Source organism: Epinephelus moara, chromosome 4 (genome assembly GCF_006386435.1).
Source record: "Epinephelus moara isolate mb chromosome 4, YSFRI_EMoa_1.0, whole genome shotgun sequence".
NCBI lineage: Eukaryota > Metazoa > Chordata > Actinopteri > Perciformes > Serranidae > Epinephelus > Epinephelus moara.
The window spans coordinates 25,219,448-25,291,536 of NC_065509.1; the positions used below are offsets into that span (position 1 = coordinate 25,219,448).

Here is a 72,089-nt window from a genome sequence, read left to right on the forward strand (position 1 = left end):
TTTGGCCCACTAACCAAACAATCCTCTCTGATCCACAATAGCTCCCCACAGCTGGGGACAGGTTAAACGGCCTTAAAGCCGCCCTCGTAAAGTTCACAACCCCGGAAAACTGCAGGAAGGCAATAAAGCATCAGAGAACAGGCTGTTCTACCATCCAAAAGGAGCTGAAAGAGAGGCAACCTCCCAGTGTAGCAGACAGGACAGGACAGGTGTGAACTCTGAGGCTGCCCTCAGACTGTCTCGCTCTGTCTTGTCAGTTAAACAGAGTGCGATTATATCACTTAATTATAGGTGTCCAATTATGTATACAATTATGTGTCCCCACTTTTATGATTCAGAGCTCACTGTGTAGCAGGGTGTAAACAAATGGTGATTTATTGTTCTTGTTCTGGAAGATGATTTCTGTCCTTGAGCTAAGTTTAGGAACACAAATTAAATATGAATAGATGAATATTTTGGTTTTATCATTGCACATGTGGATATATTGAACCACATCGTATTTGCACGCAACTCTTAATTTTCTTTATATATAATTTGCATCTTGCATCTGTACTGTATATTTTTTATTTTTTTCCACCTTACTGTTAGATTTTTTTTTTTTTTAATATTTAATATTTTGCGCCTCATTAGCTGTTTTTAAAAATGTTTTTCACCTTACTGTTGACTATTTTAAATATTTTGCACCTTACTGATAACTAGTTTATATATTTTTGCACCTTACTGTAAGCTATTTTTTTTTTTTTTAAATATTTAGCATTTTACAGTTAGCTATTTGTTTTATATTTTGCGCTTTACTGAAAACTAGTTTTTATATTTTGCACCTTACTGTTAGCTTTTTAAAATATTTCCCAACTCACTGTTAGTTTTATTTAAAATTATTTTGCATCTTACTGTACGCTAGTTTTTTTTTTAATATTTTACATTTTACTGTTAGCTATTTTTTATGTATTTTGCACATTACCGATACCTTTTTAAAATATTTTGCACCTTGTTGATAGCTATTTTTTATATTTTGCATTTTACTGTTAGCTTTTTTTTAATGTTTTGCAAATGTTTTACTTTTATTTAGTGATTATATTTGCTATACATTAGCTTTATAGTCTTTGGACATTGCACTCCTAACTTCGTATTGCAACGTAATGTAACGCAACGTAACGTAACGCAACGCAACGCAACGCAACGCAACGCAACGCAACGCAACGTAATGCAACGCAACGTAACGTAACGTAACGTAACGTAACGTAAAGTAATGTATCGTAACACAAAAAAATAGTAAAAATATGAAACAAACAAAAAAATGTATATATAGTATAGCCTTGTGATTTTCTTGTTTTTTATTGTTTAATCTTAAATGCATTGTATTATATAATAATAGTAATGACAAAAGCAATAATAATAATAATAGAAATAATAACTATTGTCATTAGCATAATAATAATAATAATAACACATTAAATGAAATTCTGTTCAGCAGATGTGTGTGCTGTGCTGAGCTTGTGTCTGGTTCACACATGGGGCGCCTGGGACCAGATTAAGTTAGATTATCATGTCTTTCTTTCCAATATTGTTTGTGAGAGGGTGTCAAACTCAATGTTATGCAAGTGTTTTGGCATCACTGGTTTGACATGCAAGTTGCCTCTGGTTCACTTTTGGGACGTCAACCTGTCAGACACGCCTGAGAGAGAACTGGAAGGTGTGAAGAGAAATGTTTTTGTTTCGTGCTGTCTGTTTTCAGCCTGTTGTGCTCCTGTGACGGATGACAGGTCACAAATTTTCATTATGTCGTTCTGAGACTTACTTGCGCAAGATGAGTTGAGAAATTGGAAAGCACTGGGAAAAAGGAACTTCTGCTGAGTCAGTGCGTTCGTCTTTCCACAACACAGCCCTTGTGAATTTCCAAGAAATCAGTGTGAAAACTTTATGTGCTCACAAGACCCACACCATCTGAGAGGACACTGTCAAACTGAAACCATGAGAACGAGGGCACCAACAGATCATGTGACACACTGAGCACATATCCAAAAGATGTTTTCTTGTTAAACATGAGAGAAATTGTTTTCTTCTCTCCACGTTTAACTGAATTCCACACATGTTTTTATAACCAGCCGGGACAATGTGTGACTGTTACAAAGAGTAATGACAACGATACTCTCATTCTCCAGCTTGTCTCAAATTACACAATGGTGCATTTTGTTGTTTTGAAAAGCAGAGCCAGACACTCAGTAAACATTCACAAGACAGACTGGAAATCTTATCAATAAATGTAAACTCTGTGTAACTACACCACATACAGCTGGACTGCAGGAGTCCTGTAGAGAACAAGACGTTTGCACATGTCTTGGTGCTGCATTTAATTACTGGCTGCCTATATATTTTTTAAATGAGACGTTTGACATGTCATAGCAGGAAAAGCACAGGTGTAACTGATGACACCTCTTACAACTTAATTAGATTTTGGTGAACCAGTTGCAAGGCTCTGGTATTGTGTATTGTGCACAGCTCGTTGACACTCAATGGACCACAGCTATCTTTTGTGGTATTTGTTACACCTGTGTTTTTCCTGCTGTGACATGTCAAAATGTCAGAAGGTTAGTGTTGACTGCTCTGTGTCTTTGCCATTTTAGTCATTTCATTTGCAGCATTTCAACCGTTTCAAAGCTGTCACGGCATGGTTTGTGATCATTGTTGGTTTAAAATGCAATCGGCCTTTTTCATTGACGACATTTTGACTTGTCAGAGGGGGAAAAACACGGGTGTAAATATTTAAATCTATGAATTCCATTTAGCTGCTTTGGTTCAGGGTCCTGGTGTTACGCACGCTGGCTCATAGTCATGCTGTCATGATTTACTGGGTCACTTGAACAAAACAGAGCCATTGTTAATGCTATCAGTAACACCTGTGCTTTTCCCACTATGACAAGGCAAATAGTCTTCTATGAAATAGGCCTATTGCATTTTAAACAGAGATGAACACACTTGAAAAAAAGGCCTCTGCAATACCTTGGTTCTGTTTGTTTTTTTCTGTTTTTTAAACTTCATGCAAACCAAAATGTCAAAATGTGACTGAAAAATACTGTGGATATAAAACTCCTGTAACAGAGAAGCATGTTCCAGAGTTGGCTGGGCGGTGCACAACAAACTTCATGTTTCAACAATGCTGTGGTTAATGTGTGGTTATGTTCTGGCACAAAAACCACTTAGTTATGGTTGGGAAAAGATCATGTTTTGGCTAAAATTGCCTGGTTATAGAAACACAATCCTCACTGGAGAAGCAGCTAAGTCTTGGTAAATAAACAACTGCTTGCGTGGCACTATCCCAGTTATAAATACTGCAACAGATCACTAAAACTCAACCAGTTTTGTTGTTTGTTTGTCTCAACAGTGGTCTGCAGCTTGGCAGGTGTTTGGCCTTCGTGACACACCATCCACCATCCCCTCCCACTCCTGATAATAAAGTCAGCTCATACTACATCACCTCAGACATGTTGACATGTCGGTTGGTTTGCAGGAATGTACAGTGCCAACATTTTCTTCTGGCAGAAGTATATATATATTGCTGAGTCACTTTTGCCTCTCAGTCTCTCAATGTGTGGCCTCTGCTTTGTTCATGTATGATAAAATAGTAGCTGTACAACTGGGCTCGATGAGATTCATGTGTTTGTTAGTAATAACAACAATTTTTTACTACCAACTGGTCACATATCGCTGCTTGATCTGTGGACTTTCACGTCTACATATGACGTTTTAGGTATCCTGGGTGCGTCTGTTGTTGACGTTGTGGAACACCATGTCAATTTCTGCTTGTTACGTGCAGTGTCTTTTTAAAATACACTTAATTTCACAGGAATTGCACAGTGCCTTTTAATACAGTCTCTTTCAAAATAAACTTACACTGTCAGTAAAACACTGCTTATCTGCGTTTATTTCATTGTGCAACAAATGTACATGGTTAGGTTTAAGCAACAAAAGCACATCATGGTTTAGCTTTACAATCTTACAGGAAGTGAACACCAGCCTCCTGGGTAAAAGTCCTGTGTCGTTGGACCCGTCCACTACCTCTTCTGCCCGCCCTATAGGGGCTTTCCAAGTCCTTAAATTACATTGTCCTCCAGTGGCGATTTAAAGTGATGCCGTTCAGTGGCATTATTAACTGACGCTACCTGACGGCTTAACATACCGCCGTGAAAGGATGCCTGTTTTTCGTTGGTACAAGATACATCAAACAAGAAACCCGTACCCAAACTGTTTGATTCGACCACATACATTTGTGACTTAAAGTTCCCATTGATTCAATTTATTTCCCTGAAGTATGTTCAGGCAAATGAGGTACAACAGTATAAAGAGAGCACTAACTGCTTCACATGACATTTCTTTCACATTTGTTTTTCCCTGCTGTTTTTATTTCACATTAAAGGAAGGCGTTTCCGCCTCCTTAATAATTATAAATAGGATAGTCACGATATGATGTTATTATCATCGTCTGTTTTCCTATTCTTATATGTGTGCTTCGATCCTGCCGTGACTTGCCGCTGGGCCACCCAGCCAACTCCACCCAACATCACATAACGAAGAGAGACTAAACCTGGATTTGAGAACATTGTGTTGATGTCAAGACGGTATAATGTCTCGTACTGAACATGAGAGAGACGATCCCTTTAAGCCTGCACTTTGAAATGTATCAAATGTCTCAATAGATGTTGTCATATTGAATAATCTGGAAGTCTGTCTACCCCAAGGATCATGATGTTTTCACATGCAACAGATCATATTCAACATTTTATCACATTATTAATCAACGAAACAGTTTTTATTCATCATGTGTGTATGAATGTCCCAGTGGGAAACCCTCTACCAGCTCTCTATGACACATCTATTCCCCAGGTTGTCTGGAGTTCACATCCTGCGCTGTTTACATCTTCAACATCCTGACAGCTCTCGCTTCACATGGGCCAGAACTGGTCCGGAGGATGAGGGATGTTTACCACACAAAGGGCACTGTCACACAAATAGACCACAATGAAGGAGGAGGGAAAGTTGCACAATCTCTCCAAGACTCTACCCAATAACAGTTGGGGAAGAAAGTAGCAGCGCCATAAACATGCGGCAGTAAACTGTTCCATAAACTCAACACTGTCTTTGTACATTTGAGGTTTACTGAAGTCTTGGCAACCGCGCCCATCTTTAAGTTGTGCCACAAAAAAACTTAAACATCTTTCACTTGTTACTATGTTTACTTGCATTCTTCCCGTTTCACGTATAAAAGATGTTAAATATAGATCAGGAAACAGCCTCTCTAGAGTTACAGCTGTACAGCACTGTAGTGTGTAAAACAACAACGTGGCCCTTGTGTGTGTTTTGAATGTCCAAAAAAATTTTGTCCAGTACCCATTCAATCCCTTTCATTTCAGCCACCCCAACAACCACAAAGTCATGCAGTAATCTTGTGATTGGTGACCCCTGTTATGAAGCAGCACTTTACATTTCCAGTATTACCCAGGTTATGCAACCATCTCCTCTTTGACCCTGCATGTGTCACATGTTAGTGTGGAGGTCAGCGGGGCTTTAAATTATGTGCAGGCTCCCGCTGTGCGGCGGTACCATGAACCGGGGTATCACCGTAAATCTGAAACCAGTGGCTCCTGACCTTTCGTCTTTGTGAATAAGATGTTCTGAGCTGGCCGCATTCCTTTCATCAGCTAGAATACAAACACACATGACACCATCAAGAAGCAAAACAAGATGTTCTCTGGGAATTTACACTTTATTGTTTTAATTGTCAGATTTCTGGAAAACAAGCATATTAGATTGAATAGCTGTTTCACATGCTCATGGTAAAATGACACCACATAATACATTTTCAGTTAAGATATTTAAGTCCAAGATTCTAAAATACAATATTCTATCATCGAAGGACTGTTCAGAACAAAAGAATTATTTTAGGAAATTTCGTTGTCACGTTTTAGTTTATCAGTAGAAAGACTAGATTTATGCTGCATTTATGCACTCCTCGGATGGTCCCATTTCCCAAAATGGGGATTTGTGGGACACAACACTAGTCTCCTGGGTGAAAACTGGAGTTTGTTTGACCCATCTTACTCAATGGTCTTGAAAAGTTGGTTGGTCTCTCTGACTGTGTGTTAAACTGGCTCAAAACATACATTAAAGGGAGGAAGTTTTACATCAGTCATGGTGATCAAGTGTCTGAGAAACATGACCTCTGTTTTGGGGTTCCACAAGGGAGCTGCTTTGGCCCATTATTATTCTCACTTTACATGCTGCCACTTGGTGACATCATTCGAGAACACAAAGGACACTGCGATCATCTGCTGCTGGTTTATTGGAGGTTCCCAACCAGGAGAAGATCAGGGATGCAGCCTTTGGCAATTACGCCCCAAAGCTATGGAACACACAACATATAAATATCAGAGAAGCCAGCTCTCTAAATATTTTTAAAAGAAAGCTAAAAAGGTATCTGTTCACTTTAGCCATTAACTAGCTCTGACTTTCCTGACACTATTTCTCTGACTTTCCTGACACTATTTCTTTTTAACAGTTTTACTTTCTATTTACCCTTCACGGCGCTGCAACTTTAAAAACATACTTGATTTTATGATTTATAGTTTAACAACGCTATGATTTTACGAATCATCAACGGAACAATTACTTATATCCACCGTGTTTCTGACGATAGAACTCAACTTGGCAACTTGTGTACCAAAATTTTCTTTCATAGTCGTTGTTCCGACTTGAGGGGCCATTCACGTGAACTTTTCCTGTCAGGACTTCATTTTTCCCATTATTTCGACACCACATGAATGCAGGGTAAGTCAATATATCAACTCAAACCAGCAGCTTGGGTTTAGGTCAGGCTCTCCAACATCCTCATGAGTTATAAACATTTTTAATTTCACGTCTTATTTTCTAAAAAGCATGACAAACACCAGACACTTGACCCACAGACTACCCTGTGCATTAGCAATGCAAAATTGATTTCACACCCAGGCAGGATGTCTCAAAGTATTTTTCAGCTGTGACCTTTTAAACCCAAACTAATGTATTTTAACACTTAATTTCGCAACAATTCAACACACAAATTCAAATATTTTGTCAACAAAGCAGGGAGGCTGTTGTTGTCAAGATAAGCCCTGCAAAGGTTTGTGCGGCATTTTTTGCATTTCACCACAGAGACATGACTTTTGGTTGAAAAACTAGGCAGAGCAAGCACTTCTCTTTTTCTATCTTGCAGCCAAAACCACACACACGTCAACATCTGACCTCATTCTGATGTTGACTCGGAGGATTATTGTTTGACCCTCGATGTCGTATGTGGATAAAAATAGAAGGAAATGTGTAAGAGGACACAGCTACATCAGATATACAAAGGCTTAGCTGAGGATTCATTTGATGATGTGTGATTAAAGGCAGAATCAGCGTCTGTTTGTGGTGCAAGAACTTTGTGTGTGTGTGAGGTTGAACTTTGTACATTTGAGGAGGTTACAGCCAAGAGAGCTGTGTCCACAGAACATCATATGGGTGAAGCCTTTACTCACACACAGTCATGACCAGACAGCAATAAATAAATAAATCCAGCTTGGGCGGGTTGTAACCAACCCTTGGATGTACTTGTGCATTGTTATTTGTTCGCTGACCCTCTCTGAGGTCAGTGTTAACACCCGCTGTTAAAGAGGTCACATTGCCCTGTCAGCAGATAAAATAAGTGGTGTGAAGGAAGATATCAATGAGGTCCTGTTTTTAAGTGTCCCCGAGGATAGCAATCAGTTTTCTGAAGTAAGTGAGAGAACACCAATGGCACATCTTTCATATTATATAACCATCTCTCAACAACAGTACGAAACTCTACTTAACTGCTCTGCTTCTTTTGAGGAGCGTCTCTTTGTTTACACTACAGGAAATGCTCAGTGCACGACACTTACAGACAAAATCTGACATTTGTTCCATTCACTTCTGACTTTAATGTTTACACACGATGAATATGCCGACATTCAGAGGACTCACAAGTTGTGTATGTCTCCATGAAAAGCAGTCGGACCAAATTATATCCCTGCATGCGATTCCAACCGCACTGAGGCAGAGCTGGCTTATCCCAGCACAACCCCTGAATTTCCATCTGCAACAGATGTTCTCGTCTTTTTTTCTTTTTTTTTTTTTTCATCCGTTGCATAACACTTGTAATCCAACACAAACTCTTCTCTTGGCTGCCCGGTTTTAAGCGAGCTCCAATCTGAAGTTTAATTCCACACCCAAGGCTCTTCCCACACTTAATATTTAACTGTACTTTATGGGGAGTGATGTGGAATCACTGATGCTTCAAAAGGGATCTTCTGTACTTTTGGCTCTTTTTAGAAAATCCGGCGGAAGCCAGAAATGAGTGCTCAGTCATTAACGAATGAATGAATGTGAGCACGTCTTACACATCGGCTGGTGAGCTTTTAACCAAAGGTGAGATCAATGATTGAGTGATGATTCTTGAAGAGTACAACATGTTGAAATGTGGTTTATGTAATTTGGAACATCCTGGTTTGAAGTGCTTAATTAGTGCCTATTTTTTTTACATGCACACACGGATGTGATATGATAAGGCAAGAATCCATTCATCCATTTTCATCCACTTATCCTGGGCCGGGTCTCGGGGGCAGCAGGCCAAGCAAAGCACCCCAGACGTTCCTCTCCCCAGCAGCACTTTCCAGCTCTTCCTGGCGGACCCTGAGGCGTTCCCAGACCAGATGAGATATGGAACCCCTCCAGCGTGTTCTGGGTCTGCCCCGGGGGCTTCTACCAGTGGGACATGCCCGAAACACCTCCAGCGAGAGGTGCCCAGGAAGCATCCTGATCCGATGCCTGAACCACCTCAACTGACCCCTTTTGACATGAAGGAGCAGCGGCTCTACTCCGAGCTCTCTCCGGATGTCCGAGCTCCTGACCCTATCTCTAAGCCTGAGCCCAGCCACCCCATGGAGGAAACCCATTTTGGCCGCTTGTATCCGCAATCTCACTTTTTCGGTCACTACCCAGAGCTCATGACCATAGGTGAGGGTTGGGACGTAGATGGACCAATAAAGAATAAAGAATATTGCAACCAAATTATGTCCACCTATAAGACTTTAAGACTACATGACCCAATACCAACCCGAGTCTCAGTGGTAACTGGAGGGAGCAAACAAACAAAAAGGCGTTGCCGGCATGGTGTCGTGCAAATATGTCCTATATTTTCCTGACGGGGCTCCAGTTCTGGTCGATGACTAAAAAATTGGTTAATCGGTTTCTTATAAAAAGCCACATGCACCAAAGTCATTCTTGAACACACTGTTCCTAAACCGCTCCCAAAATAGAAGGACAGAACAAGAATGGAAGCAAAATAGTAAATCAAGTTGAAGTCATAATTGTCTTCAGACTTTATTTGAGCCTCCAGAGGCTGTGGCATGCACCATGCAGCCAGATGAATTTTTCCACAGCGTTCGAGGCTGCATTAGCCATTAGCACGAGTATGATTACACTGCAGCCAACTTCCTTTTGTAGCCGACCCTGCAGCCTCCTTTTATTGACATGGACAAGGTGTCTAGGTATCAGGATAAGAAGTGAAGAGACCGACTCCAATTATCTCGTGCAAAAGAGCCAATAAATGCCTGTCCCTCTCGTCTCTGCTACATTAAACAAATGTCCTCTCCAGTCAATACACTGCACATCCCGCCTGCCACTAATTCAATGCAGAAAGCATTTCAGAGCTCCCATATTGATCACCTTGAATCAGTTGTTTTGACACAAAACACCGGGAGGGACCACAGTTCCGTGGGTAAATGTAAGCAGTGGGGAAGACGCTGTGTTTATTCTGGTGCGATCTGATCTGTGATGGGGATTCTGGGCCCGAGCTGGGGCTCTGCTCTCAGCGATAGATGGATGAGAGCCTGGTCTGAACACCAGGAAAGCCACAACATATCTGGTTACACACAGGCTGAGCTGACTGGCTGCCAATCCGTCTGAAGGGAAACGCTACGAGGACAAACTGTTTTTTCACTCTGGCAGATTCCAATCATCTGGCAACCAGCGAGTATTACTTCACTGTCATTAGTGGTCGAACTGTTTTTGACTTTGAGGAAAGAGAAGTTTGTGTTTTTCTTCTTGTGTGTGTTTTTCTCCAGAGTCTCACTGAGCAAAACAACAGAATAACACTAATCTAAGAGGAAGGATTCATATCTGTTAAGTAAATGTAGAAGTACCACAGTATAAAAATACTCTGTTACAAGTTCCTGCATTCAAATTTTTATTAGGTAAAAGTACAAAAGTACGGGTCCATGTCATTGGTCTGACATCCCATTAGTCCAATGGTCCGCGGTGCTGAACGGCTCCCGGCGGGTGTATTTCTGCCTTGATGGTGCGCCGCGACCGGCTCTGGGTCAGCTGGGAAAGGCTTAAGGTGAAGCAGGCTCACAGCTTATGTGTTTGTCACTTTCTTTTTCATCTTAACCCACACCATGATCTTTTCCTAACCCTAACCAAGTGGTTTTTGTGCCTAAACCTAACCAGACCTTAACCACAGGGCATCATGATGATTTCGGAATGGACTTCGGAACAATGGGTTTAATATGGTCGGAACAATGGGATGTCAGACCAATGGGCAGTTCCCAAAAGTACTAGCATCAACATGTACTTGGCTCTATGCAAAGTTCAGAAGATATGAGTTGTCCAGGCATGGTTCTTCACATGGAGGTGGCTGAGCTAGCGGCTAGCAGCTAACAGTGCTAACTCCATAAACAACACTATACAACGACAACAGTGCTAATAGTTAACGATGATAACTGGGAGGGTTAGCGCTATACTTCCATGCCGCCGCTGTGCTCATATCAGTGGTAACTGTTGTATCAGCGCAGTGAAAAGCAGCAGCAATGAGAAGCACGGATTACAACACACACTCACAGAGGTAGTGTGACATCATTCAGGGCGCCATTACTCCACTATATCTTCAGATAGCAGATAGTTTGCTGCTATATTAAAGCTCTGAATGTCACATACAAAACTTTTAATATATACTTATTAAAAAAACAGAACATTATATTATTGGATTGTAATTACTGATGCATTAATGTGTGCACCCCTTGCATGTTAAAGCTGGTAAATGAGAGGCTTATTTTTACCATATACACTGCCGGTTCGTAGTGAGGTCTTATCGTTATCCATAGTAATACATCATAATATATTTGTTGCATATATTTTGTATTATGAATCTGTATCTGCACAGTTTCTAGTAATGAGTCGGTCTCCCATCTGAGATATGAAACTGTAACTGGTTTTTGGATAATCAGATGTGAACATTACTAGTCAACACTACATTGCTCACCATAACACTGTTATTGTTTCTGGCTAGCATGCTGCTAACTTGCTTTATTTCCTTGCCCGTTGCCAGGCAGCCAACTCTGCATGGGTATGTATGCAATATCTATTTCACTAACAGCATAGCTAGCTTTCTGTAGCAGGGCTTGTGTGTTAGTGCATTTGACCCTACATAATGACTATTGTGTTTTTATCTATGTTTGCTTTCTATTGGTGCTCTGCATGTGTGAATGTAATGCTAATCTGTGTGTTGGTGCTTCGTGTTGCCTGTTTGTGCTAACATGCTGTTTGTTGTTGTTGCTTTATTGTCTTGTACTGATGCTCTGTTCTTGCGTGTTGCTTTGCATAGCTTCTGTTCCATCTTGACAATTTTTAACAGCTGTAGTTTATGCTGTCTTTGTGCTGAGAATTGTTCTGTTAATTTTTTATGCTTTTAATGGTTTCAAGACATCTCGCCAAAGGACTGCAGGTGAAAATTAGCCAGGTGGCTAACACTGGCACATTTACAGAAATGCTGATTAATGCGAATGGCCTTTTTAATAACATAAATCTAAATAAATAAAAAATTACAGGAAGTATGTTTGTCTCTGGAATGCAGTGGAGCAGAAGCATAAAGCAACATAAAATGAAAATACTCATGTAAAGTACAAGTACCTTGAATCCGTAGAGTACTTGAGTAAATGTACTCCCTTAGTTTCCACCACTGAACCTACTTTTGTGTGAGTGTCTCGTGGCCACATTGTGTTGAATTCTACAAATCACATGCTGCTCCTAAGACTGACCTTGTAAACAAACACAAGCGAGGCTCACAAAGCCGAACACAAATCAACACCACAGATAAGATGTTGAGATGGAGAGACTGCGCCTTCCAAGAAATTACTTTTTTTTGTAAACAGTGTGTTGTTGACTCTGAAATTCAGATTTGAGAGGGATTTCACAGCAGTGTTTTTATTTCAGCACCAGAAAATGAAATCATCCTGGGTGTTGCTGCCTCATCTGTCCTTCCTGACTGGATTCCCAGTGAATAAATCTCTCCATTGCATAGATGGAATATGTAACCTCCTAACACTATGACAGGTCTGGCCTGGTGTCAGTGGTGTTTCCCCTATTACTCCTCCTGCGAAAAATTACACCTACATTACACTGCTTTTTCATGGGGTTGAGTTTGCATGTTCCCCGTGTCAGTGTGGGTTTTCTTGAGGTACTCCGGCTTCCTCCCACAGTCCAAAGACATGCAGGTTAACTGGTGACTCTAAATTGTCCGTAGGTGTGAATGTGAGTGTGAATGGTTGTCGGTCTCTATGTGTCAGCCCTGTGATAGTCTGGCGACCTGTCCAACGTCAGCTGGGATAGGCTCCAGCACCCCTGTGACCCCTAACAGGATAAGAGGTAACAGAAAATGAATGAATGAGTTCCTGCCAGGAGTCTGTGATGGTGTCACATATCATATCATAAGCTCAAGCTCTGTGGATGCATTCAATGAACAAAAGACAGAGTGTCAACATAGCGTATTATGTAAACATAAGGTTTATTGCAAATGTGCAGTTGTATCCAAACACCATACTGGACAACGTTTTCGAGGATACTTTACAGCAACAATACCGTTATCTTTACAAAAACACAAAGAAACTTTAGCACTAGCTACAAACACGACTTCTCCCTGTGAAGCTTTACACATGGTCCTGGTTTCTCTTGGCTTCTGTTGTTGTGAGAGAGAAAAAAGAAAAAAAAAAAAAGGCAAAAAAAAAGAAAAAAGTCTTTGGTAGGTAGATAACAACAGAGCTCAGTGTGGAAATGTGTTCCTCTCTTACTACAGGACAGGCACTGTTGTCATGCCATCGTTTTCAAGTTGGCATCTGAGCAAGAAAACAGACCAGATACTGGACGACGCTGCTTTTAAAGTCAGGAGTGCATCTGCAGCGACAAAATGCCGGCTTCTGCTCGCTCAACAGCTCCACTACGTTTACCTCAGGACGTTTCGACTTGATGTACATTGTAGTTATCCTTTGCTGTGAAGGGCTAGGCAGACAAGGTGGGCAGATATACCCGCCCCCCCCCGAGATTACAAAACTTTTAAGACAACTGTACAATGCTCCTATTTTACAGACAACTGATTTTTGTTCAGAATCATAAACAAAAACAGAAGATATAGCAGGATTAATTTCCCCCATAAGCAGCAAGCCCCAGCTGCAGGCGATGCAGGATTACATTTTATGAATCATTACAGTTTGCTGATCAGTCTACTGCAGCGCTCCACCAGCTCTAATCGGCTGTACTGCATTAACCTCCACCTCTGTTGCCTTAGCTTATCCTGTTGATTATTCTTGTTATGCTTTACATGTACACAAACATGAGTAATACACTGTAGGTACAGGAAAAGTCCACGATATGTGGCTGAAATGTGCGGCTGGGAGTCCTTGAAACTTTTTGGTTCGGACAAATCCACATGATGGGGCTCTTCTCGTTGAGACATGGAGGACCGTCTCAGGCGGGTCGCCTCTGGGTGAGCAGGGAGCGACCTCCCAAACACTTTCCAAGTTAGCACCTGCAGGGCCAGCCCGATCAGCACCTCCTCACCCCCTCCTCTGCGGAGCAAAGGGTGTTTGTTGGAAGGGTTTCAGCCAGGCAGGGAAAGCCCCCCGCCGTCTGGAAGCGAGCGCTCGTCAGCGCCTAGTCAGCCCTCTCTCTATTCTTAGCGTCTACACAGAGAGACTACGACAAAGAGTTGGACGGTATCAGAGGAAGGGGCCTGACACCGCACCGGTCAGAGCGTCTTAAGTTCTGTTTTGTGCTTATCAGTGTCAACAGTTCTTTTGTGTCCCATCGATCATTTACAGCCCCGATGCGTCACCTTCGTGAGGTTCTCGGCGACGGCGATTTTTGTCACGCTTACGTTCACAAATGGAGGTCCATTACTGTTATGAGACAGTGGCTCTGCCCGCCCCAAGGCAGAGCCACTTATACAGCAGAGCCAGTGCTGTGGTTGCAGGGCTGCTGGTGCTGGTCCGCGGTCACCTGATTGTCCAGGGGTAGCAGCACGTCTGTCGGGATGCGCGACTGGAACTTCTCCAGCTGCTCCGGACTGGCCAGGTTCTTGAGCAGGTAGTTCTCCCGCTCGAGCTGGTTGTTCTTCTCCGCCAGCTCTTTGATCTGCTCTTTGAGGATCTCCACCTCCTCGCGCACCGCGTACATCAGGTGGTTCTTGACAAGATCCTGTCGGGATAAACAAGAGGAGATGGATCAGTGAACGGTTGCGCAGCTGGTGCATGTGCTAAAACAATGATGGTTGGAGGATGTCTTCTATAGTTTTGTCTATTTACTAGCTTGGATCTCTTGAGAGATACATGATGCAAGTCTGACCTAAGGGTGTTTTCAATAATTCTGTGCTGCAGTCTCTGTTTTTTGGGGCTTCCTGCCATCATCTCCTGCACTTGTTTTCTACTTTGTCACATGTATAAAGCATGCATCAGCACTCACAGAGGGCTGCTTTTGTGCAGAATGAACTGAACTCTAGACATTCTGATCTATCAACAGGGATTTGAACATATATTGCGTCACAAATGATATGCATGTACTGTATTGTGCAACCTATTCTTATGTCTCCCTGTGGTGTTTGTGTTTGTTATCTCGGCTTACCATCGCCTGCTCGATCTTGTTGTCGATGGCCACAACGCTAGCACCAGAGGCACTGCAGAGGAGAAGAGAAAAAGGAGGCCATAAGTGAACAGTTCAAAGCCACAACCTCAATCACGTCAACCCCCAAACTATTAGGAAAACAAACATGTTGCTGCTTCCTGAAGCTGCTGCTGCTGGGTTTTGACAGTGGGGCAGAAAGCTTGCAGAACAGAAAGGAAAACTGTTTACCCTGCTGTTATCTGGTTTGAGAGTAAGATCAGGCTTTAATTGAGGTTATAGTGTAACGAGTGGAGAGTACAAGGAAGTGGCTGAGTGAGACAATAAATAGCTGCATGTAGATATCTGGGCAAAGTCCAAGTACACAGCAGCAGAGAGACAGAGAGCTGGGCAGACTGCATTCACAGGCATTTTGTACTTATAAGTATAATATAACATTGCATATGAACCGCTTTGACAACACAATAGAGGCCCGCAGCAGTGTGAGAACACGCTCCGATTTACACACAATTATTATCGCCGACATAATGTTGAGTTCACAGACATGGCAGCAGTGTCGGATATTTACCTGTTGTCAAGTTTGACCGATACAACGTCTCCTCCGAGAAGCGAGGAGAAGAAGGAGATGGAGAAGTTATGCAACTGGTAGACGGCCACCTCCATGGGTGTTTTACCGAACATCTCCGTGCTCATGTTGAGTACCAGAGTCGTTTGGATTACACTTCTCGCCACGTTTGCGACTTGGTTGGTCACCTCAAATGTATATCCGGATTTGTTTAGGTCTGTCGTAGCGATGCACTAACTCGCTGCTGCTGCTGCTGTAGCTGAGCGCAGTGCTGTGTCGGTGTGTGTGAGCTTCGCCGGTTTGTACGAGCGACTGTCTGATGCTATTTCTGCCACCGGCCGCCTTTTCAATGACTGGCCTGCTGACGTCAACTGACGCGCGCATAAATTAGGCAAATGAGGCGAAGGGGCAGATTTCATGGCGCGTTCCCGTGCGGTAGGAAAAGCTGGACTTAGGCCATGATAAGTACAATAGTATGTCTCCAATACGTCAACTTTTTTACGCCACAAACATGGAGGGGGAGATAACACAAGAACAATTAATCATGTACAAATATTCACGTGTGGTGCTGCTGTTTGACCTTTATTCTGTATTTTTCCCTTTGAGTTTATGCTGTTGTGCAGAACTAAGACTGAAATTCACATAAAGCCACAAACATGATACAACATATATAAATATTTAGTCCTGTAAACACTTAATGCTAATTTGATGCATTAATTTCAGGGGAGCCACCATATTTCAAAGGATTAATGATACCATTACTTGATATTTACATTTCTATGGTACTTTCATTCAAAGTGAAATTTTAATTCTAAACAGTTTTACATTTATGATATTAAAATGTGTATTCATATGAGAATTAATCATGTATAAATACTCAAATATTCACTGTTGTTTAACCTTTATTCTGTAGTTTTCACTTTGTGTTTAGTGTGCTGAATAAAGACTAAAATTCACACAAAGCCATAAATATGATTCAGCCTATAACTATAAAATATATAAATATATAGCCCTAAAAATATCTAATATTAGGTTAATCCACTAATTTCAGGGGAAACACCATATTTTAAAGAATTAATGATACTATTACTTGATATTTACATTTTTTTTCATACTTTATTTTAGTCTTATATTTTAATTGAAATTCTATTGATCATTGTCTCATTTCTTATATTAAAATATGTATTCATATGACAAAATCCACCTCTTTAGAAACACACATTACAGATTATAAATGCAACATGATATAGTCTAGCTCTAAGATGACTTTTTTCTTAAAGTATCCCATGCTTTTTTGATACTATGATAGATATTTAATCTCTTTTCTGTTTGTTAGAGTATGATTACAACAGCCAAAAGATGCATCTCATCAACAAAAACAGAAGTTTATGTACATGTACATTTTTACAAGTATTTTTATATGTATTATAATTTCTATATTTATTATTTGCACTAGAACTTTTGCTGCTGATGTAAAGTTTTATCCATAATTTAATCAGAAATTTTGTTCTTATGTGCACTGTTGACAGTGTGGATTCAAAAGACAATAAAGTCTAACTATCTAGAAGGCAACGCAACTCTGTGATCAGTCAACTATCTAACTGTTGTCATCTTTATTCTGCCATGCAAAGTGCAAACTAGGCAACGGCTCTCAACCAGCTGATCTATAAAGCAAAACAAACACCACACAAAAAGGATTTTTAAGCTGCATCACACCTTACTTCAAGTAAACAATATCGATGCTAGAAAAAACGGGCTTGAGAGGAGCACTTGAACGCCACATTACATATGCCCTGTTTCTGAACCTTTCCTCTGCCACTGGCTCCTTCAGTTAACCCACAGACCGAAATCCGCACTAACTGCTACAAACACCATCACAACAACCACTAAAACAACAGTAATCACAGCAGATCTGCATAAATAAGTCACAAGTGGTGCTAATTAAAAAAAAAGCTCATATATCGAGAGGACTTGTAACATTCACGTGAATCTTTTAAGTTATGTAAACAAGCAGTTTTCGGGTATGTTTCTTCTTTCTAGAATGATTTAATGAATTAAAGATTAAACTGGATTTAATTCGCCAAATTTATATATATATATATATATTTATATATATTTATAACTCAACATGTGACTACAAACTGTCCCTGGTTACTTACACTGTAAAGACAATAACATTTTGTACCCATCAGCTTGTTGTTGTTTGTTTCAGGAGCATACATGTAACGGTATGTCCTGTACCATGTGCACATGTGTACAGGTATACTGTATAGGTACTTTTCCATGCTGTGTCCCGGTAAATTTCCCCTCAGTCTATGTCTGAACTCTATCGGCCTCTAGTGGTGAACATGTAGAATACACCGGCCCGTGGGGGACTGAATTAGTAACAAAGGCTCCCGTTCCTGGACCCTGTGTTCACCACGGAAATTTCCACATACCTCTTCCTGCCTTCATAAATCAACAACTCCAGGTTGTTTTCCCTGCTTGGAAAACAGACGGAAAATTCTCAAAGGACGGTCTGCATTCATTCATAAATTCACTTATTTATATTTCTAACATGATATCACACGCTGTAGCATACTACTTGTTTTTTGTTTAGTTTGTATCACGCTGTGGTTCACCCTGATGTGAGGACTAAACAACAAAGCAGCCGAGGATGTTTTATGGTGACACAGATTGTACTGCATGTGTGGCGTGTACAACTCGATATCCACTGTTCTCTGGTGTATGACCCCTCGCACTTCACAACGTCTTTTGAACTTGCACGTTACAACACAACTCTACAGGGCATCCTGCAAAGTGTAATAAACAATTTGTGGTAGCAGCCGACCACAGAAGACACAGAGAAAAACACGTCTGCTGTTATCTGTTTCACAGAGCAGGTCTATTGAGCAATAGACCTTGTTTTCACGGAGGCGTCCATGAAGGTTTTAATAGCTTTAATGTAATTGCTTGGCGCCTCTCAGCTGTCACATTACGTTCCCTTTTCCTGTTACAATAATCAGATCCAATACTGATAATAAGCCAATTAAATTTGTATTAGAGAGGCTCTGTTGCATAATATTTCTTCTTCCACAGCACCAACAACACGTCGAACACCACCAGGTAGTCAAAATAAGGTTTATGGGAGCTGTCTGCTTAGTGGGTCCTACATCCAGCACTAGTAGCCGTTAAATTTGGTTCATGCATCTCCTAAAAAATCCTTGTTTATGTGCAGTTTATATAATAGTACTTGTGTGACTCACATTTGGATGAAATAACACGATTGGCAAATATTGGCAAATTGGGTTTCCATGCAAATGTCCTTAAAGATCGCACTGAACAGGAAAAGAAATCATGCATCTAAAATGATAACGAATGACCCTTAGCAGTCAATCCTCTGATCTCTACATTGCAAACTATGGTCTGCCACATTTTTTGGAGAAAAAGGACTTCTGTTATGTAACAATATAATTAGAGTGGAAAGGCTGACTTTCGGTAGGCCTAACAAGGCTAAGCAGAAAGCACATTGACTGGGTATTAGGGCCCATAGTGCCTGTCGTCTCGGATTTCGTGCTGTGGCAGTACAGCTGCCAGGTTTAATATCAGGCCCTGTTCTGGCAATGAGGGGCTGGTGAATTACCTTGCCCCGCTGTGATAGTCCCATTTAGGAGGGGAGGGGGGAGTCACACCGATTGCCCGTGGCTCTGCTGAGATGCGCAGATAGAAACGACAGACAGCGAGGAGCCTTTCTGCACGGTTCAAGTAAAATATACCTAATGAGCCGCATGCAGTCGGATGATGACAGTGTAAACTCGGATGTTCGTAACCTTCCTGTTTTGCCGCCGTTATTCACAGTTTAACAACTGCTCCAACACAAATCTTAACATTTACACACAACATCAGCAATTCCTGTTTAAATTGTACCTGCGTGTTTCTAAACAGTTTAAGTGCCACTGATATTGACCCATGCCGCCTCTTCAAGAAATGAAGCCCTTCATATTTTCTGTGGAACTCTTACTGCCTGACCATGTTTGGCGAGCGCCAAATCCAGTGAGTCACTCCGAAGCTAGGCGATGGGCCACGGTTTCCATCAGATGTCCCTTGTGCAAGAGCCAACCGCGTTATATAACACTGTGATTCATCTGCACCAGTGGCCGAAGAAGAATGAGCTTGAGACATGCCGCCAACGTCCCAGCTTTTGTTATGAGCAGCATTTTGGGGTTTTGACAAAGATGTACACAACACAGCCCAGCAAGAAACACTGGTGAGAGAACAGAGAGAGCAGAATCTATCAGTTTGAGATCACTTCTTGGTCAAAAGGATGCCTTTCTCTTCTTTTCACTGTGTGTGTCCCATCTGCACTCTTATAATTAGGGATGCATGGCGTGTATAAGAGTGTGGCCTGAGAACACACAGCCCTGCCATAGGCTGCAGCCAGAGGCTGTCTCAGAGGAAGCTGTCAGTGTGGGCAACAGGAGCAGTTACAGCCAATGAATACTGAACACTCGACGTACACTAGGACACCCAGAGGCACTCATTATTATCACATCACCTACGAGTCTCCTGAGCCATGAATAGAGACGAGGCACACGGCCTTGGTCTCGCTCATGAGGTTTTTCAATAAATTTAACAGGCTGTCAATTTCTGCCCTTGGATTGCATATAAAATAACTTTATGTGTTAGCTTGTATCAAACATGCAGTACATGCAGAGGATGGTGACTGCACTGCCATTGTTATTCAAGGGTTGGTAGGTCGTCTATTTGGAAAGATTGAACATTATGAAAAACACTTTCCAGCGCTGCCACAAATACTGCATCCACCGCTCTACATCATTTAGACACCGACACACTGCCGTTACCATCCATCTCCTCCTGAACTGTCTTTAATGTGCACATCGGTCACTGACGCACATCACTATCATGCCAGATATCCTCTCACACACAAGACAAACTCTCATACTATCCTCTGCCGACCCCCACTTACCGCCGATCTGGCCTCTTGAACAGACTCGGTGAGTAAGGGGGCGAGTAGCTCATAGCTCTCTCTGGATAGCTGAAGTGTTGGTGGTGGCAGCAGAGTCTGGGGGACGGTTCAGCCAGGCGGCGGGCGCACACCGTCCTGGGATCAGGCGGCATCGCTCCAAAGGGTGCGACTTCAGTGGGCCGCGTGTGAGAGTGTCCCATCTTGGCTTCCAAATGAAGGGGCTGCTTAAGAGGCAGAAGCCGTTTGACTGTTTGCTCAGTGCCCTGCTGTTGTTTGTTCTCGACAACTGTGTTCTCGCAGCACAAAGAGACAATTGAGCGCTGCAGATACCTCTGGATATGCAGCCATAACTGTGAGTGCCATGCTCTGACTGGCACTCGTATGATGTGTCTCCAATCCAGTGGAGCACAATGCCCCAGAGTCACAATGAAAATGACAGTTTCCTGAAAAGGCGCCAATTGTTTCATCTCTACACTGTCGGAGTGTCTGTTTCGGTCAGACAGAGTGTACCTGAAGGGAACAATCATCATGCCTATCTCCATAGCTCATTCAATCGGTGCTTATTTGTGTAATAAAACACATAGCTGGGCCATTGCTCCATGAAACAAACTTGTTCTCCGTATTATAACCTTATCCGGCGCCAGGGTTTCCACGACACTAAAGGCAGCCAAATAAGAGCAAACATGTAGTGTTTATGGTCACTTTAATGGAACGGCTTTGGAGCTCTTCACCACAGAAATTGTTACACAACTCTTCAGAATTTGTAAAATCAAATTGAGGAAGATGAATTAACTTGGTGGTTTCTTTTGTAACATTTCAGATTGCGTGTGTGGCGTTCACAGTCCCCTAAACACTTTTAAACCGATGAAGTGGGTTTGTCAGTTTCGGTAAGCCTCCTTCGTCATGAGAGGTGTAATTAATCTAGTAATGTTTGGAGAGCTGTTGCTGCTGGTAAAGGTGCAACAGCCAAAAGTAAGCCACTCTCACTGTGATTAATTCCAAGCTGCTTTCAAGTTTGACAGTTGTGTGTTAATGTCTCACTTCTCTGTCTGCATTTAATCCATCTCTTTGGCAAGTGGAGGGTTTTAATATTCGATATTGTACTTTGTGGATTGTGATGCACAGTGTTGTGTTACACAACAAACAGTCGTGTAAAACCAGTTTGTGGGTGTTGTTTTGTCAAAGATGTATCATGTATCCTTTGGGTTGTAACATTTGCATATTGGCATTTATCACTGGAAAGGATTTACTGTAATCTTTTGTGCCATCAAATTACAAATTCCGAAGACAAGAGTATAATGAACTAAATGTCAAGCATGACTACAGGGAGCTTCAGAGAAGTGAGTCGACAAGAATAAGAATGTTAATTAAAGAAAATTAGATTCATTGCAGTGTGTAGTTACCAGGCTCTTAACTTAACTTTGAAGAGTGGTTGCCAGGCTGGCAACCAGGCATCAGCTTTGGGTTGCCAAAACTGAAAATAAGGTGGCCATTTTTAGTCATCTTATATTTTGAGTAACTAAGACAGTTCCTACATCTTAAGGCCAGTGTCGGTTCATGTTTTTTGATTAAACAAAGTGATCAAGGACAATTACTTTTTTTGTCGTGTGGCAGAGACAAGGGCAGAGTAGAAATTGGAAATACCTGGCATTCATTGGCGTTTTCTTGGCAATTTTGTGTTTCTCACTCCATATGTGGGATTCCACTGCCTTGATTCCCATCGTGAGTTTAAAAAACATTTTGCATGAAGTACACCAAGCCTTTTACCGGTTTCAGCCATGCTACAAAATCTTGGTTAAAAAGCCAATTTTCGTTAAATTTGCACTTTTCCATGTTGTCCATGTTGCAGTGCAGCTAGTTAGCCAAAAGTGGAAGCTCTGCTCAGTTGATGTTGCCAGTTATTTTGAGATTTTACAATGAAAAGAAAAATTCATAAAATCCTACTTCCTATGTCTGAGCACTTTTAGGACTTTTGAGAGACTGATTTAGGACATTTTAATAACAATAAAGGCTCTATAAAAATATTTTTTAGTTTTTTTTTTAGTTAATTTAATTCAATTTTATTTTTTATTTTATTGTATCTTGTTTTATTTTATTGCTTTACATTTACATACTTCTATTTCATACTCTTACTCATTACAATTCTCTATTTTTTTTTTAAAGATTTTTTTAGGGCATTTTGCCTTTATTGGACAGGACAGGTAAGCGTGAAGGGGGGAGAGAGAGGGGGGATAACATGCAGCAAAGGGCCACAGGCTGGATTTGAACCTTGTACATGGGGCACCTGCTGTACCACTAAGCCACCGATGCCCCGCAATTCTCTATTCTTTACATTGGAGCGACTGTAACAAATCACAATTGTCCCTCTGGGATTTCTGATTTCTCTTTTGAATAATGAATATACTATCCTTTATGACTTTTTAAACATCAGCAGGGACCCTGTGTAATTATATGTCAGTATTATATTATGGAAATGAGACAGAAAAAGTGCTTAAAAACTTTATTACAGTAACCACACAGTTAAATCGATTTGCATATTCATTTGTGATGATGATGGGTTAGTCAGACTTTTCACTCCACTTCAAACAACTTAGTTTGCCTCGCCATTGTCTCAGCAACAGACGCCTGTGTGGGCAGGACTTAAATGCAGTTTCGGTTCTGACTTTAACAGTAATATTTCAATATCACTGATGCATCAAAATATATTTATTTTGAGGTCTAAATTTTTTGCTGTCCCTGTTTATGTAAAAAAAAAAAAAAAAAGTGCCACTGATGGCAACCAAAGGCCAAGAATTGTTTGCCAATCTCAAAATGGTTGCCACTAGCAACCTGGGAGCCACTATTGTCAAGGTCTGCATAGTAACATCTAGATCTTTGGCCAGGTGAATAGTACCACACATTTTCATTTCCTTGTAGCGGTGGAATTTCAAGTTCACTCAGTTCAGTTTCTGACAAACACTGATCACAATCATTATTTAGGGTTATTCGTGCAGGACAGCAGTTCAGCTGCGTCTGAATGGGCCTGTTGGTATCAGTGGAAGAAATGGATGGCTTGCACTGGGCATGTTTACACCCATCACGTCAGGGGCAATTCATTTAAAATAGAGAACATTTAATCCTTTCCTGTTTGCCTCAGTCGTTCACCCTCAGGTGAATGTTTTTCTCTCAGGTTTTATTTCTCCAGTTTCATGAGGTTTAACATTGCAAAGAACAGGAAAAGACATTTAGTTATCTCAATGTAGTTCTTATCTTTAGACATCCAAACATACAAATGTATTTTCACGTTCTTTGCCTCCAGTAAGGCAATAAGATGAAACCTTCCCCCTGATGAAACCAACGGGCGACATCATAGATACTGTATGTTTCTTTACAGTCTATTGCAAACCAAAGGGAGCTTCTTGTTTTCGCTTTCTGCTACACAAGTGGTGCCATGTAATTACATGTCTCCAGACAATTATTTTCTCACACGCATGACCAGTACAGTCTGTACAAACATGAGATGGTAAAAACACACACACACATCCAGGAGAACAAGAGTGACTGACGCAGCGATTCATCGTGTTATCATGTGGTGTTTAGTAACAGTGATATATCTTCCCCTGAATCTCTGCAGAAAGGGAGCATGTGAATGAGGGACAAAGAGAAAAAAATAGGACTTTTGCTGTCATAACATTTCATCGTGGCAGTGATGTAACACATTCTTTAAAACCAGGTTTCAAGCCTGATTATATATTAATTTAAGGCTTTGAAAGTTAGAACATTATGTCATGAACTCAGCATTACTATGAGTCTGAGCTGCTGTGCTAAGCAGTTTGGCTAAATGTTGGTTACAGCAGGCGCCATAGGACCAACTTTTTAATAAGCTGTACTTAGCTACAGGAAGGTTTTAATTACATGTTGCATGGTCGGAAACACAGAAGCATTCCTATTTTGTTTTTTCATTTGTTTTATTTATCCTACAATTGATTTTCATAGTTGCAACACCAATGTACATGCACAATAAACCAATTGCCAATGCAACTGTTTCTACATGAGTACATTATCGTAAAGCCAGTGTTTCAGTTTTGTCTTAAACATGACTGGGTTTGCCGTCTTTTTAATGCCATTGGGGAACCTTATTCCAATCATGGGCACCTGAGTATCTGACAGAGCTTCGTCCAATCTGGCTACTGATTCTTACCAGTGTCATATTAGCTACACTTGACCTGGTGTTGTGCCTGTGAGCCTCTCTGACCTGCGGGAAGAATTTTAATAAGTAATTTGGGGTATACTATTTACAGTTTTGTGAACCTGTTTAAACTGTATTGCTTCAGACTCCACAGGGGAGCCAGTTTAGCTGCTTGAACTGGTTCGTCTCTATACGCTCTTGTGGAACGAGACCTAGAACCACTCTGATCAATTTACTTTGGGAGACCTGGAGTTTCATTTTCCATAGCTTAGGAAGAATAAAGTTCAAGGATGTGCTAGAGACAGGGAGTTTCCAACTTTTCCTATCTAGGAAAACTGACTTCTTGGTCAAGAACTTTGTTCTGGTGTTTACTTTTACTACCTCTTTCAAGGCTATACCTGTATCCCTGCGTTCTTCCCACGTATATCTCTTAAGGCAGTGGTTCCGAACTGGTGGGTCACGGTCCAAAAGTGGATCATGGGTCCATTCTGAATGGACCGCGAGTGACTTGCAAATGTGTCAAGTGTGTAAAAAACACACTTTATTTTGAAGTACAGTGAATTTCTGGCACCGTGCTTCTATTGTGAAGTGCCATTTCTTGCTATAGACTGAGTGAATAACAGACAGCTACCTAACAGAGACAGAAAACTAGCTTGACAACATGGACAAACGGAAGTACGCTAAATTTATTCAACACTGTGGACCTTGAACTAACGACTAAGGAGAAATCTGGATCCCATGGCTACACCAGTTAAGAACCACTGCCTCAAGGCAGTTGTTACAAAATCGGAGGACACCACAAGCATGTGTGAGTGTGTTTGTTCACCTTTGTGCATTCCAGCATCTGTGAGAAACTGTATTTAACTCATTAGTCCTTGATAGAGGATCTCCTTAGCTATGTAACAACTTTGCTCATTAGCCCTAAGATGACAACGCAGGAACACTTGTCTTGATTCAATTTCTCGAGACAATCCAAAGTACCACTAAATTTCTACTTAATTCCAGTTCATACAAAGTGATAATAAGTTCCTTTGCCGGAGCCTTCACTGAAACTAATAGCAGTTTACAGCAGGACAAGCAGTACTGTAGGTAATAGTGCTGTGTGCAGTATATTGGAGTTAACAAGCTCGGGGACTTGGCAGCATCTGGCACCAGACTGTGATTCAGCAGAAGTCCGTCAGCCTCGGGCAATAATGTAAAGATTTACCTTGTGCTATAACAAGGAGAATGCCCTGGCTAAATTTACTGTGAAAACACTGAAATAGAGCCAAGACCCAGAGGAGTGTGTTAGGGGAATATGGCAGCATGGCGAACCCCCCGTCAGGCCGCAATCATCCCCTAACCCCACATGCCCTACAAAGAAATAACAATATGTTCTAGGCCATGGCCCGTAGGAGTCCCATCTGTATTTCAGTGCAAACATGTACACACACAAGATTGCCTGCTATGAAAGTTAAGGGATTAGACTCTCAGGATACAGTTAAGTGATCTCACTAATGGCTCTGCGGATGCTCTACAAAAGGTCAAGGGTTGTGGACGCAATTGGCCGTGCAGTGTTAAATAGCAGTGGAATTTGCTATTAGCCATGTCAAAGCCCTCTGACTCGGTACGGGTCGGCGAGTTTGCCACTAAGTTTTATGAGAAAACTGTTGGATTGCTCGTTATTTTTTCTGTCTGGAGTAATTAGATGTACACCACTACAATCTATTTGAGTTTCTAATCTAAACTTTGGGTGTACATCTCTGATTATTGCATCTTATGAAGGGCTTATCGCATGGGTGGAATGTGCTCTCAGGTCTACAAGGCACACTGTAGGATGCCTGTCAGTATGTATTTTAATTGAACATCAGGTCTTCAGCAGGATATATAGTGTGTATAATCCTGATGGAGAAAATGGGGTTTGCTTATGAAAAATGCCTCATTTACAAAGCATGCATAGTCACACTCAAAAGACTGGTTCCAAAACACACTGAGTGGCAATGGCTGCCACTTTGCATGACACTTGTGATAAATACACAGTTGGCTGGATCATGTCCCGGAACAAAAGGTTACAGAGTTCAGTGCCATCTGTCTTTTTTCATCCTCCTATGTTACTTTAGTGTACTGTATACCTCAGCTGTCGTAGTTGGTGTGGTTATGTGTATCTATGTCTAATCTGAGTTGCATTCAGGCACGGAATGCTGACATCCAACTAATGGGTACATACTGCACTGAAATCCATCACAAGACTGTCATGCCGCTGAGAAATGTAAATCTACTGCCGATTGATACACATTTAATCGCTCCGGGGCAAAGCAAAGGAATATACTGCGCTGTTACTTCTAAGTTGGCAGATTTTATTTTCATTGCAAACTCGGTCATCTGTTGAGCTGCACTGTACATGTGTACATGTGTAATTGTCACATCAATAAGTCATTACAAAAATGGCTTTTGGCAGTGTATGTTTATCATAAGGAAAATGGATGTCACTTGGAAGGCTGGCAGCATCTGTGCTGTACGTAAATATATCTGCTAAGTGAAGGCTGAGCATCTTTATATGGCAGCATCTGTGCTGTAAGTGAATAGCGGGCTAAATGATCGCTGAGAAGCTTTATAGCCCGACCACTTAAAGACACATTTCACTGCTGGAAAGATGGTCTTTTCATGAAACTAGTATGTCTAGGCCAGTGGTTCCCAACTGGTGTGTCCTGGTCCAAAAGTGGGCCGTGGGTGCATTCTGAATGGGCCGCGAGTGAAGTTATGTAAAACTACAATGAATTTCCAGCACAGTTTTCATTTTGAAGTGTCTTTTCCTGCTGTAGAGTGAGCAGCTACTTGACCGAGACAGCAAACTAGCTCAACAACATGGCCGAACGCAAGCGTGACGCTGAATATATTAAACTGTGTGGAACCTGAACTAATGACTAAGGAGAAATCTGGACCCCGTGGCTGACCAGTTGGGAACCACTGGTCTAGGCAGTAGGAAGATGCAAATACTTTTGCAACTGGGGCTTTATGACCAGGGAAACGCTGTGGCATTTGCTTTTGCTCAAGAGGTGGAAGACCTATAACTATCAGAATACACTGGCCCAATCAACGACCCCGCTGGTGGGTGTCATAATAAAAACTTGGCTGTCTTTCTACAGGAGGCAATATGGCGGCCGGCTGTTAACAAATCATCTCGAATTAGAGTTAAATGGTAAACTAAAATATGTATCTGAAAACATTTTAGACGTTAAATAGGCAACGCAGTGACAGAATCTTGGTTTATATTTAATCGACACTGCCGATTGAGTTTAACCATTTAATCTGAGTTTGAGAAAGAGAAGGGGGCCAAATGTCTCTCTCGATCCACTACAACCCTCTTTGTGTCCGTGGTGCCAAGCATACAAAAGTACAGAGGTACAATCTGTTTTTTGAGCAACAGCGCTAGAGCCAGCCAAAATGAGCTGGGAGATCTTTATGACAAATAATAAGTAATTTACTTTTTTTCATTCCGGAAACAATAAATGAAATCCCCCTGTGCAGTCTCTGGTTCAAGTTAAACAGATGAAGGACACAGGAAGAAACTCTGTTTTCATCTGTTCCTCGCCCTCGTGTAACATCTTTATCTCTTTTTCACCTTTTCTCTCGAAAGTATCCCTCACTCTAATCTTACCACCACCTTCTTTCAATCCATCCCTCCCTCTCAACCTCTCCTTCTCTCCATCCCTGCACTTTCCTCGTCATTTTCCATCCATGTTCCTGGCGGAGCTTGCAGCTGTGTGACCCAAGTCAACAGCAACTGGGACAACACTGGAGAGCAGGACCCTGGATGAGCCGTCCCCTGTTGTGTGTTTGTGTGCTTGCTTGTGTTTTCCTTCTCCAGCGTGTACGTCGATGCGTGCGGTTCGCCACACGCTTGCATATGTGCACGCTCATGCACGTCTGGCCTTGTCAGCACGATCTGGATTTAACTGGATGATAGGCACCCTGCTAACTATCGCTGTCAGTGTCATCTAAACACAGAGTCGTTCCCACAGACTCCAGCAGGCTCCTCCGCTGAGCATTAAAGCTAATCCTTTGTCACCTGCGAGATGACGATGGAGCAACGGCTAATTTCCCACGGATAATTTGAGACAAGTCATTGGCGGTCATTGCTGTAGGAAAGTGCATTAACAGCTTAAACTGCTGCACAAATGAGCATTATCCCATATGAACAGACATTTAAACTAAATTCTACTAGAAGTATAAATCACACATACAATAACCCAAAGAAATGACATATATTTTTTATTTTGTTGTGCATTCCCTGTGTTATTTATTTTCATTTTGTGCCACCTGTCAAACCCTCTCTGCCCTGGGGTGCCTGACACCTCCAAAACTTCACAATACTGTATAAGTCTCATGATGAATCACACTGGTAAAATGTTGTCAACTACAAAAATTAATCTATTTGAAGTAGCTGTAAAAGAAAACTTCAAATATACCACTTGTTTCCATGTAAAGCCACTTGCGAAATCCCAGTGTTTTTTAACGCTACATGTGTCTACAGCCTCCAAGCCAGAGAGATGACAGTGACCAGGGCTGCGTTTTTATCACCTTACTCATATTAGCCTGAGGACGTTTCACCAGCCTGCCTTCCACTGATCTCTACAAGCCAAACAAATTATATAATTCTTCTTCAACAAGACCACAGGAATGACTCAGATCATAATTCAATCATCTTTCCTCTTTTCACGGAACATGATGTAACTCTAGGAAGAAAGCTGTAAATCCAAACAGTGATGATAGAATAACAATTGATTTACTGGTGGTGTAAAAATGGGGACTTCATTTAGGCTACAAAAACCATGCAGGTGAGACCATATAATGCCCTAAAAAAAGGCAATACTTTTAAAGGGTAATATTCATAAGGTATCGTTGTTAAATTGAAGATTGTCAGGCTGTTTTCATTCATTTTTTACACTTATACGTACAAAAAGTAATGGGTCACAGGTCACATACTGTACAAACAGCACCCACTGCTTGTGTGTCAACTGCAGTTCCTCGAATGGCCACTTGAGGCTGGCTCAGAGAGCGAGTCAATTCCCATAAACCCTTAACTTCTGGTACAAAAAACCCCAGTTTGGGCCCTATAGCTTATTTTTCCCTGCTCGCATAGCTGTCGCTATTTCATTGTGTTTTCAGTTCAAGAAAGTTAACTGTTACATTTTGGTCGCCTAAAAAAAGTTTTGTTCACTGGTTAGTTGTACTAAAGGACCCCCTAAAGAGTTGGATCTTCAGTTGTTCTAGTAAGTGCATCTGTTTGAACAATTTTTAGTCTGCTTTTTGCTAGTAAAAATAAGCATTAGCATTGGTATTATAACAGTTTACAATAGCTGTAAATGCATTGTGCTAACTAAGCTAGCAGCTGGCATTACGGTCATCTCTACCCTCTCATCCAAATATGGTCACCTTGGCTCCAAAAACAAGAGGGCACTCATGGCTTCAAATCATGAGTCCACAAACCAGTGGGTGATGTAACAGTGGCTATATCCAATATTTTATACAATCTATGGTCATGTAGCATGAAGAGCGACAAAGTCCATGTGGGGAGGAAGGCTGAGGTGGTGAATGGGTCAAACAGCTGCAGGACTTTGACCCCGGAGACTTGGGTTTGTGTCCCATGTGAAACCAAAAGTCAATGTAAACGTATGTCAAGTCAATGTTAAGTTATTTTAAGTTACGAAACGTCACATTGTCATGTTATGGATGATGCCTAACCACGAGTCCCTCGTAAACCCAACCTCACCAGTAGGGGCACTAATTCATACGATATCATACAAACCATGTGCATTACTTTTCACAAGATATCTTACAAACAACTGCAGAGGATACGTTAGACTGTACACTATGTATAGGTGCACATACAGGACACTGTGTTCAAAGCAGCAACAGGGAAGTGCATAGGAACGAGACATAGACCGCTTCCTCTCTGCACTGAATGAACTCTCCAGATCTTTAAAGAAACTTCAGAGATCTTGCCCTCTGTTTGTGTTTTAACTTGGGGCAACTCTATTGAAATCTTGGATTGATTACTACAGAAATAGCATCTGTGCAGTCAGACATCAAGCTACGCTGCGTTCATATGTAAATATGCACATAAATTGAGCCAAGCTGTACTGTTGTATCAAAACTATTTACAGGCCACTTTTACTTTCTCTCAAAGGGGAACCTGATATAACTCAAAGGGCAGCTGTGAAGTGGTGCAACGGGGAGCTCATGTATATTCAGCACCTCGTATAATTCCCCCGTCCAAATAGCATCACAAATTAAAACCATTCAACTTTGGAGTCAGAAAAAAATGCAGGGGCAATAGGTCTGCGCAGTCCCACAGAGGTACAGTGTGGCTCACATGTGAACAGACGAGGACGGCTGAGAACACGTTGTACGCAGTGTTTCCTCAGCCTGTCTGCGTGGTGAGGATCCCCTACCGACAGAGGACAGGCGGAGACAGACGAGGGACAGGGGCCAGATGTGCGGGCCCCATTCTATACCGAGTCTTTAAAGGAAACATTTTGTAGTTTAATAGACGAAAGCTTCAAGAAACGTAAATGAGAGAGTCCAATTAAGGCGGCTACATCTCCTTCAGGAGTAAAACTGAAATGTATAGCCAGATGTGGGCCACCCGTGTGAAGACTGTAAAACTAATACGTTCGGGCTATAAACACACGTATTACATCATCGTTCTCACTGCTCAATTCTGGAAAGTTAATGAGGACTTATTAGTGGTAATTACAATGCACTTTAAGAAGAAGAAGTAAGTAAGTAATTGCAGCCTTGAGGATGCTTTATCTGTTTTGTTAAACCCCTGATAAAGTCCTAATCTAAGTATTTAAAGCATTAAATGGCTGAATAAAATATTAGCATAGCATCACATTACATTATCTTACATCATGTTCATCAGCGTATATTTTAATTGATGTTAAATAATTATGTTTTTATGTCTTAAAATTTAAAAGTAGTTGGTCAATGCAATAACACTGCATGTACTGTATGTATGTGTACACTCATTACTAATTTCTGAAGGATAAAGTGATAAAAGTAAATCTTTTTTCCCTCCACAGCTGCCAGGATTATTTTTTCTCATCTATAATACTCAGTATGATTCATCTTGTCATGCTCCATTAGCATGGACATCACTGTATCTATCTATAATTTATCATCAGCAGTGTTTTACAAGGCGTTGCTGTCCATTCCTCACATGGTGCATTTGCTGTTTTTTATGGCTTGTTCCCACATATGCCCTGAATCTCAAGTATGTACTTAATGCATGCCTGAAAAGAAGACATCTGTAACTGATGATAGGAGGTTATACAACAAAGTACAGAGCTCCATTAGAGCGGCATGTTACAGTATGGCTGTTCCTGCGCAGACAGTTTATGTAAATGGAACTGAGGAGAAGTCTACATGGCTGTTGATTAACTAAGAATCGTTCCTGTGTCTCCTCTCTGCTGTGCTGTTGAACTGTGTCACGTCAATGGCACTGTGTCCTTGTTTTGATTGTATAATATATAATTAATGATGGTTTCATTAAGTTAAATGGAATGTCCTAAATACATATATTTTAATTGATTTGGTGAGTGTGACTACAGCATAAATATCTATTAGCACTAGCTATTTTAAAAGCAGATAGCTGACATGGGCTAAGAGTTACAGTATAGTCCGCCCAACCCTTAAAATAATAGTAAACAATAAAGTCATCATGTGTAGACTTCCTCCCACTAAAATGTTTTGTTCTTTACAATCAGTGTTCTCCTTCAAATTAAAGCTGTTTATTTGTCTTCTAAAGATCCAGTGTGAAGGATTTAGGGATATCAATTGGTATAAATGCAATGTAATATTCACAGCTATGTTATCATTAGTGTATAATCACCTGAAAATAAGGACTGCAGTTCCCCTACATGTTTGGCACGCAGGAAGAGTTTCAGTTCTGCAACCTCACGCCACAAAAAGTCTGACACACTGGACCTTTAAGAGAAACGACAACTAGCTTATTTGAAGAACAGTGCATTGCCGAACACAACGTCTTTTGTGTCAAGGACGTATAAATTGATACACATAAAGTTAAGGACCCGCATTGACATGATTTGCTTCAGGGACCTCGATGAAAAGATTTTGGTTGTAAGATATGATTAAGACCGAATTCTATAGTCTAGTTTGGTTTAGTTTAGTTGAGTTGAGTTTATTTAAGAAGGGACAGTGCAAATTAATAAAATAACTGTCTCCTACAGTTAAGGAGATAACATGGAGGAAGTAAAACCATCAGAATGATCACTCTTTTGACTCTTATTCACATTGAGCTCACCTCTATAGTGAATTAAAAAGGTAAAATAAACTATTCCTATTTTTCTAGGTACCCGCTGAAACCCCTTGAAGGACTAGGGGGTGCGGTGGGGGGCTGACACAACACATTAAAACCGGATTGTTGTGGAACTCAAAATGTTAACTGTACCAGTATTAGTCTGTGCACATCAGAGCCGCCTGTGCGACAACAGCATAATAGAATTCTTGAATTTCAGTTATGGTTTTTAGTTTACGTGTGCCACCCCAAGATTTTTACCAGCCCCATCTGGCCATTCTTATCAATCATTTCTGGGAGTGCCACTGTTCTCTACACACCAAATTTTCAACTGTTGTTTTGGCTTATGACTGATATCAGTTTAGCAGCACTTACAACGCAACATAAGAGCACTATTTCAGGATGTGACTCAGTCGCAGGGGAAGGGTCGGCATCAAAAGCTGCTGTGTGATCCAAATAAACTTGGAACAGTGATATCAAGCGCTGCAGTGCTGAGCTGAGAGGTTGTTTGGGAGTTTACAGGAACCCCGGCCTATCCTGCCTTCAAAAAGCCAAAGAGCCGGCCCCTCACACAAAGACGCAAGTCTTGTTAGCTTCATTGATTGGTTCTTTTTGTGTTTTCTTTTTTTTTTTCTTTTTCTTTTGGTCACGCTCCGTTTGTGGATGTGCAGCAGGGTCGCGGAGAAGGAAACAGATAGGAACTTGCCTTCAGGATATTTAGTGAAATTATCAAACTGACAATTGCATTTTAAGGTGTCAGCTTACCTCACGTAGCCCAAAGTAAGATAACTGAAATATTATATAAGCATCCACAGTATGACAACACAATGAACTAATTCACTGAGTTTAGAAATGTTACTTCCATCAGTGTGATTTTCAGGCTACTTTGAGTTTTACTGTGACAAAACAAATGAGCAGAGCTTGTCTATTTCTAATGGGATTCTCCTTGAAAACACTGCTCAGCAACAGCTCATTGGGCATGCCACTTTGTAATGAATGCAAATGTTTGAACTCAGATGGTACGTTACGCTGTAGCTGCTGAATAATCACGCTAATGGTGTCACTGCGTTGCAATTTGTGAAAACAAAGTGGTTTTGAACAATTGAAGAATTGTTATGAGGCTGCGACAAGTCTCACAGGGAAAATGTTATTTGCTGCTTTAAAATACAAACACATGTAACTGTGAGGGATTGCCACTGAGACTAAGCTGAGAGCCAGCGTTAATTTCACCTCAGTTTGATATCCACAAATAAAACATTGTCTCTAAATGTGAGCGTTTTGCAAGAGATGATGGGCTGAGTTAAGGTTTAAGATCTGTCCCGAGAAACAAACAGGAAATACTTCCACTTGGAGTGACTCTTGAACTTGGAGTCGCTCAGAGTACACAAGACAAATTGTCATTTTTTTAGATGTCATTTCCCTGGTCTCGAAGTTGCACAGAAGAGCGAGTAAACACGATCTGCCATCCCAGTCGTTGTATAAAGGCCCGGGTAAACAATGTGAGCTAAATTGGCCTCCCTCCAGCGTGTACCCAAGAGGTCCAAAGTTCAAACCGCGGAACACTCTTGTATCTGCTTTGCACGCACGCACCACTCAGGTACACCGTCGCACTCCCATGCAAGTGCAGGTGAGCACTCAAGCATGGATGTTAAAAACAGTGGCAGATTCATATCCATGTATGCATGCAAAAGGGACAAACATGAACTGAGACACGTAGACACACAGAAATGTACCGAAATGGACATGCATATGCACACAAATTTAAGGTCACTGACAGAGGCAGACAAAACACACACGCACAAGCACTACACACTCTGTTTTTGTCTCTGTCTGGACGTGTACATTTACAGTGTTTGGCAGGCACCCGCTCACATTCTTAAGACACTGAAATAAAGAGATCCTTTACCAGCTTGACACCTTTCGGAGGACTGAGCTCTTTTTACGCTGGATTAAATACACTTTAGAGAGAAATGTTCTTGGAGATTTAAGGATTAACACAGCTAGGAGCTGAGATCCCAGAAAAATGGCAAACTCAATTCTGGAAACGTCATTCACTGGCATCAATCAAAACAGCCGTTTCCAAAGTGCATGATAAAGAACAAGGACAAGACGATGGCTACGCTTGAGGTTTTTTGGAATGACGCTGACGTAAAATCTCTAATCAGATCTGGCTTATTGGCAAAGAGAAGTGCGTAAGAGCTCTGTATTGTTTTGGAGATGGACAGATTTGCCCACGTAAGCAATTCTTAGGGGCCAGTAAGATGTCACCTTATCTTCATACCCAAATTGCAGAGTTCACACATTAAGGGACAAGGTTCCCACCAGCTTGGTAGTGATTCTGCTTCGTGGCAGCACAGCAAAGTGAGGGAAGAAACAAGTCCAAAGCATTCTGAGCTCCCTGGAAAGCTATTAAAACAATCCAGAGAATAGTTAGAAAGAGGAAGAGAGTGGGAGAGGTCAGCGAGGTCAAGCACTCAGGCACTGAAATCCGGAGCAGTGCACTAATCCAGGGTTGTCTTTGGCTGCAGCCCTGCAATAACACAAGAGCACGCTGCAGCGCATCATGAAATACGGCAGGCTTAGCTTTGTTATTGCAGAATTACTGCACACAAAAGCAGGTGTGTTCGTCAGAGACAGATGTATCTTAATAAATAATCTGCCTGGAATCAAACCATCTTCCCATCATTCACTCCAGCCAGCTGTGTTGTTATAAAAGTATTCAAAGTATGCAGCTAATTAAATTCAAATTGCAACATTGTCATCTCTATAGATTCTCATAAACATAGCTATTTTTTAAAGTGTCTGGCCTTCTTTGTTTTTACAGTAAATTAACCACTGAATTGTAAATGAAACAACTGTGCGTTTGGCCATACGAGCTATTTTGAGGAACTCTTTCAGGATTTGCAGAACTGAAACAAAATCGGGTATTTCACAGGTTCCCACACCCACTGGATAACTCCTGACCTACACACACACACACACACACACACACACACACACACATACACACAAACAGAGTCAAAAAACAGCGAGTCATTATCTTTGTTTTCCAGCCTATGTGACTGATTGTCTTCTTCACACCAGCTTAATGACTGTGGTGTGCTTTCTTGGTAAGACTGTAATTACAGCCCAACCGCAGAGGAAGTGGCACGGTGTGGCGCCTGCAAGGTAGCTGCCAACCTTTACATACCTTTACAACATAGACACTCCTCAACACATCATAATTTTAATAGCAACAGTATGTGCTCTATGAGCTTTTAAGCATTGTTCACTGTGACACATATTTGAATGTGTCTTGATAATGATCGGCTGATTCGGCCTTGTCGATTCTGTATCTTGCCTGCCACCTTGTGCACAGTCGTTCGTCCTGCTGTCTGTGTCATCTGGCTCTTTTGTTTGGGTTTTCACACTCCCTCTTTCTTCTCCTCTGTCTGTGCTACACGCCTCCTCCTCTAACACTTATTGTTATTCCCATCCGTTCACACACAGCCTCTGAACAGTAAATCCTATCTGACTGGCATGCGTCAGGGCGGCCTAACCCTGCCTCGAGGTAATTATCCTGTCTCTGACCTGTCTCGTCATATTCCTCGTTGCTGTCTGGTACATGCTCACCTATTTTTGGCACAGGTGTTGGCTGTTGCAACACACATGTTCACCTGACTGAGGGCAAGTGGGTGCCAGTATGTAACTGTGCCCTGCATATGGATGCGAGGCTCGGAGGTCAGGGTAAAACAACATCAGCGTTGCGTACAGTGAATTTAGATTCTTGTGTTTGCTCTGCAAGTGTACTGTGTCTGAGCTGTACTCCCGCATAAAAGGTGAGTACACAGGGTTGCTGCCTGATCATGCCCGCCCATCCTGTTGTTAAAAAATGACACAAAACATCAAGGAGAGAAGATCTGCTATCTGTTTCAGTGCAAACTAGGCAGTTACACAACAAAACGATCTAACCCCTGCTTGTCACATTTTGACGTTTGGGCAGAAGCCTTATTCTATCTCAATACAGTGAGAGGTTGAGAGAGGGGTTGGCAGTGAGTCGTCTTGTGACGTGGTTAAGGTTAGGAAAAGATTGCAATTGACAGTCATGTGAGTAGACTTACGTGAATAACAAGTAATGTGACAAAATAACTAGTTTCACATAGGATATGAACACCCGTCTCCTGGGTCAAAGTCCTGTGCTTGTCGGACCCACCTGCCCTAAGCAGACTTTCGCAATCTTTACACTACATCCATTGCCCTGAATGTCTAATAATGATGCTGAGGAGTTCATATTGGAGTTGGTTAAAAGCGTCAGACACTAAACGTGCCCCTAGAGTCATTTTAGTGTTTTTGGGGACACTGCCCAAGTGGGGATTGGCCGCCATAGGAGTGAGACCTCTCATACTAAAGGTATTTTCTTATTTAGACTGCATAGAAGAAACTGCAGAACATAGACTTTTGTGTGGCTTTGTCCATGTATAAATACATATACATATATGCACAAATGCATGTGTGAATAAGCATATATTATATGTAATATATATCACATAAATTACCTGTGTTCAGGCAGTTTTAAAACTTCTTGGCACACCCATGACAGTCATGAAAGTGTTGCAAGATTTCCTTCTACATGAAGATGCAGCGGACCACATTTTGAGGCAATATTTCCTCCATTTGGCTCAAAGAACACTGCGTAATTGTGTGACCACAGACTATTACCCATAACGTAATCGTCTATTGTCTCTTGGCTCTTCTATCAAAGCCGTCTGTCTGCCTGTATGAAAAGAAAAATAACAGTCAGACACGCAAATTAGCGCAATAACAAGAATCCACGGTATCGCCTTTCCTCGCTTCACCAGATACTGTGTGTCTGCGCTCTGCAGCCCGAGGACAGCCCCTTGCTTTGTATCAAAGACCGAGCAGAGAGCTACCAAACACCAAAACAGGAAAATGCAAAAATGAGGAAGAGAAAAGGAGAGGAGGAGAAAGAGGGAGGGAGGAGAGGGCTCTCACAGCTGTTGTTAGGCAGTGTTTCCTCTGATAGAGGCTTTGGCTGTACTCCCAGTTCTTTAGGTAAACTGTCAAAAAACATGATTACCTTGAGATATGAGAGGGGGGCATGCTGGTGTGTTTGCAAAAGAGAAAGCGATAGAGTCTTAACGGGGAAAGGCATAAAATCTTAATGCTAAAATGACACACTATCTGCTTTCGGTTTACTCAATCAGCAAAAAGCTTTACCCAACACTGTGGCTGGCTCTGCTGGTGCTGCACAAAACCTTAGAGCTACACTGCGACCTTTAAACACAAATATTTTGAAGGTACAACGTTTTATTTGACAGCAACAGAACACAGAATACCAAGGAAACTATCATTAAGCCTTGTATTGTAACTGTAGAAAAGATGAGTAACAAGTCAGGTGTGCCAGATCAGACCCCCACCTGTGTTTTCAAGATGACACATCCTAGAGCTTGTATAGTAGGATGTTGTGCAGAGTAACAGTGCAGACATCTGCAAAACTGGTTAGCCTCTTATCACGGGGTTGAGATGATAAGCTGAATCTAAGTCTTTAATCTGTCTCAGTGCACGTCTCATTGTGTCGGTGACAGCAGGTGCCTTTGACTGTTTAGACTATCACCGCAGGGCAACAATTTTTTAGAATGAACTCTATTGTTGTTGCCATTACAGCCTTGGACAATGTGGAAACCTGTATCAGTTTATAAAGGTCCAGTGTGGGGGATTTGTGGGGGATTGGTAGAAATAGATTATAATGAAATGTTTTCTTTAGCATATAATAATATATAATAAAAATGAGACTCATTGTGTTTTGGTTACCTTAGAATGAGTCATTTATACCTACATTTATATCTACATAGGGAGGAGGTCCCCTCGCCACGATGTTTCTTCAGTAGCCCAGAATGAACAAACTAAACACTGGCTTGTGTTCAGTGTTTTGGCATTGGCCATTGAAGTTAGCGGCCCCTCCAAGATGTGCCGAACAGCATTGGAAAAACGCTGATTTTTAACGTGAAACTGCTTTATCTGGTGATTTTACGGGTTCAAATCACTGGGTCCGATTGTTTTGGAGAGGAAGAGACCTCTACCGAGTATTCTGCTTCCATCAAAAACGTCCTGAAAATCTGGATCTTAAGTTATCAGAGAAAAAAGGTGAGCAGATATTAACAGGTGGTGGTCTCACAGCCTGTCTGCGACAAGCTGAATAGCATCGGAGAAAGCCTGATTTGTAGCGTGAAACTGCTATATTAAATGTAATAAATAAAATGGCTACCAGCAAAAAAAACACAAGAACCATGAATACTGAAGGAATCCTAACCGGGTGTTCACACTTGGCACATGGGAGAAGTTGCCACTAGATGCCGCTACATCCTACACGCTGCTCCTTTAACAAAGACAGTTTCCACAGAGCAAATACGTGAACGTATGAGATGCTAAGGCCTTCGTTTAAGCACTGATGAGTTTGGTTCCACATTCACAGGGGCGAAAATACAAACTTATCAGTTTAGGATATCTGCAATAGCATTTTGGGCTTGCTGTTTCACATCACAAATCTAAAAATAGGGATTCCCAAATGATGCTACCCCAAATTCACGCTGTGTGTTGCCCATCCAAGCTGAACCAACTGTTTCCATTTGTTTTGATGAAATGCAAATGGCAGTTAAGATGCCAACCTGAGTGGGCAAATGAGAGACTCACCTGAAAAGACAGGCCCCAGGAGAGGCGCCTAGCAATGGTGTTTTCAATGCAATGGCCTAGATATTATTGCACTCACGGGAACAAGTACTACCTTGTCTGAATCTGATATCTCCTTCCAAGAAGTGTATTTGAATCTCAATGGGAGGAAGTATCCTGCTTGTCTTTCAGTTTTTTCTTTTTCTTTTATAGCCACCCCTTGCTGGCTGTCATAGAATAACAGCAAAAGACTTTGTTTTTTTATCAGGGTGTTTCTCTGAATTTCCCACTGATACGAGCTACAATAGCATCCTTTCCCTCTAGAGGGCTAGGAAGTGGGCCCATGAACAAATAGAGCTCTAGAAATAAGCCAAACCACTCACTCCCACCACTAAATGGATCAGATAAAAACACATTCATTCCAATTCTCCTGATAAAAATCCTGGAAAAAGGACGGAAGGATCGCCAGTGTTTTGCCGACATTTCCACAGTGTTGTGTCTGTCTGTTTGTTATGTAACCGCTGGTAAGAACACGAGGAGCAATGAGCCATCACAGTAGACCAGCAGATTATTCATGGTTGAAGTGTCAGAGCATTCACCTATCGACCGCCTCAACCCAAAAACGACCCTCATCACCCACATGTTAACTGGATTTACCCTCATGCACATGTGTGATGACATTCTGATCCACGCATCATGTGGCTTATACTTTGATACCTCTGTCTTACTCCCTGTTTGTTTTAAGTATGCAGGAAAGTCTGTTTTTTAAATTGAAAACTAAGCCCTAAATACCAGCCCTTAGTTTGCTGTTTTACTTGGACAGATGTCTTTCTTGACTTCCTTGCGTGCAGTTCAGTAATTTCTATCACAACCTCAAAGCCGCTATACGTTAAATAAGCCACAACCGTTGTTTTCACTTTACATTCTGTCCCAACGATCCTTACAGCAACATTCAAAAGAAGAAGTTGTGTAACGGCATTATTCTGTGTCCCTCCCATGCACCGTGATCTGCCACATGAGAGGAGCCTATAGCAAGGCAACGTTTAAATTACGATAAACAAGCCCGAGGGTGATGCATCAGGTAAAACATTATGGTTCAGTACAGTGAGTGTGTGAAAATGACAGATGGCGACGTGTAGGAGAAGAAAAGACAAGAGTCATGCGCCTCACAGACGAATATAATTTCCTGTTGAATTCCTGCAGATGTGAGACAGTGCTTAGAGAGCATGGAAAAGGATTAATATGTGAACTGCTCTTTAAAGGTTCAGCGTGTGTGGGATACAGGGGGATATATTGACAATATTCAATTATATTATTCATAATGAGGTTTTTATTAGTTTATAATCACTCAAAAATGAGAATTTTATTTGTTTTTGTTACCTTAGAATGAGCTGTTTATATCTATAAATCAGAGGTGGGGGACTAGAGCCACATGACTCGACTCGAGTCACACTCGGGTCGCAATTTTGAAGAATAAAGACTTGTTTGACTAGCACTGTTAAAAGACTTGACTTGGTATTCATGATTTGAGACTTTCCTTTGAATTGAAAGGACTTCACATTCATTTTCCGCAACTTTAAACGAATGAAATAATATTCATATTACTTGAATTGTGACTTGCTTGCTTTGAGCAATGACATGACTTGTCTTGCTTGACCCATAGCAGGGACATGACTTGCTTGATTCTCATGACAGTAACTTGAGACTTGCACATGTGTGTCCTACTCTCACCTCTGCTAGATACGGAGTGGGTCCTCTTTCATGGAGTTTGCCATGTTGTTCTACAGAAGCAGATAGAGCCATTCATGTTTTTGTCGGTCACCATAGTTCTCCCACAGTCTTTGCACACAGGAGAAGTTTCAGTTGGTTGCAATGTTGCAAACTCATTGCTGGATATCACTAAATCCTACATGCTAGACTATTTATAAGCACTTAAAATTAAAAATATGGCACTAACATATAACCCATGCTTTCCTTATTTCTGTCTTTGGAATCCGTTTAATCTGTTCTGCTAGAAACTCTTGACTTATTTAGGGTGACCTCTGTGCACCGAGCTGTGACTTTATAGGTGAAGACAGGGTCAACTGTCAGTCTTCCTGCTTAGCTCGAGCTATTCCGCAGCAATTGACGATCCTACTGACGCAAGAAAAACCTCCTGACCCCGACTAACTTCCACACCGTCGACTCACACGTACCGAAAGGTTGTGAACTCGAATGTTACATAAATTCCCCTCTTCTCTCTCTCTCTCTCTGCCAGAGTAGTGCAGGCTCCACTTCCCTTTATATGACACCTTGTATGCTGGCTCGTAATAAATAGGCCTTTGTGTGCATTGCCGGCTCCTGAAAGATGTGGATGGGAGCCTGGATGGAATCTGTGTGTGCGTGTGGAGTGCACGAGTGTATGCACAAGAGAGGGAGGCAGTTCAGAGGGATACAGGAAGGACGAGAGGGAAAGAGCATTTGTCAACATTCCTCCAAGAGCCCCGAACTTTCTTGGCACTGGCTTTGCTGGTTTTTAAACCCAGCATCTATTACTTTAGCAAAGAGGCATCTACATGCTTTTAGAGGACCGTTGTTTAGCCTAATCCCAGAATGTGTAAACACCACAGCATGCAAACATAATGATGATACGTGACTCATTCCTCTCCATGACACCATACTGGAAGGAATGCAGAAAGAAGTTGTTCAATGTCACTGGTGCTAATTGCTCCTCATGATGGCACAGTAAGATAGTGGGGGATTGAGGCATAATGCCCCGTCAGATACGACTGACCCGGGCCGCTCCATGGTACGCCTGCCTCTAAATACACTCACACAAAGACAGAAGTGACTTGGACAGGATGCATCTTGTTATTTTCGCTCATTTGAGTCCACTCGGGCCTCAGTCTCTCTCTTTCTCTCTGCTGGGGAACGGCCAGAAAAAAATCACTGAATCTTGGCACATGCTTTTATTTTTCTCTCTCGCAGGCTCTCGTCTGCCAGAAAGGCATGCACTGAGAGAAAAAGAGCTTGGCAGAACAGCTCCAGCTTTTCAGTCTGCCACCAACACCAAACCGGCCCTCGGTCCAGCAAGCCTCTCGTTTCTTGTGTCAAAGTTAAAAGGAGAAGAACCGCCTTGATTTTAAGAGCCACAATTGTACAGCAATAAACTGCTGATTTAAACAGCTTTATTTTTCATGGTCTGTGACTCACTGAGATAACTGCATTGTCATCACAGAAAGATTGGTACATTTGGACGTTTCTGCTGCATCACATGTCTTTGTTTCCCTCTTTTTCTTTTGCTGGTTTGTTTGGATCTATTTTTTCTCTTTTCCAGATTTGTTTTTCCTGTCTTTTTTTCCACAGAGCCTCTCTCCAATTGAAGCCAGCGAGAGTTTGGAAATTTGGACAGACCAGTAACAAACAGGAAACCGTATTCATTACACTAAAGTCAGAGTTTGATTATGGTTCATGGGGATTTGCCAGTCATTTGGCCTTTTTTAGAGTGTGTATACTGTAAACTGTAATTCAAAGTGGCAGTTATATGACGTTCAAGTTCTGCCAAGCTCAGCCTCCGCCCACGGGAAAAAAAAAATGTTTTCTTGATTTAGCAAAGAAGTTTATTGCATACTCAGTTTCATCTGATGAAACAAACTCGTTGCACCAAGGCGTGAGCAGGTTGCTCAACGTGTTCTCCGCTCAGTTGCCTAGCTGTGTGTGTGAATCTCTCGCTTGTTTATTTTCTCTTATCTCCTCAATGTTGTGCAAAAGCCTAATTTAATGATGCAATTATGAATGACAGTACAACATGGGAGCTCCGAGGCATGAAGGGAAGGGGCTGGTTAAGGTGACACTTCTTGCAAAATGAGGTAAACACTTCAGATAGCTTTAATTGAACTAAATGTTAAAACACCACTCAGGTAGATTAAATTAAGGATATGATTGTGTGATGGGAAGCAGATGCCGGAGACTCCAGTATAAATCCAATTACACATTTACTTTTAAACACCTGCATTACATAATTGTTTAACAGACCCAAACAACATAACGCTGCTTAACTGAGTTTGACATACACTCCCCGCTCTCTTAATACCAAAATCATTACCATTTTGCCCGTCGCACGACAGGAGAGTCACGTTTGGGAAACTTAAATTACTCTTCCTCTCTCTTAAATTACACGTCCACCCCAAGAGCTCCAAATTGTTTACTGGAGAACACAGAAGTACAGTCAGGAGAGAAAAACACAGCGCGTTGCCAAACTGCAGATGTCCAGTAACTTCAAAAATAGAACATGTGATTGGTCCTAGTGCTGCAACCTTTCCTGTCTTCTGGAAAGCATGTCTTCATGACCTGCAGAGGTTTCGGGGAAATAATTGTTTTCTTTCCCAGGGACTCTAGGAGCACTTCTCGGTAATGGGCTGTGGCAACACCGTTGCTAAAGTATGTCTAATACAAGCTCCGTGCCCTACAGGGGAAAAGACATGGTAAGAGTGTTTGTGTGTGGCTGCGAGTGTGTGTGTGTGTACTCATGGATATTTGATAAGGCACACATTTGTGTGTGCTCTGAGCTGAGAAAAGGTGAGTTCTGATGTGCATCCTAATTTTTTACAGCATTTTAGTTTTTTTCTCGTGTGTGTCACTATGTGTGCATGTGTGTGTGTGTGTGCGCGCCCAGGGTACATCATGTACCCAACCTGCGTGCGAATAGTGCCCAGGGAGAATAAGATAGCCTAATGATAGGCCTGGCTCAGGCCCGCTCCACAAAAGCGCTGTCTGGCTGCATTGTGTAGCAGACTATTGTGGTAAGAAAAAAAAAGTGACTCAGTGTGGGACAACAGCACTTGGGATTATGAAACAAGCGTCCAGAGAGAAACAGATGGAATAAGCATCTGAATGAATCTGAAATGAAGTCTGGGTATGCCAGTCCTTTTAGAGAGTTATGCAAAAAAGTCAAACTTGTTCTGGAGTTTTTAACACACACTTTGGATTTAAAACGTCAGTCAAGCTTTTACATATTTGGGCGACTGAATTACCTCCTCTCGCAAGGACAAAGTGCACTCATGAAAAACAGATCTACTGTTCCTCACCTCAGCCAAATTCAAACTTGGCCCTCAGTAGTAGGGTGGGTTACCACATTCTCACTCCTAATGCGGAGTTAGAAAAAGTCAGCGCGGGAATCCCAATGAAAATAGCACAGAATGAAAATTTTACTGCCCTCCGACCGGCAGCGTGTACCGCTCAGCCTGGGTGGTATTGAGAGTGCAAGTCTCACAACTCCATCATTTCAGCTTCCCTGTATCCACACCATTAAGTGGAGACGATGCAAATATTTTTCCCTCGCCTGACTGAAGGGGCAGGTCGTCGTGTGTGAGCTGCACTCTGACGAAAAGAGCAAACCACAGCGAACTAACCCCCTAATATCAAGTGTTATGCAAGCAGCATTGCTGTCTAATGCCTATTTAAAGAGGGTAATTATAACATATTGACTGTTTGACACTATTACTCACTCTCAAGTACAGGGCTGCATGTGTGTGTGTGGGAGTGTGTGTGATGCAAGTGTTGACAGGCTGCATTATTATCTAAATAGGCGCCATAGACGTGGTCCAAACAGATAAGGCAGCTAGCACAAGCCATGGTCACTTCAACCCCCATATCCCTCCGCCTTCCCTCAAACTTATATAAGTCCAGCGGCTGCCAACTAGAACAACGGAGATGGATAAAGAAAGAGAGAGAAGGAGGAAAAACAAGGATAGGGAGAGAGGGAAGAGATGTGGCAAATAAAAGAGGGAAGGACAAAGAGAGTTGCACAAACATGAAGCATGAAGGAAGAAAGTGTTTTAATGGCTGGGTGGTACCGCTTCCCTCTTCTGATGTATTTGTGGCATCAGTTTTTTTAAGAATGCTTCCTTCTTTTTGTTCTTCTGACATATTGCCAAATTTACTCTTTCCCAAGGTGTCTGCTCTCAGCTGTGCTCAAGCCGGGGTGGAGATCCTCTGTATTTATTTTGTCTCCATACGTATTTGTCATGGACTTGTTTCAGGAATTTTTCACCGTCGTGTTTATGTGGCAAAGCTGAGCCGCCTGGGCTTCGGTACAAAGAGTTTTCGACAGAAACCACAACATTATTCTGGATAAATTTTGCTCCATCACTGCAGTACAGAGAACACAGTAATTCCCTGACAGTTGGATGTTGGGAATTTCTGATTTAGAACCACAGTATGTTAACAATCATAAAACAGGCATTAAGCAATCAGGAGATTACCCTTTTATTTTCAGTTTCATTTAATAAGTTTTGTTTACAAGGTTGTTTTTAACTACCGAATGATATCGGTTTTCAGGATCTATTAAGTGCATATTTGATGCATTTTATGAAGGCAAAATAATGCAGTGAGCAGTAACTGTATATTAAGTTGATTCTGTTGTTCAAAACACCTTTATCTTTGTCTCTTTTTCATGCATTCGGTGAAGATTTTTTTTGGCCATTTGCCTTTCTTGAGTGGGACAGTCTGGAATCGTAATAACACGTACAGTACATTTACAAGATGGACAGTGTGAATCCTCTCTTTAAGAGTTTACAGTCTGATGTCGAGGATTTGACTCTGATAGCAATCTTGATGTGTCACTTATAGATTTCTAATCCGCCTCCAGAACACACTGTGTCTCCACTCTCTGCCGCTCAGGACAAAAGAGCTTAGCTGGATTCTGCTCGGCTGATGTGTCAACAACGGCATAATGCCGTGGGTCACCTTTGAGCGCCGTATACTGTAAGTGCGTTCATATTTGTGTGTGTGTGTTTGCGTTGCCAAGGAGTGTCTTATGTCTTCCAGACAGACGGATCAATTAGTCATTCTTGACCCTCGCAGCTGTCATTGAGGACGGGATTGCTTGATTAAAAGATTACGGGGCGTATTTATGAAACAGATATTTGCTAACAAGGTCATCGGGTTGTTTTTTTTAACCAGTTCTTAAAGAATGAGGCTATATTTGTCAGTGTCAAACATTTCAATGAAAAAGCAACAATCCATTAGTGCATCTTTCAGTGTGTTCAGACTTCCCCGACCTGTCCGTGCTGTTAGCATCATGCCCATTTGTTCCCACTGACAACATCGATACATAAAAACAGGTTATGAACATACAGCACAGAGGCCGTTTTGACACGCCCAAGTTTCTGGGCTACTTAGTCTGCAAGGTATACCAGTTCTTTTTTTTGTGGAGACCCCAAGTACTCACATGAGGCAGCGGAAAACTTGAGCAAGGTTTGTTTGAGATGACAAGAAAGTCCTTTGAATTTACATCTCACCAGATTATTCCCGACTTGATGTCCTATTCCTAAATATATTCCCACGTTACGCGTTATTACGCATTATAACAAAAACTAGTTACGATCCAAACCTATACTGACTTCACGTCGTCTTCCAAGCACAATATTGTTCCCATCTCATTTTATCATTAAGGCACGGTTACTTTCCTAAATAAATTATATCTGTATTCTCACACAGAAATTATAGTAAATATAAACATAACCTCAGCAGAGTGCACCACTATACACTATTTTAAATGTACAGAAACTTCTGTGTAACTTTAAATGATATCAGAATTAGACATTTTTATCAAATATAAATGTGTTCTTAAGTAGCTGTTGCATGTTGCATTTTTAAGAAGGTGAGCGCTGTAGTTTTTTGTAAAGTAATTCTCAAACAACAATAAATAGTGTATTCTGGGGGGACTATAGCGAGTATTTACAGTATTATGATGGCATATGTGGTCATCAATGGCGTGACTCATGTTCATTAGTTTTTGGACAACAATAGAGCCCTATGGCAGAGAGGATTAGCTATATCAGGTTTTAGCAACACAGCTAATACTTGTAAGTAGGACCAGTTCATTGTTGGTTTTGTTTTCTTATGGGATTTGTTGACAATGAGAAAAATATTAAATATCGCCAAGGCTTAAAGGGCAAATTTCAAGGGCATACAATACTAACATTTATTTATCTATCAATAGAAATGTAAGTGACTTGTTATAAATCTGGGGGTTCTTTTGTATCATAGCAACAAAGTTATGTAACTCTGAGGGGGAGGGGTGTCAGATTCTCTGAGTCATGCAAACAACACATTAAAGGTTGTTGAGATAAAGAAAAACTTTTAGAGCGACCAGTGCGCAAGCTAAAGCACACACACTGTGACTGCAATCTGATTAGCATGTTATGTTTGTCGTGTTGCCAGAGGCAACTGAGTGTGGAACTACAGCGGTGTTTGTAAAGAAAGGACTGTACCCAGGAGGTTGCATCAACTTATGGTACGAGGGTGTGTCGGTGGATTTCTGAGTTGACACACACTGAGCTCTGTCTGCTGTGGGTGGTGTGTGTTGGGGAGGTAAATGTATGCATGATAAACTGTGTGTAGAGGACATATATACTATATATATATCTAAACACACTGGCACACAAAGCATTCAGCTGTGGTTCCAGGCATCTACTGGCACGGCACCAAGGGCAGCCTCTTCACACACAGTCCCAACACAACAAGGCAGTAACTCAAGAGGTCCATTAAAAAGCCATTATTGTACATCCTCTTTAACTCGGTCCCCCAATGATAAAATCAAACACGGTGCTGATTCGTGGTGCAAACACACCAAATGTATGCCAACATGTGTTTCAAGATCCAGTGGTTTCTAAAAATCAATCTCCTCCTCGTCGCATGTCTCTTTTCAACACAGAAGTGGTCAGAGCTGGTGTTATTGAGGAAACCCATTAAAACGACCGTAAAACAAACACTTGTTTGGGCTTTGTACTTCCTGCCGCCACTGAAAAATGACTTCCTTTAACTGTAAAAAAAAAAGCTTGTGACTTTTGCCACAGACGTCTGCAGTCCACCTATATATTAGTTCCACCTAACGTCAACAACACACTATTTTTAGCCGGTCCCGTCTATGTTTTGTCTTTGCCCCGGCCTCCCGTCTGGCTGTTTGTCTACCTCTGACTCTCTCTCCAGCTATCTAACCCTGTAGCTCTCCCTATGTCCCCGCTGACATTGCTTAGACCTCGCCTTCGTGGCCTTTGTTTGTGCGGGATTGGCTCCTACAGACTTGCCTGGCCCTGAAGCTGTTCTTCCACCCCGACATCCTTCCCTTTGCCTTCTCGCCGCTAATCCCTGTTTTTTTGTTTACATCCGTGTCCCCTTGCCACCTGCAACCCATCAAGTTATGTAACTCTCGACAGACTTCTGCAGGACATGCAGTTTTTCCTTTTTACAGGAGACGCTGGTTAGTTGTGTTGCAAAAAAAGAGCTTGGATCAAAAAAGAAAAGTAATCAGATACAGGTTCTGTGGTCAGCGAGGATGTGTTTGACATGTATAAGTCTTTTATGTGGGCAGGACCGAGAGAGACACCAGCAATGAGAGGAATGGTTTCAAACTCAGTATATTTCTCCTGAATAATGTAGTGTGTTATAGGCTATATGCAGAACTTTACACCACACTGCAACTCAGAGGGATGTGAAATTTGAATTTCAACACTGGTGCAGTTTCAATCTGATCCCTACCCCCTGTTACAGCTCGTAGCCCCTTACCTATGATAATTCACAGTAATGCTGTGCTGTAATTGTGCTGTATATTTGTTACGAGTGTGCCCTATGCTCTGGAGATGTTTTTTCATTATATAGCATTCGTCTGCTGAATTGGCCAATTTTACAGCAGCAGCGAATACAGAGGAGGCTGTGTTTTGTTTACCTTATCCTTGCATCTTTACACCGGGGACTCAGCATGTCTCAAATTTAAATTTGTTCCAGCAGCTCAGGTTCCTCCTCTCTCCCTCGTACACATTGCATACACTTTTCAATAGTAAAGCAGAAAGTCTGTAAAACATTTGTATACAGCAAAAACATCCAGAGGCTGGGATGAAACGGGATGCACTATGATCCCTGCGACTTTTACAAACATGTGTATCACTTTTGTAACCAGTCTTCTATACAAATGATGATGCCTGAGCAGGCAGAGCTGACCTGTGTGTTCAGCTCTACTTCGACTGATAGGAGATTTGCAGGTGTGACCTGCATGTAAATGAACTCATCAGGTCACTCTGTGGTCATCTACAATATAAATGTAACAGGGTCAATTATACAACAGTAATATGTGTAACAAAGTCAAGTGTACATTAATATTAAGTATTAGAATAACACAAATGTGTTTCAGTTGTTATTACTTGACACACTTAGGCCTCCGTACTCAATATGTGGAACGTTTGATGCTCAGATTCTGTACCCCTACGTTCACCTTTGGGTGTACCCCACCTATAAAGGGGTGTCTCCCGCCTTGCCTCTCTCCTTTTGCTTTTGTACTCCATGGGAGAGGTGAGCAACATTGCTCTCGTAGTAATTTCCATGTTTTAGCGCTGTTAAGCTAAGTTTATAAGTTCATTTTATGCTAACATATTCCTGTACCACTTATTATAGGTCGTAATTGACAGAGGATTTTGTTTTTACCTCTTGCTGTCAGGTATGTTGTGTTTTAGGTAACACTTTACTCGAAGGTATCTACATAAGAGTGACATGACACTGTCATAACTATGGCATGACACTGTTTTGAACCTGTCATAAACATTATGTACATGTTATAAACGTTTATGACTGCTGTCATTAAGTGTCATTCGGTTTTTGTAATGACAAGTTGACATTGTTTGGGTTGTTTTGATTATGACAACTTGACATTAATCAAAGTGACATTACCAGAGGTTGTCTTTGTCATGACAAGTTGACATTAAATTTGTTTGGGATGTCCTTGTCCTTACATATTCTGGTAATGTCATCCTGGTTAATGTCAACTTGTCATAATAAGAACATCCCAAACAAATTTAATGTCAACTTGTCATGACAAAGACAACTTCTGGTAATGTCACTTTGATTAATGTCAACTTGTCATAATCAAAACAACCCAAACAATGTCACCTTGTCATTACAAAAACCGAATGACACTTAATGACAGCAGTCATAAACGTTTATAACATATACATAATGTTCATGACAGGTTCATGTCATAGTTATGACAGTGTCATGTCACTCTTATGTAGATACCTTCAAGTAAAGTGTTACCGTGTTTTATTGTACTGAATTGAGTGTAACATGGCCGCCCTTTTGCTGTTGTACTCCATGGGAGAGGGGCTTGAGTTAATATGGTCGTAATTGACGTAGGATTTGTTTTTACCTCTTGCTGTGAGAGTTGTCAAGAGTAAACGAAGGTTGCCTTCCGAAGATATCCACGGCCTGGTCTTCATATCAACACAACGCAGATAACACTAGAGTCCAGTGGTTACATAAAGAAGCTATTATGTTCTTATCCTACTCTATTGTAAAGAACTGATCCACTGTCATGAACTAAAACTAAAATATGACACCCAATTATTGCGCAATAATGCAAGACTGAGATGGATTTCTTTTCCTTGGTTACAAAATCTTTTCCAGTAGTTTCACAAACATGTTTTTTCTATTGGAAATTATTATAACAGAGTGTATATTTCCCCCAGGTGAGAAAAGTCACACTGCAGCTATTTAGCTATTCACATCCATCCAGACAATGCGTGATTATGGATCCCACTGAGTGCTGTGATTGGCTAGTGCTCGTCCAGTTGATGCACTGAGGTTGGAAGCAGTTAGGATTAGGTCAAAGAGGCCATGGTAGCCAATCTACTACTAGCCAATCTTGGATATTCTCTAAGAATAAAGTAGTAATATAACAAGAAAGAACTCACAAATGTACTGCCAGAGAGCCACACAGTTGTGTCACAGTGTTACTGAGTTATGGTGGATGAGTGGACTAAATGCAAGACTCTCACACAAAAGACTGGGGTTCATTGTTGTTGGACTTATCATCGTCAGTTTAAGGAATGCATATAGCTGCTGAAAACACACTGTGTACATAAACTCCTGTTAATGTCATATTTCAATGTTGCTAGGACACAATATCTACACCCAGGTGAAAATAGCTCCACTGACTATTCACACCATGTGTGTAAATAGCATTGTTGGCTGTGGACACCTGGGTGCAAATAGCATCTGCCTTATTCTAATTGTTAAATATACATTTGTAAATAGACACTTTCCATGACCTTCAGAGTGAATTACTAAATGTAGGTCTTGGACTTCATGCGGCAAAGCTATTTCGTGGTTTATATTTTGATCACAGTGGAGCTCTGAGCGCAGTGGGGTCTCAGACACAGCTGGATCCTGTCTCCTCTCCATCATGGGAGGGCCAGGTCGTGTTCAGTAGTCAACTGAACCGAAGCCAAGGGCCGGGGATCATCTCAGGCCAAAGAGAGGAACTTTTACCACTGTAATGAGACCTGGGCTGGTAAGGCAACACGGTGTTATGTCGGGGCAGAAGAATCAAACCCTGTCAAAGGTTGTAACTTCTCAGTCAGAATCCTTTCACTGCCATTTTTCTGAGCAATTTATCATACAAAGCACAAACCTGGAGTCTGTGAACATGAAGTGAACCTCACTTCCAACCTTGTCTTTCTTGCAGACAGACAGGCAATTTTCATCTGACAGAAAAATCACTGTCTTTTCCAACCAGGCTGGAGACCTCTCACTCTTTTTCAGTCAACAGATCTGAACCAAAAAATTAAAGTTATTTCATCCCTACACATGCCCTGAAACTTCTTGCCTACACATGTCTTGCAGCTTCTTGTCATTATAAACACTTTAGCAACAAACCTTCTCAACTTGTTTTGAAGTTTTTTTTCTCTACTGCAGTTATGAGCTACGGACAGGGACATGAAAGTCTGCAATATATAACTTAAAACAACATTTACAGTCTTCAAAGATTGAACAGATAGATCATTGATATCTTGCCTATAAATCTACAGGGTAGCTCTGAAGCGTGAAAGCCCTGTCATGTGGTCCCATTAATGGCTGCTGCAGGAAAAAAAAAACTCTTTTATGAGGTCTTTGACACCTTGTGACATCTTGTGTGATGTTGCTGAGCTCTCTTCCCTTTGTGTTTTGGCTGCAGACTGACTGACTGACCGACTGGTCGCAGACCCGCAGTCCTGTGTTAAACGTTTGTGTCATCGCTGCAGGCTCTTCACCCCTCTTCACCCTGGCATGTGGAGGTGTTTAGTGGCTGCTAAGTACTGACTGATTGCCTGGGGTGAAGGTGTGCGAGAGTGCCTCGCTCGCTGCAGCCAAGTCTAGCTGAGTAAAGCAACGCATTTCCTCTGGTTTTATCCTGTGGAAATCACAGATCCTGTCCCCCTCCTCGCCCCTCAGGGCTCCCTCGCTCTGCCTCTATCACCAAATAGGACTTATGAGTTCAAATTCTCCTCTCAGCACATTTTCACTGACCCTCGAATCATTTACATAACAAGTTTGCTGGCTGCTGCCACTGCTGCTTACTGATATTCAACAAGTCCACAAGATGTCCTGGCATGCTTCCTCGGGCTATGCTGAGCAATTCATTCTGTTAACAAGTGGCAAACGAGAATGATGGCAGCAGTAGAAGATTGACCACCCAGGGTGAGGTCATGGCACAAACCTCAGCCGGGCTTTCATCAGAAGCCGGGCCCTCCTTAAGTGAGCACTTGGGGGGGGGGGGGGGGGGGGGACGCATTGAACTTCTGCAAACCTCTGCTTAGCAAGGCAGCTTTCTTGTTTCAACTGACAGGATTAGACTGCGGGGACATGTGTGAATGAATGAGCGCGTTTGTGTTTCTGCATGACAAAACTGTAAAGGGTACACGTAATAAATCAATGTATTAATCCTGCGAGAAAGCCACGACAGCCACATGATCTGTGTCTGTGATTCCCTCTGTGAGTAGGGGAGGCTCAGGGACAAAGTGTTCTCACTAAAGACTTTGTTTGTCAGGCAAACAGTTGAGCGGGCACAGACAGATGCACGGACACACTGGTCCATGGCACGAGTGAACACACTGCCTCTGGGCCAGGAATGTCAAAAATAGTGGCACTGGGAGATGCCAGTCCTGTGTAAAATTCTGCATCTGAACTGTGGAAGATTTCAATACTCATTAAGTGACAAAAGCTGTGTCATCAGGACTAAGTCTGAATAGCAGAGCAGAAAATGAACTCTTGTGTAACACTTTTCCAAAGCCCGCCAGCAGGCATTATTCTACATATGATAGTGTAAACACTCACTGCAGTGAATAATAACTCACATAACCATATCCAAGCACAACTTCAAGTCTAGGGACAAAAGATTTTGTTTGAAAAGCACTATTTGCTCACTCATTCAGTACAGGCTGGAGCTATGGAGTCATCAAGCCAGAGTTTCTTCACCCCTTGCTCTTCATAATAATCATAGTGACAAACCCTCGCTATTATAAATAAATTGAGAACAGACTGGTCCTTTCGTTGAATAATGCAGCTCCATAAGAGCAAAATCGCCGAAAAATGTGTCAAATTAATATAAACAGATGGATAAAGTGAGTGTGTGCAAGCTCTGCATATAGTCTTTATGTGATGTTTCATTCAGACAGAGGTAATCCCCGCTGTAGTGTGTCAGATATTAAAACAATTACTTTTCCAAACTGCCTGAGAGTTTGGCGCTGATAAGCATTTACAGCCAAAAGCGACAAAAATCAAGTTAAAGCTAATCATCGCTGCCATCAGCCCCATCAGTTGCAGTGCACAGTAAATGGTTTTACTTCCATTGTACTGTCTGTACTTAAGCGGTGTCAGTCATCCCTGTGGGAGATAAGAGGAGTCTGTAACAGAAGTAGCCTAAAGCAAAGTTAAGCCGGGTTAAAATTTAACTGTTAACTATATTCTGCGGCAGCTAGGCTTCTGGAGAAATTTGATAAAGCACTGATAAAAGTTTCTTGACCAGAGAACATTGCTGATGCGATAACATCTGCAAATAACTGAATCGATGATAACAGATGCCATGTTCATTCCAGGCACATCTTATCAGGATAAACATTATCGCAGGTATTCTGTCTGACTAAATATGGAAAAAAAATGTGGGTGTACCTGTGATGGGTTGATTAATGGTGGTCAATATGAGGATTATTTTTAGAGGGATTCACATTCCAGAGGGCAACTTGCTGGAAAGTTGCTGTCTCCTTAAATACAAACTCAAATTCAACTGATTTTTCTTCCACTCTGAGTTTTTTCCCCCCAATAGTTGATTCCAAAGCCAAAGCAAACACGAAGTGTTTCCTATGAAATATTAATAGGACAAGAGCTTACTTGTTGATGTATTTCGTAATTGGATTTCAGGGGAAAAACAGCTTACAGTGACTTTAAGAAAACAGCCGTTGAACAAAAGTGGTAAGAGTGGGTGCAAGGGTCAGTTCTGATATCAAGATTCCGTCTGTACACCATAAACAAAAATGAAAACCCTCTTTTACTGCTGGTTATCAGATAAATGTAATCATCTGACATACATGTCATGATCCTCTAGTTTACTGACACACATGAAGACAACTTCAGAGTATGTGACAGTCAAAGGTGGCTCTTGCGATGATAACTTTGCATACTGTTGCTTATGTTTCCCTGTAGATCTCCGCATTTTACTGCTCCGATAACTGTCCGTTAATTACAGCTTCTCCAACTAAGCACTGTACGGCGACTCCTGGCTCGGGTTCAGGAGTTCAGCGGCGGTCAAAACTGCAGCCGACTGGAAAGATGGTAGCTGTTAATTTGAGTCTGAAGTCATTGAACAGAAGCTGCCAAACAAACTATCCAACTGGCAGCAACTTTGTAGCAGGACATTCTCTTTCCTCACAAACACTGCGAGGTGAGCTGCCAAACGCTGTTTTATAAATACTGTTTGGCAGCGGCGGAGAAGGTGTCAGGCCAGTTTTAATTGACCTCTAGCAATAAAAGATCATTTTAATTGAATCAATATGGCAACAAACTGCTGCTTTAGAGTAACCTTGTGTTTTTGGAAAGCGTTTGCTTTTAGATTAGATTTTGTTTACCTCGGCTCTCTGGAGTTTTTGGAGTTTGGTTGTTTTTGACGTAAAGCTCTCTTTATGATGATGAATGGAGGAGCATTCCTTTCTCGGAGTTTCAAATATGTCTTCCAAGTATTAATGATTGTCCTTAAACCAAATAGCCTCGGTGAAGGTAAACACATTGTAGAGTTAATCCTGTAAAACCTGTGCACATATTGTGTAACGTATCAAATATGCTGCATAAAAGATGTGGATGTAAACGCCTGCATAAATAGTTGGACACTGTTGTATGTTTTGAATCCATATTCAAGTTACATAAGATGTTAAGTAATAAAAAGTAGGAAAAAAGTGCTGTGTTTATCAAACGTAGACGACCAAATTCAACCTGACCGTGTATTTAAATCCTAATATGTTGCTCTACACTTCCTTGTGAAGTCAGCAATAATGTGCTTATCTGAAATTCATTTCTGGAACACACTCAGAATGAATGCCCTCTTCTTAACCTATACTTAATCCATGACTGTAAACACTTGTGTCAGCCTTTTCGAAAGAAGTGCTGATCCAAGAAACCTGATTAATTTCCGTTAGCCATCTGGTTCATTTTAGCAAAACAGATTTTTAAGCAGCACTCATATTGTGACTTGATACATGCGGATCCAGAAGTTAAAAGCTGGAGATTGTACTGAATGTCCCTGCGAGGTGTAAGGAATAACTTTCAGGCCAAGTTCAAATTTCACACCCTAATGACAGAGCCTTTATATGCGGTTGAAACCTTATCAGATAAGCGTGTACCTGAGCAAACATCAGACATACCTGTGAAAGAAGAGCAGTATAGACAGCATGGTCTGGTCAATGTTGCTGTTGCTGTTGCAGATCCCCTCGTTGAGCAGGAAGCAGGGGTCCCTCACCACCGATTCCAGGGAGTCCTGCCTCATGATGTTGTTCAGCTTGTCCGTGTTCAGGTTCTGGTACATCAGCTGGTTGCGGAGCTGGCGGAAGTGGCTGACACTTGGGCTGGTGGGGCTCACCGGCAGGCCCCCACCGAGGCCTGGAGCCGGACTGCTGGCCATGGTGTCATCACAGCCATTGGCCAGGTCCAGGCAGCAGCTGCAACAGTCCAGGCCGATGGGCGAGCGGCAGTCATCGTCTGACATCTTGAAGGACAGGTGGATGAAAAGGGAGGACGCCCAGGTGCAGGAGGGCAGGTGCAGGAGTCTCGGTGAAGGATGACAGAGACTGAGGTGTATGAATTGAAGACAAAGTGAAAGACAAAACAGTAACAGGGTGTTTTTGTCAGCTCAGAGAGACAGACAGGCAGCCACGGCTGGTCTGGTGTACCCTCTTGTCTCCACTCCAGGGCCAAGAGGGCTAAATGGCAGGTTGAGTTCCTCCCTGAGAAATGCAGTCACGCTGGGTCACTCTGCCTGCTTTTATCCCTGAGTTTCTCCTCCTGTGGCTCTGCTGCGTTTAGCCTTTTGTTCGGGGCCGACGCTGCTGCAATGTGTTGCTACTGTGGCAGGAGAAAGAGAGAACGCCCCACACACACACACGCACATACACACTCACTCACGCCGATTCAGCAGGAGTGCGCTTGAAAGCAAACCCAGAAGCGGCTTGCTGCTTATCACTTTTTTTTCTCCCCCCCTGTACTTTTTTTTTTTCTTTGGTTGGTGTGCCTAGAGACAGAGGGAGGGAGCGAAAAGGGAGGGAGACCGAGAGGGTGGGGAAACCCCTGTGATTGGTAAAAAGCATCGCTGGTTACACGCGCAGGGCCCTCCTCTTTTTCTTTTTCAGCATAGCCGTGCACGCATTAAGGGGAAGGGAAATAGACAGAGAGGGAGGGAAGCTTCAGAGCATGCTTGAAACATGTGCAGTTCCGCCAGCTCCACCCTGCCATGCTGACAGCACAAGGAGTGGCTGAGCGAGGGAGGCTGCAGGAACACACACAAAGACACGATAACATGTCTGTCTCGCTAATTTGTGAAAAATTGTGATGGGAGTTGCTGGCATTGGATTTTAAATGCTTCTGATGTACGGGGAAATTATTTTCTGGTGTGCTTTTATCCATTTTGTCGCCTCTGTTGAATGAATTCATATCCAGTAGTAGCATAGGCTTTTTAATTATCCTATCAAATATAATTCAAGATTTCTTTGCTCAGGAATGGACTGTGATTAGGTGTGAAGAATCACAGTGAATATTCATATATTTTTCAAATGACTAAATATTAGTTGGAGCATTGGTTGGCACAGCAAGGAGGTTCTGGGTTTGAATCCAACAAGCAGCAGGGGCTTTACTGTGCTTCGGGCCTTGCATGTTGTCCCCATGTCTGCTTGGGTTTCCTTCAGGTGCTCTGATTACTTAAACTGGAAGTTGTGATAGACTGCTGACCTGTCCTGGGTGCACCTGCCTCTCTCTCAGTGCACACTGGGATAAACTCTAGCCTCTTGCAACCCTGCACAAGAATGCTTGATATTTAATGCTTTGTGTTCTAAAATGATGAGTGTTTTTACTAAGTAAAGATAAGATAAAACTTAATTAATCACGAGGGAAATTGTTGTGCAACAGGTGCAATACAAAGTGGGAAAGAGGACAAATACGTAGAGTGCAAATAAAACAAAATACACAATCGTAATCAGGTTGTAAACAGGTTCACAGTAAGTGTCATAAATGTTGCAGTAAGGTGCAATTAAAAATGTGAACATGCAAAAAAGTAAGCAGTTATGGGTGAGGGGTCATAAAAATAAGCAGGTGGATGATGAGGTGCAATCCAAAATGTAGATCTGTATTATATAAATGTGTAATATATATTGCACATTCTTGTCATTTGTATCATCGAGCGTGTGTGTGTGAGGGTGAGACAGAGAGATTGCCCGGGCACTCTAAACTTGCATAGTAAACATAAACATTATCTTATCAGGTCACCCCTGTGTGTGTTTACAATTTTGTCAATTTCCATATCTGTTCCCAAACAGTTTTAGATTGGGTAAGAGCGTGCCGTGTTCTTGTCCTCCAGACGAGTGTTTCACAAGCCCTGGTAAATACCAGGACAATGTCATTATAGCCCTACAGACGGCTCCGGGAGGAATGCACTGACCTCGGCTCCTGACCAACAAGTGTACTGCATGCTGTCTGCAGATGGCAGACCATGCAAGAACAGAACAACAGGATAATTACAAATAGCACATCTTACTCTGAGGCATGCTGCTGTTTCTGCTGCTGTAAAAAATGTCACACCACGCATTGTTGGGTAGCAGTGGGATCAATTAAGCAGAGAAAATGACTGACTATTGCTTTATTGAGTGTGTAATGATGTCCTCGGGCAGCGGGGCTGCTCCAGTTTGGTTGGTGCATGGATGGGACTGAAGGCTGATTTGGGTAGAGGCTGCCCTCTAGTGGGCATCTGTCAGTATCAGTGATGTAGAAGTCAAGTGGAACATCAAATATGCTCTACAGAAAAGAAAGAAAGAAAGAAAGAAAGAAAGAAAAAGTAACTATTCTTCCACCTGAAATGCCACAACACAGGACTATTAAATCCTCTACCTGCACTTTACAAATCTTTATACAGATATGTTTTTATTACTTATTTATTTATCTATGGTGCTTGTTTTTTATTGTGTCTGTATGAATGTCTTTGTGAGTGAATGTATACGTAGCGGACTCCCTGAATTTCCTTCGGGATTAATAAAATTCTATCTCATCTCTCTCTCATCTCACAGTTTAAAACCTTTTCTATAAAACATAAACTTAACTGACACTGGTCTAATACATGACTAGCCTAGATGTTAATCCAAATTATGTACGTCTGTAAAAGGTGGACAAACTCCAAAAGTAAGAGGAATGACTGACCTAATCAACCATTTAAGAAGCTGTACATGATTGCCATGTTCTTCAGAAACTAAATATGTTAAGTTTTTGATAATTTCCTTAATTTTGCCAATTTAAAACTCATCCATAAATGCCTATATTATCAGGTTCCTCAGGTGCTCAGTGACCTTGTGGTTCCACTTCGCTCCGCTTCTGGTGGAGTAGCCAATGGGAATTGTAAGGTTCCCCTGTATAAATCCTCGTTTGGACAGCTTTTTTTGTCTGTGGAATTGACATGTGGAATTTTTTACCTGCAGAACTCAAATTGGATCCTGATTTAGATCACTTGAACTGAAAATGAAAGAATTTCGAAGAGGAATCAGTGATGCAGTCATGACAAATTTGGTGCTTACTATTTTATAGTGCTAATTATGTATTGCAATTTGTGTCTTGTATTGTCCTGTCTGTATTTTTATTGTTGTGTGTACTTTGCACTGTTACTTGTGTTCTGGTTGCTGAGTCTTTTCTATGTTAAGGCCCAGCTAGGGACAGGCATTGCAAATGAGCTTAGGCTATAAATGCTGTGGTGTGCGGCATTTATGTATGCTACATTATTAAATAAATAAATGATTACTGACTGCATTCATTGAGAGTTAACATGGGTAAACTTTAGCTAGCTTTCATGTTGCCTAATATGCTCACTTTTCTCCTGCTATATTGTTAGCTGCGAGCCATATTAATTGTGCTACAGTGTAGCCTGGTAACTAAACAAGTATATTTAATGAGATGATGCTATATATGTAGCGACCATTTGATAAAAGCGATAAGCTCCGTGTTGTGCCTAACAAAGCCCTTAGCTGCTCCAAAGTCAATGGAAACCACCGCCTCAGATGGCTAATTGCCTAAGGTTACATTAGCAACACATTAGCCGCAGATAGCTAAGAGCTAGCTAGCTTGTTTGGCAGAAAACGGACTCCAGGAAAATAAAATTCTACAAAGTCACAAATTAACAATCATAAAAATAATTCATAAAGTACCCATACTAGTCATTTGGAGAGTGGAAAGACTTGACAGAGAGCTGGAAAGGAACTATGTCAGTTAAACTACAACTGCTATGGAACTGTGCCAACCCTGGTTGCTACTAGCAACAGAACACTCAACTGTAACCAACTGCCGCCGCAGGCTGCGTCCGATATCAATCACTACTCAATACATAGTCCACTATGTAGTCACTTCGCCATTTTGTAGTGCTGTCCAAGTGTTTTTTTTAAATTCTTTATTAAGCTTAATAGATACTAACAAACAAACAAGGGGCATTTTCAAGTCCTGTACCACAAATCAAATTTCAAAAATCAAACAACAACGAAAGAAAGATAAAATACATACAATTAACACAAAAACAGGGCTGTCTCAAATTGACTTAAAAATGTATTGTAATGACAACAGATTAAGAACTTTCTTGTCTTTACCGTTCAATTTTTAGCTCATTCTTCCAGTGTTTTAGACAGGGTTAAAGTATTTACATTTATGAATGAAACTTAAGAAGACAATATTGAGAACAAAGCCCACAACCTTGTTTTCAATGCAAACACCAAAGTTAGTTGACTTTGATTTATCTTCAGTGTCAAGGGTGACAAGTCTAGCTGTAGTCAAAACTGTGTATCACTCCAGAGGGACTGCACTGGTTCACAATAGAAAAACACATGTTCCATCCTTTCGATTTCCTTGTCACAAAATGTACAATTATTTGTGTCAAAATTAAATCTCAATCTGCGGAATTTGTTTGTTTGTTCATTCTCATTTAAGATTTTGAATTTCACCTCTTTTACCTTGGGAGGAAGTAGAAATTATATATATCTTTTTCTTATCTTCTTTACCTTCTCAACATCAAATTCCTGAAGAACATAATTCCTTCTCACTGGATTAGGGAAACTTGCCTCTAATAAAAAATACTTACATTTGTAGGGCAGGTTGCAATCGCACTGCTGTCTGTCTTCTTGTCTGTCTGACAGTTGCATGTTTAATGTAAGAGCAGCACATCACAACACAAACAACTACAAAGTACTTTGTCACATTATTTATTCATTTTGGGAAAATACAGTCAATAAGATATAATGTGTTTATCACAAATATGCATGTCGGTATTTGTTATGGATGGTCCACCAGCCACTGTTGATACTGCATGTGTAAATTGTGAAGCAAAAAACAGCATTGACATATTTAGAGAGTAAATGACCTAAGTAGTGTCCAAAAATGTTTTCTCATACTCCCTATATGGTGAGTTGGAAGTAGTGCGTGAGTGAATGACTTCAGACACAACCTCTGAGACCTGAGGACACAGTGCAGTTAACAACACAAGTGAGTCATCTTATCACACAGGTTGTAAATAAATTCTCAATTTAAAACCATTATATGCACCACTTATTTAATATTAAAACCAAAGGTCACTGCTCCTGAAATATCAGCTGCCATCACCCACTGCATAGAAAAACTGTGTGAGTGCAAAACTGCAAAGCTGAACTAAAATAATTTAACAGGTGTTCACAAAAAACAATGCAGCCTTAATGTTTGCTTCAACAAAAGTATGGTGACCTTTGACATTCCTGAGTAACCATGACTCCAACCACCATTTGACCACAGAGCTGCTTGCATATAGGCAATTTGCTGTTTCCCCATGTCTTTGCAATTAAGTCTCCGAGTAGAGTGTCATTATTAAACATAGGGATGAAGGCCAAAGCTACCTTGACTGTGAGAAAAACTAAAGTTTCAAGCAGTTAATCTGCACTGAATAAATTGGGCAGAAAACTGTTACTTGCGCTGCCCTCTCTGCGCTGAAACTCTGAAGCAATCAGTGAAGTCACAGCAGGTGTTTTGACTTTAGCAGCAGCTGATGGAAAACACCTGCTTGACATCCCTGATGGCGGGAGTGAGGCCAGAGGTGCAAAAAGCCGCCACACTGTCACACTTTTGTGACTGACATTTTATTGAATTTAAGAAATACATGGGAGTATAGAAACAAGCAAAGGACAAAGAGGACTAAGGCATTAACTAGTTTAAAAAGGAAGAAAAATACAAGTAAAATAAGAGTAGAAAAGAGGCTGTGTTGTAACTGGGACAAAGACAGCAAATGCCTGAGTGTGTGTGGGGACCAATGTAGTGAAGAAATCTTTCCCATTTCAAATACTACCATCCTATCCTGCCCAGCAGAGAGAGGGGTACCCATTTGTATGCTACCACCACAGCAAGCAGTTGATTCCTTTCTGTGATTGAAGGTATGTGAGCTGACCATTGTTAGACAAGCAGTCTCCTAACTAACATGATCATGGTCTGGACCTATTCTGTACGGAAGGATTTGTGTCTTTTACGTGTCCAAATGTCCCATATTTTTGGGCAATACCATAAGACATGAGCCAACGAACCTTCATCAGGGAACTTCATGCACACAGGATTACTTAACTTAACTTAAACTTAACCCTATACAACCTAGAAGACTAAATTCAATGCGAATATCATGTGACATGCACTTTGTATTACTTAGGATGCATACCACTTCTTTTTCTGTAAAGTTCTATAGAGAACTGTGCAACATAATTTCCACCCTGTGTGATTCATTTCACTTTAAAATGTACAAAAATGGATTTCATGGATACATATTCAGACTCAAACTTGCCGGCAGCTGTAAATGTGTAATACATATTGGTCTCAGTTCTCTGGTAGCCACTATTTGGAAACAGACAGTGTTGAGCTAAATGCTGTGGACAGTCTATATAAATTATTAATTTGAGGAGAATTGCTACTGCCATTAACAGACAGACTCCCACAGCTGTCTAAACTAGGTCAGTGAAACTAGGATAGTGGGAGCTCGTTGCTATCAGTGGCACATTCCTAAAATCTATCCAAATAACACTGATAGAGTAACTTTAGTCAGACCACAAGGCGCACATGACCACATTTTGTTCTCATGTGCTGTTTGCAGACAAACAAGTGATAAGAGCCATGTGTTCCTGGTGTTCTAATAATTATTAATTATTCATTCAACTGAATGATAAATGATAAATAAGAATAACAATGAATGGCTGCAGCACAGTCTCATTTCTTATCATCATAATTGCATTTTTTTTTCAATGAGCACTAAAATGTGCAGTTGCTAATGTATTCTAGCTAACTGAAACATAATGAACATGGAAAACTATTAAAATAGTCACCGATTATTTTAATAGTCGACTAGTCATGGATTAGTCGACTAATCATTGCAGCCCTAGACAAGGGCTATATATATATATATATATATATATATATATATGTATATATATTAATCAATCAATCAATAAAGATTAATTACCTTGCTTGATGTTTTGTTTTAATCAACATTTACCAATATATTTTACTAATACACTTATACATACACACACAAACACACATATAAATTCAATAGATAGATAGAAATCAAGTTCTGCGTATGTATAAAACCAGGTTGTTGGCCACCTCAAATTATGTGTCCATTCCTCGATTACCCTGTAAGTTATTCATATTCCTTTAGTCCGTAAGGTTCCTCAGATCAAATAAATCAAATGGTTTTTTCTAAAAAATAATCCAAGTTTTGAGTAATAATACTGATAATAATCTTTATTTATAAAGCTCTTTTCAAAACAGTTACAAAGTGCTTTACATGTAAATAATTAAAACAGATAAGACAGGAAAACAACACTTTTAAAAGAACTGATAAAAACCTGAGTGAGTGTATAAAAACTGAGGAAATAAGACTCAAGTAAAATCAGGAAAGGCTCTCCGATAAAAGCATGTTTTAAGAAAGGACTTAAAAGAAATCACTGACTCGGCCGACCTGATTTCCTCGGGCAGATCGTTCCAGAGCCTCGGGGCCCTGACAGCAAACGCTCTGTGCCTTTTAGTTTTCAGCCGGGCCTCTGGAACAGACAAAAGACCTTTGCCCGAGGACCTCAAAGTCTGTTCTGGCGTGTATGGCACTTAGAGGTCGGGAATATACCTCGGAGAGAAACCACGAAGAGCCTTAAAAGTAATTAGTAAAATCTTAAAATATATTCTTAAACATACTGGGAGTCAGTTTTAAGAGGCTAAAACTGGAGTGATGAGATCACGTCTCGTGGTTCTGGTTAAAAGCCTGGCAGCTGAATTCTGTGCAGTCTGGAGTCAATTAATAGATTTTTGATTCAGGCAAGAAAAGCATTCAGGCAAGAAAAGGCAGAAATTGTTCTAACAGGATAGAGTGGTGTAGTCGGAAGAAATTAAAGGCCTGTCCCATATGGATACCTGTTCCAAAAATAGGCCTGATTGTGTCACTGATTTAAGCAAATAATAGCCCGGGCTATACGTGTTTTACGATAGCTGGCTGGCTGGCTGGCTGGCTGGCTGGATAGATAGATAGATAGATAGATAGATAGACTCCAGGCGAAGTTGTGTGTTTCTTTGACCTTTAAGTGTCTAAACACTGAAAAAAAGCTAAAAGTACATTTCACTCTGGGGGATTTTTTTCTTCATAAACAGCTATTTGCTTTATGAAACACCAAAATGCTGTTAATCATTTTGGAATGCACAGAAAATGACTTGTTTGGTTATTTATTGGAAGTCTCAGTATTTGTTATGTTTAAGTCCTTTAACGTTGTCTCGCCAAACTTGTTTGTTTCCTCTGCTCAGAACAGTTACAGGAATCTCACCAAGCTTTGCCAGAGGGGTTAGTTTAAAAAGGGTTGGCACTGAGTGTTACAGGTGAACTCACACCTTCAGTATGCAGTGTTGGAACAAAATTGTATTTGGTTCATTTCCCGGTGCTCAGTGACTTATGAGAAGTGGAATTATTGAGTTATTGGGTTTTTATAGCCAGTTGTAAAGTCTGGCATCCGGGTGAGTCCAGGCAAATTTAAATTTATGTCTGTCCCTGTAACTTTTGCTGATCGATTTCTCTGCATGCTTTGCTTTAATAATTTTTCTGCTTGTGTCCCATGTGCAGTAAAAACACTGATGAATAGCAATACAGGCGTTAAAACTATTTCCCTTGAGATGCCAAGACAGGGATACATTCTCATTTCAAACCAGTTTGAGGTACAGAAGCTCGCAAGTATAGTTTAGGTGATACAAATGTCAGCCCCTCGGCACTGCAGCTACTGGTGCATTCAGACGCTGCTCCTCAACTTACCATCAAACATTCTCTAGTTTATCCCCAGACAGTTGCCCTCAAACAGCTGACAAATTGCGAATACCTGTGAGGAAAAGGAGTGTAAGTCATAGTGTTTTATTACAGCATGTCACAAACAAATGCCCGTCATTATTTACATCCTGCCATTGCGTTTTGATTTGTTTAGCTAGCTTTTGATATATCAGAGGTTTTATAAGCCATAACCAGAGCAAGTACTTTGGATATCCTGTACTGATACAGTGTTGAATATGACTTCCAAAGCTGTAGAGGAGCACCTGAATGCTTCAGATTAGAGAGGGCTTTAAAAGGAAAGCAACAGTACTGTCTGCCAACCTGAGGCAAATAAAACAAGAGCTGGAATTTTAATAGCCCAAACATACTCAGAGAATCAAAATATAGCCCCGTGACCTAAAATGACATAAGGTGACTTGAGGCAATATCAGCAACAAGTCATCAAGTCCAGCAGCAGATGCATACACTGCTTTGTGCAATATGGGGGTTGAATTTCTTACATTGTCGTGAGGTCTACCCTCAACATGGCTGCGTGAACTAACCACCTCTATCTGTCACTGACAGAAAGGTTGATGGAGCTGTGTGTGGTGTGAACAGGTGGGGAATGTCTCGAGGGGAGCGCTAACTGGGTCATCTGCCATAAATGCTCCCACAGAGTTCATCTTGAAAAAAAGCCCCACACAATATCCTGGACTGGGTCAGTCGGTTTTCTCAGCCAAAGCAAAGCAGTGCTGCAAAATAGAGATAAGAAGGTTTCTGAAAGATCTATGTCTCCTGTTGGAAATGTTCAAGCTTTTTTCCAAACACATGTTGAAAGGAATTATTGTAATAAGCTGGAGTAGTTGGCTTTGCACAATACAGATATTCATACGCACGGCAATATTTCAAAACAAGTGCACTTTCAATAAAGACTCAGATAGATGGCCCATTTAAAAGGTGAGAACAAGGCATACAGAACATCCTATCCTACTATTGTATGCAGGCTATGAAATGACCTTTGATTTGTTTGTATTAGTGTTATCACAGGCAATACAAATTAACTGATGTGATCTTCTTTATCAGTTCAGCTGAAGAGTAATTATGATTGTACACCAATCCTCCAGCCAACGTTTCAAACATCTCTCTTATGCTTGCCCCCCTTTGGCAAGCCTCTGAAACAACATTAATGACCTCTGTGGTGAGAAATGATAGCACTGTGCATACATGTAGGTTATGTAGGTCAGACTGTACCAGTTTTGAATCCAGGAGCGATATGGAAAAATTTGTTCTGTTGACACGGGTACATAAACATAAAGATATATAGGTCTGGCACATGAATGTAGGGCAGGGCAACAGGGGTATCATTCAGTGTGAATGGGCAGAATAGAAAGTCAACAGAAGATTACGCAACAGCTGTTAGTACATATATCAGTAGCATGCACACTAAGAAAATACACAGAGTTTATATATATATATTGACATTTGGTCATGGACTTTTCACGTACACATATGACGTGAAAGGTACCCTGGGTGCTTTGCTTATTGACATTCTGGGACGCCGTGTCAAGTTCTGCCTGTTACATTCATTGTCTTCTTTCAAAATACGCGTCCGTTTTCACAGGAAATTTAACTTTTACATACAGTCTCTTTTAATAAATAAATGCACTACTTTGGTACAACACTGCCAATTCACATTTTTTTTCCTTCAACAACAAACCCACATGGTTGGGCACAGGCAACAAAAGCACGTGGTTAGGTTTTGGAAAAAAGAACAGGGATTGGCTTTAGAATCTTACAGGATGCGAACAACGCTCTCTCGGGTGAAAGTCGGTGTTTGATTGACCCATTCACCACCTCTGCCCCAGTTGGACTTTTGCCGCCTTAAGTTTCGTTCTTGTCCTGCAAAGTTTCCCCTTAGCGCTGCAGGGCACTGTTAAACTATAAGGGCAACAGGCGGCCGCATATCATGCTGACGTTAAAGGATGCCTTTTTTGGTTTCTGATGCCGCAAGTCACTGCCCAAGCGCCGGATTTTGACGACTTTGGAGTGAGACAGGGCTCAAGTGTCAGCTCTGGTAGTTAACAGCTACACTTCTCCAAGTGGTTGCTTTTTAATATCGCCCAGGTTTTATCAGATCTTGGGAAACTGCATTTTCCCTTCTATGCACCTTGGGCATTGAACAACTTTAAAAAAGATCTAAAATTAGAACATACTTATATCCATTGATGAATGTAAGGGCATCATAAAGAATGTGGTGACAGACACATGTGCTTGTTTTTCTTGAGAGACCACTATGTTTGAATTAGTTTTATTGTGGATTTTTGTATTATATGTTGTATTTGTTGCATTTTAAATGTGTTATGATTGTCTGCTACATTGGCCAGGTCTCTCTTGTAAAAGAGATTTCCAATCTCAATGGGACTTCCTGGTTAAATAAAGGTTAAATAAAAATAAAACCTTCTGTTGCTGGGTCTCCATATGGAATTTGGTAGGAACATCATACAACTAAGAAAACATCTAATAATTTGACAGTGTTCCAAGTTTACTTGATTTTTTCTTGGTTTGAGTAATGCCAATGTACTGGCACTAGAGGGCAGTGAAAGCAAACAGAACACACTTCAATACCACTTGTACATGAACACAGTGTTGGGGTGTGTTTGTAGCAAATGCTGTTTTGTTAGTGTGTACTTGTACAGCTTGTCTTTGTGACAGCCAGTTTGAGTTTTAGTTCTTGAGAGTGGGAACATTTTTTGAAAGTGGGGACATTTTGGCAGGTCATCAGCCTAAGACAAGCCTTCAAAGGCCTGTTTGAGGGTTCAGACCTCATTTTAAGGTTCAGGTTTGAATTAGGTTCAGGTTAGGGTTAGAATATGGGTTGGAGTTAGGCATTTAGTTGTGATGGTTAAGGTTAGGGTTAGGGCTAGAGAATGTATTACGCAGATATCCAGGTGATCAACTGGTTCCCTGGGCTGATCACATCCACTCCAGACAATTATTGTAGTTCCAGCAGCCAGGGTGCAGCACGATTCAGAATTCTGGTTACCAGATATACGTGTCTCATCTATTTTTGAGGGAGCCAGGGCGCCTTGCACAGAGCATATCAAGTTTTCCTCCTAACAGGCACTGTATGTGAAATATAGAGACAATATAGTTTTCAGGATGAATGTATTCCTATAACGAACCCACAGTCACAAATCTTTGATTCATGTCCCTCATAACTGGACTATTAACAGTATTAACTTTGTGTGTAAGCTGCAGCCCAGCATGGTCCTAAATAACAACAATAAACACAAATAAACAGACAAAGTCACCGATTTGTTGAAAACTTGCAGCCCCTTCTGGCTGATTCAGAGGAGTGAGGAGTCGGCGGTCAATGACGATCTGAAACAGTCAGTAAAACAGGTCTTACAACTGTGAATCACGTCAACCACGAGAGGTCCTTGAGCTTTCCGTCATAAATCAGTCACACAAAATATGAGGCTGATTGATCCAGTTTTTGCTAGATTAGGTGCGGACAGACAGGATCACACAATCACACTCACACTATCAAAAGCATGATTTCCATCAGGCTTATGTCTGGCAGAGATAATACAAGTTAAATTTAAGACTTTTTTAGACCTTTTTAATACCACCTTACATGAAATTTAAGACCCAATCTGCATTGGAAATACACATTCTCTCTCTCTCTCTCTCTCTCTCTCTCTCTCTCTCTCTCTCTCTCTCTCTCTCTCTCTCTCTCTCTCTCTCTCTCTCTCTCTCTCTCTCTCTAGAGAGATATATATAGATGTGTGTGTGTGTGTGTGTGTGTGTGTGTGTCGCACATGTGTAAGCACTCCTTCCAAGTAAACACACTGATGTCAGTTCAAATTGAACAGTAAGGAAAGTTGTGTAAATGTGTCAAATTTAAAAAGAAAACAAAATCTGATCGCTGTCATAAATGCTATTTATTATTGCAATACTTCGGTCTGTCCAATGATTTTAAACAGTTGTTGGTTCTAATGAGCCCGGTCTCGCTCCGAAGTCGTTGAAATCCAGCGCTTGGCCAGTGACTTGTGGCGTCAGAAACTAATGAGTAGAAAACTAACTAGGAACTAAAAGGCGTCTTTTAACGTCGGCATGATATGCGGCCGGTTACCATTATAGTTTAATGGCGCCCGGCATTGTCGGGGAGACTTTGCGGGACAAGGACGAAAATTAAGGCGGCAAAAGTCCGACTGGAGCGTGCGCGAGGGGTGGTGGTTGGGTACAACAAACACCAAACCCTGTTCCTTTTTCCTAAACCTAACCACGTGTTTTTGTTGCCTAAACCCAATCATGTTTGTTTGTTGTTGAAGGAAAAAATACATCACGGCTGACGTAGTGAGTTTATTTTGAAAGAGACTGTGTGTAAACATTACATTTCCTGTGAAAACAGAAGTGTATTTTGAAAGAAGACAATGCATGTAACAGGCAGAACTTGACATGGTGTCCCAAAATGTCAACAGCAAACATACCCAGGGAACCGTCGTATGTGGACGTGGAAAGTCCATGACTGAACATCAATATGTGACAAAGTCAGAGTGAGAATGTGTTGGTCTAGCTGGAGAAATGTTTGTGGTCATGTGACCAAAAATATTTGGGAGCCATCGAATCTGAAATTAAGACAATTTAATGCGCTTTAAGGACCTGCAGACACCCTGAATACAGGTCCTCACAAGTATAGAAGTACAGGGTTGTGTGTGTGTCTGTGTGTGTGTGTGAGTGTGTGTTTGTAGGGGTGGTTTGGGTGCATCACAGCTATTTCTAGAAGTTTGAAAGTATTTTGTTTTTCTATACTGCACGTCTTTCGTTGTAGTGACAGGAAACAATTTGTGGCCATCATCGTGCTCAACCAACCTTAGCATTTCTGTTTAAACTTTCGGTTGTTTTGGTGCACTGCAATGCAAAATAGAGCAATGTAGGTATGCAGGGAGTGTAGATGATGAAGACGCAGTGCAAAATAAGAGAGAAGAATGCAAGAAAAATAAAAATGTTTTTGTTGTTTTCATAGCATACTGAAATATGTCGTTTATTTAATTAATTCACACTTGTCTTTCAAGTGTCAGAACAAGCCTAACAGATGAAAGCCATTCTGCATTCATGCCCAGCATTGATTTGACAGACGTGAATCCAAACAAACGCAAAATGTTCTCAATATGGTATAAATATTTGATTAAAATTCATATTAACAGCTTTTGGAAACTATTATGTTTACAGCTGAACAGTCTGTGGTGTAAACATCTAAATCAAAATCACTGCTGAGTGTTTCAATAAAAGAAAAACGCACCTATTGTGGTTACAATAAGACGACCATAGTCAGATAAATAATTTACAAAATTAGCATTATATAGTTTAGTATAGAGCCACTCCCTTACACCATGGCTATCATAGTGCATCATTCCTTCACTGCTGCTTTCTCCCATGTGTACTTGATCCCCTGCCTCCGGCTGTGATTGGCCAAGACATCGGGGCCAGACAGGCTCAAATCCTCCTATTGGCTGGCTAGATATGGCGCATAATCCTAAGCTTCTCTCGCCCCCTCTGAGGATTATATTTGCTGTCCAGTCATCTTTAAGAAGTGTGCCCCACTAGTTAGGCTCGGATTGTGGAAAAGTAAAGCACAAACTCTTTTACAGGCAATCTCTCATCACAGGAACATACAGCGCCGAACCCAAGTGGGGAGCATTAGTTGGCTGTGAAGGAGATTCAGGCCATGAGTTTAAGCCAGGGAAGTAATTACCGTTGTCAGGAAACTGAGGTCTGAACTCTCTTCCCTCCGACTGTCCAGGCTCGGTCTCACGCACTCCAGGGCTCTGCTATACCATCTCTCTCATTATTCAGCTTTAACTCAATGCCTTTAGTCTTCTCCCTTTTTTTTTTCCTCTAACATACGCTCCGTCTCAGTTCCTGGCTGAGGAAACTTGTATTGACTCAGTGTCAGTACCTTCCACTGTTTGCCTTTAACTTTGTTTTAGCTTGCTCTCTATCTGAACCCAGGCTTTACTCATCACATATTTCCCATTTGCTCTCATTGGTGAAACATTTAGGACAGTTTTCCGTCACTCAGAGCAATTCAGAGGAATTTCCCGAGAAGATATTGTCGAGCTTATTCTGCCGCCGCCCCTCTAATAAGACCCAATGTGATTTAACTCATACATATAGCCGCAAATTCTTCGATGAAGCTTTTCACATTTAGATTTAGAAAAAGCCTTCCCTCTTAGGCACAGATGCCGGAGGAGCTCAGGTTAAATATAGCCTTTGGACCAAATATGTGCAGGCGATACATACTGAAAGTGATTGAATGCTGTGAATAAACCATGATCTCCATAAATCCATAATGTAGATGTGAAGTACGTTTCAATTCAGACCCCAGCTTCAATAATGTATGTTGAAATATGATATTTGAGAAGCCAAAAGAATAAAGAACTTGATCGCAATCCTGGCTCGCGCACCAAAAAAAAAAAGAAAAAAGTATTTAAGTGCTCCCATTTATGATTCACTTGTCCCTGCAGCCAGTGTTTGAAGTGCTGCTACTTTGATTTCTTTGCTTGATCTCTCCACGTTTGTCTC

At 41.3% G+C, this 72,089-nt stretch overlaps 1 protein-coding gene across 2 annotated transcripts; it reads right to left on the bottom strand.

Moving 5' to 3' along the window:
- Positions 1-12,855: 12,855 nt before the first annotated feature.
- tsc22d3 (TSC22 domain family, member 3) lies at positions 12,856-57,163 on the bottom strand. Of its 2 annotated transcripts, none has more exons than XM_050043023.1 (3): positions 56,347-57,163; positions 14,983-15,034; positions 12,856-14,559 (listed from the first exon to the last, which is right to left on the bottom strand). In XM_050043023.1, the coding sequence occupies exons 1-3, from the start codon at positions 56,685-56,687 to the stop codon at positions 14,305-14,307; spliced, it is 648 nt and encodes a 215-aa protein (XP_049898980.1). In that variant the 5' UTR covers positions 56,688-57,163; the 3' UTR covers positions 12,856-14,304. The 2 variants fall into 2 exon arrangements, with proteins under 2 accessions (XP_049898980.1, XP_049898981.1); XM_050043024.1 differs by lacking the exon at positions 56,347-57,163 and adding an exon at positions 15,548-15,872.
- Between the last annotated feature and the right edge of the window lie 14,926 nt (positions 57,164-72,089).

What these genes read in the sequence shown, in the direction of transcription:
- tsc22d3 (XM_050043023.1), bottom strand. Translation starts at nt 56,687, where the DNA reads ATGTCAGACGATGACTGCCGCTCGCCCATCGGCCTGGACTGTTGCAGC. An exon ending in ATACTGCTCTTCTTTCACAG is followed by an intron (nt 15,035 to 56,346) that starts GTATGTCTGATG and finishes TCTCCTCTGCAG; the next exon opens with TGCCTCTGGTGCTAGCGTTG. An exon ending in ACAAGATCGAGCAGGCGATG is followed by an intron (nt 14,560 to 14,982) that starts GTAAGCCGAGAT and finishes TTATCCCGACAG; the next exon opens with GATCTTGTCAAGAACCACCT.